The following is a 72,089-nucleotide window of genomic DNA, read 5'->3' as shown; positions in this document are numbered from 1 at the left end:
TCTCTCTCACTTGATTCGACCCTTTTCTCTCTTTGTCTCTCTTTTTTCTCATTCTCATTCTCATTCATCTTTTCACTCTCCTTCTTTTGCTCACTCAATTTTTTTTTATCACTCAATTTTTGCAACCTCACTTGGTCTTCATATACTTGTTTTGGCGTCAATGGAGCTAGAGTGATTGTTCGTTGACAGAACGTGAATGAGTACTTGTTGGTGAAGTCATCATGCTGGACTCGCCGATCAAACATCCAAGGCCTTCCTAGAAGGAGGTGTCCAGCTTGCATGGGAACCACATCGCACAATACCTCATCCTCATACTTGCCAATTCGAAATGATACCAGCACCTGTTTTGTAACCCTCACTTCACCACTATCATTCAACCACTGCAACTTGTATGGACAAGGATGTTTAAGCGTTGGGAGCCCTAGCTTTTCAACCATGGAAGAACTAGCAACGTTAGTACAACTACCTCCATCAATAATCACACTACATACCTTGCCTTTCACATGACAACGAGTGTGAAAGATGTTCTCTCGCTGCACCTCTTCTTCCTCTTCTTTTGCTTGCAAATTTAAGACTCGTCGTGTGACTAGTGCAAGCATCTCACCAGATTCTGCCCCAAACTCCTCATCATCGATAGAAACATCTTCCAATGGTGGCATGTCAGCAAGATCTTCATCTTCAGAATCGAGCTCGCCACTTTCTCGAATCACCATAACTCTCTTGTTTGGACATTGGCTAGCTATGTGTCCTCGCCCCTGACATTTGAAACACTTTATCTCACTAGAACGGGACGAAGTAGGGGCTGTTTTACCTTGATTGGTCGTGGCTGGTTTTGGTGTAAAGGATGAAGTAGGTTGGTCTTCTTCCTTCTTTGGATAGTTCAACCGCCAAGGTGTTGCACTTGTACTACCCCTCTTGAGCTGCCTCTCAACTTTGATTGCCATATGCACCAAATCTTCCAATTCCACATAATGGTGTAGCTCAATTGGATTAGCAATCTCTCGGTTCAAGCCATTCAAAAACCTTGCCATTGTTGCCTCCCGATCCTCTTCCACATTGGCTCTAATCATAGCCATCTCCATCTCCTTGTAATACTCATCAACACTCTTGGAACCTTGACGAAGACCCTGCAACTTAAGGTATAGATCTCGATAATAATGAGATGGTACAAACCGTCGCCTCATCACCCTCTTCATAGCCTCCCAAGTGTCAATGGCACGATCTCCATTTCGCCTCCTATTGATGCACAACTGATCCCACCAAACAATAGCATAATCAGTAAATTCAATGACAGCTAGTTTTACCTTCTTCATGTCAGAGTAGTTGTGACAATCGAAAACCAACTCCATTTTCTTCTCCCACTCTAGGTATGCCTCAGGATCACTCTTGCCTTGAAAGGCGGGGATTCTCATCTTGATATTTCCCAAATTATTGTCTAGCCAGTTCCTAGCTTCTCTATCTCGGCCATACCTCCTATGGTTACCCTCTGACATCCTATCATATTCTTCCTCTAAATCGCCCCCATCAAACTCTCTTTCACCCTCAACATCCCGTTGTTGCACCCTGTTCCTCCGTGCCCTCCATTGCGTTCCCTCTTCTACCCTATCCAACCTCTCATGTATCTGCTCACACTCCGCCCTCATCATCCTTCGCATCTCCCCAATTAATGCTTGCATTTGTAGATTCGGAACCTCAGGTGGCGGAATATCATTGCTTGCATCTTTCTCTGGATTTTGTGCCATGATGGAAATCTGCAAAATAAGGTTAGAATAATATGGAGAAAAGACCTCACCACACTCCCTCACGTGTTTCGCTCGAACAATATTTTCACTCAAATCCCCTCGTGTTTCACTCAATTTCAATGGCTTTTACCCTCAAATAAGCTCAGAGCTCTGCCTTTTTCCACTCGTATTCTTCTTTAAGTTCTTTCAAAACTAATCCACATTATCATGGAGGATTCAAGTAGCAAATCAAACTAGAACAAACCAAACGAACATAGAAAAACTGATGAAAAATGATGATTTTTGGATCACTTGTGTGGGGTTTTGGCAAAAAGGCCTCTAGACCATAGGGAACAAGAATAGAACAAAAATTTTTAAGACGGGTTTCCAGAATTCGGATCCTCTTGGTTTTCTTCTTCTTTCTTTCTATTTTTTTTTTCTCAAATGCAGATACAAGACACAAGAAGAATCAGAATTGGTGGAACTACAACAATTCGAAAACAATACAACTCGGATTGCACAACAAGAACAAGAACAATTAGATATTTCACAACAAGAACAAGAGACCCCAATCCCAATTTCGGATTTCACAATAAGAAAAGAGAACTCAATCCCAATTCGGATTTCACAACAAGAACCAGAGAAAAAAAACTCGATCCCAATTCAGATTCTCAATCCCAATTTCAGAAAACCCAAATAGACTTGTAGCACTATAACAATCTCGAATTTCTCCCAAATAAAGGGAAACAAAATTTCAATCAGTGGCACTATAACAATTGGTGGTACACTCCCAATAACAGAGAACAAATATTCCCAAAAATAACAACCCCAAAATAGAAAAGGACCAATCAATCCGTGGTACTATCACAAAGTAAACAATTGACTCAATAACAATCTCAGATTTTCACAAAGGAAACAAGGATTTTCACAAACTCAATAACAATTTCAGTTGATTAGTTTCGGATTTCAAGGGATTTCACAAAGAACTAATATAAACAAGGAAATAAGAACACGATTTGAACAAAGAAACAATCTGGAATAAAGAGATTAGCTATAATGGTTTCGGATTTTTAGAAGGAAAACAAGAACAAAGACTAAGAAAATCAAGAACACGAATAGATAGATTTTTTTTTTTTTTTTTAATTTCAGAAACCCTAAAATTGAAATACGACTAGAATAGAAACACAAATGAAAGAATAAAAAAAAAAGGATAGGCCAAACCGAATGATCCTAATCTCTGATACCAACTGATACGAACCACGCCAACAAGTGTGACGAAACCCGACACCAAATATGGAACAGCCACCAAGAGCACACGAAATGGAATGAAGAACCGGGACCCAATGCTTAGCAAAGCACGAACCTTGGTATGAGGAAGACGCCACAAACGGGGATGGGAATCCGTTTGATAAGTCGGATTGAACGCCACAAGGGATACCCTTGATAAGTTCGGATAGTCTCTTCAAGAACTCAAGAAGAAAAACTCACAAATTTTCATTCAACATAATCTGATTTTTCCAAATGTTTTGGCAGACCTTATAAGGACGAAAATTACATGAAAACAAGACCCTTGGTCTTCCTAATGAAACCGAAAAATTAAGGACAGCCCCTTTGTCTTCCTAATGAAAACCGAAATTAAAGACAAGCTTTTTGTCTTCCTCATGAAAACCGAAAAATTAAAGACAAAAGGACTATTGGACTCACACAAGTCAAATGTTTGACTTATCACAAAATAAACAAAGACTAAAAAACGTGATTAAAAATAAAAAGACTCATTACAGGAAGCTAAATATTGATCAAGCTCCTAAACTGGTGTCCTCATCATTCCTCCCCTCTTGACTTGGATCAACTGGAACTTGACTTGGATTTTTAGTCTTGGTGTCCTCATCAGTCTAGGTGGGAATAATGGGGGATTTTACCATTTTGGCCACGGGGACGGTTCCGGCACCCCGAGCCTCGGGATTAACTTAATAGATAAGTTAGACTTAAGGAAGCCTTTAGAAGAAAAATAAACCGACTAAACACTTAGGCTCTTTCTCTCTCTCACGCTCAAGGAAACACAAAGGAAACCAAGGGAAACTAGATGGGATTTCTGAGTTTGGTGGTGAGAATTTGGAGGTCTACCTCAGGGAGTTATCAAGCACTAGAACAGGGATTAAGGTAAGCATCTAACTCTGTTTTCTGTGGTTGAATTATGGGTTTTAGCTGGGTATTAGTTAAGTGCTGAAACAAGTTTAGTTGTGATGTTCTAAGGCAGAATTAAGAGGAGAAACTTGGGAGCTTAGCTCGGTCACAGCTTGGCAAAGTGATACTACAGCAAAGGTGAGTCTCTACTCTTGGTTTAGAGGTTTTTCATTGAGTTTGATGGCTGGTTTGTGTGTGTTTTAGCATTTGGGTTTCAGAAATTGAAAGGAAGAGATTAGGGTGTGTTAGGCTATGTTTTCTTGGGAATTATGTTGTTTAGATCATGTTAGAGAAGTTGGGGGTTAATTGGTTGAGAGTTGGGAAGTTTTGGGATGGTTTGAGGTAAGGTTTTGAGCATTAAAATGGTGAAAAATCTGGGTTCGAAGGGGAGGGCCGCAGCTCTGTTCTAGAGCGCCGCGGCCCTAGCATGCAAAGAAGACAAGGAGGCTCGGCTAAGGGGGCGCGCCGCGGCACCCAAGGCAAGGGCCGCGGCGCGTGTGTGGTTCAATGAGGAAGTAGGCTCTGTTTTGGGGAAGGGCCGCGGCTAGGCTTTGGGGGCCGCAGCCCTTGGTTGCACACTTGAGATTTTGGAGGTTTTAGGTATGGGGAAGTGGTCTAGTGTGCTCGGGTTTGGTTTCACCACCGTGCTTGGTGGAATTAGAAGTCCCGGGAGTTAGTTTTGTAACTGGAAACCTATATTTGATTATTTATGAAACCCTATGCTTTGGATGTGGCTAGGTGATAAAAGCTTAGGCTCGGAAGCGAATCGTGCTTGAGGGGCATTGCTCGTAATTCGATAACCGTACAGACTAAAGGTAAGAAAACTGCACCCGGTTGAATATATGTGACGGGACTAAGGGCTCCCTATTGTAGATGCTTGAAAAGATGGTATTATGCCATGCAAGCCATTTTAGTGTACCAACGACCTAAGGGTGCCAAGGGTCTCACTAGCGCACAGGGCGCGGCTCGGACACTGGTATCCGAGGACAGCTTAATATGCACCGAGCTTGGTTTAAGCGGGCCAGAGTCAGTGGGTTAAACAGAGGGTGCGGCCTAATTCGTCGGCCCTGAATATCATGCGATATGAATGTTATACATGATAGAATGTATCTTGTGTTAGACTGTTTACGCTGAATATCTGTTGTGAATTATCTGATGAGAATACATGCTTATTGAGCTATTTTTCTGTGATCATTGTTTGAGATATCTATGATGTTTTCTTGCTGGGCCTTGGCTCACGGGTGCTACGTGGTGCAGGTAAAGGAAAGGGCAAGTTAAATCAGCCCTGGCTGGAGAGCTCAGCGAGCAGAATGTACATAGCCAGGTGCTCAGCCTCCACGGTTGAGGTCTAGGCATGGACGTGGAACCTAAAGACCGTCTGTTTTGCCTTAGTATGGCTAGTGGTTACTCATGTACTTTTGGGAGTCTGTAAACTTGTTTTAACTTTGCTTTGTATGGGATCCCATGTTTACTACAGTTTAAATATATGAAATGAGTTTTTGAGACCAAAACCTTTTTAACCTTAGAACCTACATGGTTAGTGACACGTTTCCAAACTAATGACTTGATTAGCAAGTCCTGCACCTTTATGAGTACACAGTGTAACGGTCTTGGCTATCCAGGGTGTTACACCAGCAGTTACTCAATACAATTCACTGAGTTTAAAGCTTACCTTAAGCTAAAGTGAATTCCCAAATCAATTCTCTAAACTCCAAGCCTCTAGCTCCAAAAATCCCAGCTGAAATTCCTTAGTTTTGAGTAATTCCCCCAAAGTTTCCCTTGCTAAGACTTAGAAGAAATAAAGAGAGAGAAGAGGCAGAAGGGAGGGTCGGTTCCTTCTTTTTTTCTTTCTAAGGGCTTCTATTAGTTTTGTTTTATATAACTCAAGTTCCTAAGGTTACCTCAAGGCTCGGGGTACCAAAAACGTCCCCGAGGGAAAAATGGTAAATTTCCCTAATATTCCCTCCTAGACATTCTAACCTCAAATATATCTCCAAATATTTATTTCCATAACCCGATAACCCCATAAAATGTCTAATACCCGAAATGCCCCTCGACTCGTCCCGAGTCGGACCCCATTGTGACTTTCTAGCTAACCGCTCCCTAGGACTATCTTGGATCGTGCAACACAGATATTTCACAAATATATCATAATTATTCACATTTATCACATTTATGCTCTCCGCGAGCTAAAATTACAATCATGCCCCTAATACCCAGATGGAGCCCACATGCATATTTAATTCACCTAAATATGCATCTCTAATGACATATTCACACAAATTCACATAGTATAACAATAAATCACTTATTTCCCTCCAGGCACGCTAATCAAGGCCCTAAGCCTTATTAGCAAATTTGGGTCATTACATGGACTGTTGCTGCACCTTGGCATCTTTCTTGTTGTCATAGTTGGCCTTTTGCTTCACTATGTCCTTCTTACTAGACTGCAATAGCATCCTATAAGAGTACTTCCCCCATGGATAGCTGAAGAAGTACTCTAAGTCATGAACCATCTTCAGAACATCTCGCCATATATGCAACTTGCCCTCTATGGCATTCAGAACTCCCTCAACCAACAAACATGGACCAAGCTTGTACACATCTTCCACAACAGTACAAGTCTTGAAAGCATGGTCCACCTGTGAGAGCTTTACTTTCTCAGCATCATTGAAATACTCCTTTATCAAGCGGTCGTTGATATTACGCTCTTCCAACTCTTCTGGTGACAGGAAGGTACTGAAATTCAACCCCGTCACCAAGGCAAACTCTTCCATGCCAGTCTACAAGTCTTCGACCCCAAGAAGAAATGAACCTCATCTTCGTTGTTGCTGGCGATTTTCCTCAAAAGCAGTTGATGCACCAAAACTTTGGAGAAATTAAACTCTGAAGCCAAAAAGAAATGCTTGAAAGAGGATTCCTTAGCCCTTTCTATCAGCCCAAGGTCCACATACCTAGTCTTATTGTGATTTAAAGTGCTACTACCCCAATATGTGACTCGACCAGGAAAGTGATCACTAAAGGAAACAAGCAACTTAGGCATTTGCAACAATACATGAAATTTTTTTTGTAAGAAAACAGAATATTAAACAGAATCGGGAAAAAATTAAAAAAAAATTCATCAAAAAAACTTAAATAAGCTATCATCGAGCTGCAACATACCCTATCGAGCAACAATCGAGAAACTATCGAGCCTATCGAGCAATATCAACAACCTAAAACTGTAGAGACTATCGAGCCAGTGTCAGGCCTATCGAGAAAAGCAAAATCTGCCTACATAATTAATCACGAGCTACAATCGAACCTACTATCGAACCTATCAAGCCCTTTTAATCTAATACCACAGTTCCATCGAGCCTGCTATCGAACCATTATCGAACCTATCAAGCCCTTTTTATCTAATACCATGGATCCATCGACCAATTTACACTCATCCTATCGAGCTCCTATCGATCCACCATCGAACCATTCAAACTACCCTATCGAGCCTACTATCGAACCATAATCGAGCCTATCGAGCTAGTTTCATATATATATTACCATAGATCAATCGAACTTCTATCGAACCTATCGAGCCACTGGTTCAAACCCAGAAAAAATTTCCCACAAAATCGATGAACCCATTCCACAAATCACAGATTCAACAACAATATAAAGCAAATATGGACTTAGGTTCAATATTTTACCTTTGTTTTTGAAACTTTGAAGGAAATATGCTCGTGGGTCTCAGGTTCGACAGAGAAATAGGAGTTCGCCGTGGGTCTTGGGATCGACGGAGGTGGGGGTTCGACGGTTTTTTGGGGATTTTTGTGAGAATGAGAGAGAGAAACCAAGAGTGTATAGAGAGAGAAGTGAGAGGTTGAATTTTTTGGGTGTGGAAAAATGAGAAGGGAATTTTGGGTATGAGGGGAAAGTTTAGCATTAATTTGAAAAAGTTAATAGTACTAACTTTTTTTAGTAATTGTAGATATTAGTATGCATAAAAAGTGAAATTTCCCTATTAGATTTTCTCACAAAAAAAAAGTAATATTTGAGACTATATATTTTATAATAGAATTCCTTAACCAGTAAATAAACTCAAGAGCCAAAACTAACGATGGTGGCGGTGGTGGTGGATGAGTAGATGATATAAATAAATAGTATTAACCTACTAATTCCTAAATATGTCATATCAATTAATAGGACTTGGAATAATGTTCAATTAATAATGTGATAATGTGATGATATTATAGAGAAAACTAATCTAGTTGGTGGATTGATTGAGAATTTAACCACTGAATTTAATGAAATTGTTATTTATTTCAATCGTTTTGATATAAATAATATATTTTCTGAGATTCCCAATACCTTTTCTAACTCATTGTATGGGTTATTGTCACTTGATATATTTTGAAGATAAAGATTGGACACCTACATTTGTGAGTTAGCCACAAAAGAGTTTTTCTTCATACATAAATATATTTACAAAAATAAATTTCAATAATACGGCCCCTCCAAAATTCTTTCATTAATAATTTCTTGCAAAAAAAAGTTTAGAAAATACAATCTATTTGTGAACACAGCTCCGATGAAAACAACCAAAGTATAGTTCTGACGATATCCATTGCCGGAGCTACAAAGCTTTAGAGAACAAACACCCAGCTGCTTTCGACACATCCAAATCAAGCAAGCTAATCAACGCTGACATCTAAATTTTCAATTTGATTCAATTAAACCATTACAACCAGATTAAAAAACAAAAATCAGCCAATTAGGTTCAATTCTTCTTTACAAATCCAACTTCACTATCATAATTTTTTTCAAAATGATCAAATAAATGAAAATCATTTTCTGAGTTGCCTAATCGAGTTGCAATGAAGAATAGGTAATTGATCGAACTGAAAAATCGGACAATTGAATTGATAGAATAAAAAAAGAGTTCAATATTAAATCAGAGCTACATGGTTGGTTTGGTTAATCGGGCTGTGCAGGTTGTTGCAACCACTTGCTAAACACAAGTAGATTATAAATTGATCGAGTTGATATGGTTGATTGAATCGATTAAGTTAATGCAACTATACTAAATAACTGCCAAGTTAATTTGATGGACTTAATTTGATTGATGCGGCTGTTTGGGTTGCTACAACAATAGCAAAAAAGCTAATTAACAAATAAAATCGATGATGTTGATTAAGTTATTTAGAGTATCTTTGATGGAGATGCAAAATACGATTCATTGCTTGTTAGAGAAAATATCTCGATGGAAAGTGTGTGTGTATATTCATTAATTTATAAGAGTATGAGTTACTCCACTCATCACAGTTAACTTTGAGATGGAACACTATGCTTTTTACCATGCACATCATTCTACTTTTAAACTCATATTCCACATTCTAACATGTTATCATGAGTCAAAGAAAACTCTAACGAGTAAACACAATCTAAATCCAAAAACCAGTCCAAAAAGAGAGTCAAAGAGCCACTTACGATCGAGCCATCTAAGATTAGTGAGCAAAAATAGCTTCAAGGGGATGTTAAAGAAAATATCCCACATAGAAAGTGTGGGTATATTCAATAATTTATAAGATCATGGGTTACTCCACTCATCACCAATTGACTTTGAGATGGAACACTATACTTCTTACCATGCACATCATTCTACTTCTAAACTCATATTACACATAAGCACTTCTTTTGAATCATCCATTGGAGATAGTCTTAGGTTGCTTAAGTTGCATTAAAACAAATTCAATATTGATAATAAGAAATTACATATTTGTTGATTCGTTTTTTCATCAACTTGCACTGAGTAATAAATGTAGAGTTGTTTTGTGTGTAATACATGAGAGGAGATCTTAATAATGAAAAGTGAGCTAAAGAAAAGATAAATAAATGCAGTAATAAATGAATGAGACAAAGATTTATAATGGTTCGGCCAAAAAAAGATGATCTACGTCCATTTTAGTCAGTATTATTTATGAACTATGGAACCCTCAAGAGCGAGTTGAGTTTGTTCTTATTCTTAAGGCAGTTTCAGTAATGGAGAGTAGGAGCTCTCTCCGAAAATGAATAGTTACTAACTTGTTTTTCTCTCTCTAATCCTTTTTTTCCTCCGTCCCCTTGCATGTTGCACAATTTATAGTCATGGGAGGGGCTCACATGGCACCTTGTTTATGTTGGTATTAAATATGAAAACAAGAATACGCAGTAGAATGAGATTTTTTAAAAATTTATTAATACTAGCCAGGATCATATATATATATATATTTAATCACATACAAATAGATAAAATATTACTTCTTGAAGCCTATCAAGTGTTCTTGAATCTTTTTGTATAAATTAACGATTTTCCTATCCTTATTCTAAAAGCTCACACCTTGATCTTCTAGATCAATCCTTAAATACACAAGGACGTGTGTGGGCACATAGGATTCAAAGGTTGATTTAGAACTCTCTAGATGTACTCAGCACATGAGATCTAGAGAGGTTTGAGAAGAGAGAGGATGTTATGATTAGAATTTCAGGTTTAGGAAATTCTATCAAAATAGAAATGCTTATATTCTGAAAGTATCGTTTCTTTCAATTTTATAAAGATAATTAACTAATTTAAATAATATTTATTTTATTTAAGATAAAACTGATCAGTTACTACTTATTTAATTATTTAATTTAAATCATCTTTATAAGAATAATTAAAGGGATTTTTTCATAAATACCAACTTATTATGATTTTTTTACATTTTTACAATCCTTCATTTTTTTTATATTTTTACTAACTCAGGTTTTCAAAAATATGATTTTAATATTTCAAAATTACAAAAATATGATTTACACTAAACATCAACCCACAAAACATAACATTAAAAAATAACAAGAAAGCAACACGACAACAACCTCACAACAACACGGTGCAACTCATTGCAGTTTCAAACAAAAAGTAAAAAACAACACAAAAACAATATCAAAAAATTCATTCTTACATTTTAAAAGAGTAACACACTGCAATACAATATCAAAAAAGCAACTTAAATGCAGCACAACAACAACTTCACATTAATACAGTGTTGGAAAAATAATTAGACATCAATTCATTGCATTAACTCAAAATAAACTAAAAACAACAAAAAAGCAACCTCAAAATAATTTGCCCTGCATTTTTAAATGTGTCAAAAATAAACTCAAAATATTTCTCAAAACAACCAAACATATATCCAAAATAAACTAAAAAAAAAATTGGAAAACAACTAAACATTAACCCACTACATACTAACACATTAAAAAATAACTACTGGACACAACTAGAAGTCAACCTATTGCATACTAGCATTTTTTTTTTAAATCACAATATATCTTAAAACAAGTAAACAATAATTAGACATCAACACAAAAATAGGACAACTATATATAAACTTAAACAATTAAAAAACAACATGAAAACAACTATACATAAATCTACTACTTAGAACTAACAATTGTTTATAATATAAATTTTTCATAATTGTGCTCTTTAACATGCAACAATATACTATTCTATTTTGAGTTTACTTTGTGTGTGCTTTCTTGTGTTGTGTGGACCAGTGTATGCTACTATTACATAGATCAAACACGTAAGAGTTTAGCTCTCGGTCATGGCTTCCCCACATTTTCAAGATGGTGTGATGCCAAGTGTATTAGAATTATTCATGCTTAAATTTTATGGAGTTGGCGAAAGATAGTAACTCCATACTCATGCATGACTAATTGAAATGAAGTTTTTATATGTTAAATCCAATCATCTTGATATATATATATATATATATATATATATATATATAAATCTATGTAGGTTGTACATTGCATCAACCCAACATAAATTAATAGCAACATAAATTCAACATTATTTTTGGGTACATATTTAGATAATTTATGAAACAATATATGTAATGAAATACATATTACCATAAATTAAAAATACCACTTATGATAAATATCATACACTGTCTTACTATTCTACAATGTCATATACAAATAAATAATAATAATATCTCGTCAAAGAAAAAGATAAAAAAAAATCTACAGGACTTTCATATTATATATATTTATATATATAATCAACAAAATTTTGTATTCATATAAGTGCCAATTTTGTTCATCTTCTCAAGCTTTTTCAGAGGTCACCATTGAGCCTAATGACTCATTGACGAAGGCCAATAAGTTGTCGATAGTGCTGACAAGTCACTAAGAGTGTATCTGACCAACTCTCCTTGCTACCTTGATAGTTGGAAAAGCTACCTTGGTTGTCAGCTTCTTTGCCTAGCATCGAATAAAATAACACACCGGAAGTTACGTACGGCAATGAGACTGCAAAAGTGAAATGAAAAAAATTAAAACTGTATAGTAAAAAAAAAATCTCATGTCACCGTAAATTTGTTATTTCTTTAAATAAATAAGTTTGAAATTCAAAATTTAAATCTTAGGGATATTTTCTATCAAAAATTCAAAATTCAAATCATATTCATATTTCACGTTGTTGTACTAATAATAGAGACCATAGATCATATTGAGTTGTTCACCTTATCCCAGTTAATATTTCAGAAAAAAAAAAAAAAGTGTTTTATTAAACTAATTAATTAATTACTAGTTTATTGGTAACCCTATGAATGTAATTAATTACAAAATACATTTAATTATAAGTTGGTGTGATCTAAGTAATTACCCATTACATTCATCTCACGTTACTAAAACACTTTTTAAATAAAGTTGGTGTCTCAATTAGTGCCTAACTTATGAGAAAATGACACCTCATTTAATGAGTTACCAGAATAATTAACTCTGTTAAAACTATTGAGTTCTTCTACATTGATTTTTTATTTTTATTTTTTCTATATCTTTTAAGAGCACAACCTGCTGCAATTTTTTCTTTATTAAGAACTAAAATAACCCGGCAGGTTTCTAAAAAAAACCAGTAAAAAATATTTTTTATAACTTATTTACTCTAAAAATTTCATAAAATATTTTGCTAAATGAAATGGACAACTTTTCCTTTGATTTTTTCCCTATTTCTTCGGTTTAAGAAGATAAAAACAAGAGTAATTTTGTATTCTTAAGGACTAAATTAATCCAACATAAAAATATTTCTAAAAAACTTATTTATCCAAAAATTTAATAAAATATTTTTTTTATAAAAACAAATGGGCTCTTGTTTTCCTCAATGAATAGACACCATTTATACATCTCTATAGTACTAAAATAAATTTATTTTCTTGTTCTTCTAAGATTACAACAATCCAAAATTTATTTGTTTATTTGAGTTTCAAAAAAAGTCTCAATAGTTTCGGTTATTCCTTTAATTAGATGATGTTGGGTTAGGTTTTTCTGGTCTTAGAAGGGCGTGAGCACCGACGACAATAACAAAGTTCCTGATATATTATTTCATATAATATAATATTAGATTAAATAATATGACAAAGTGTGATTTGTCACACCTTGTAACATATAATTGAGAGTTACAAAATTGGACACATGTGTGTGCCCAAATGTGACATATTTTGGAGTTACAAAAATTTGTAACTCCCAAATATTACCCAATAACATGTAGATTGTGTGTTACACTTTTGAGTTTGGATTTCACAAAGTCGTTATGAAATATGGTTGTTGGAGACATGTTTTTAACTCTCATTAGGTGTATGAAGGTTACAAAATCATGTGGAAAAGGGTACCTCACCCGTCGCCATGCCCAGCGCCCCGTGCCTCCGCAAGACCATTCCTCTGCGAGGCTCTCCTGCCTCCGCGAGACCACTCCTCTATGAGACCGAAACTCCGCTAGGCCATGCCTCTGCAAGGCCCTCCTGCCTCCGTGAGATCACGCCTCCACGAGACCATGCCTCCGCAAGACCAAGCCTCCACGACACTGCACCACCGTGAGACCCTCCTGCCTCCACAAGACCACGCCTCCGAGAGACCATGCCTCCGGGACACCGCACCACTGCGAGACCCTCCTGCCTCCACGAGACCATGCCTTTGCACCACCGCAAGACCCTCTTGCCTCTGCGAGACCCTCTCGCTTCACAAGGTCATCTCATCTCGTGCCTAGCCACGCGCTTCACACACCACCTCAACACCTAGCACCTCGTTCAGGGACAACCTTCATAAAAGGCACTCGTGCCTAGACGTAAGCCTCGCATGCACCAATAACTTCTCACATGACGGTTTCATAGGACCATCCTACCAGGCTCGCTAAAGCCTCTTGGAAGCAAGTACCCTTAAAGTCTCTTGGAAGCAAGTATCTTTTTGAGGAGGCCCTATTCCATTTTGAGGTAGGTGTCGCCAGCAAAATGAACCCCATGTATATGTCACAATGGAAACCCCAAGTACCCATACTTAGCCAAATATTGAGAAGCTTAGGACATAGATGCACCCAAGAAGAGTGATAGCATAAATGGAATTCATGTACAGGTATCGGAAGGAACAAACAAGACAAAGGGAACCAAGGTATGTGTACGACATCCGTACCCTACAAGTAGTGGCAGTACAAGAATGGTACATGGAAAAGACTCCCCCAGCATGCCTCTGATGTTCTTACTAGACAAGTGGTGGAGGTACGACATGGTACAAGACCATGAGCGTTTTTGCAGGCCTCTGACCATGTACCAGAGCCAACACCATGACCTTCTGCTCAACTACTACATGTGCCACCACACTGACGATGTACCCATGTACTATATGGTCCCCCGAGAACACAATGTATCAGGAGCCATTAGAGCTCCACTATAAATAGATCCTCAGCCCTCAAACAAAGGGGTTGGAAAATTCATTGTATACTTAGGCTATTAAGCAATATACGAGTTTTTACTCCATAGTGGTTTTGCACTTATTTTCCTCAAGTCCATTCTTAGTTCTTTCTAAGTTATTTTCTTACTAAGGTTTGAGTTTTTTCGACCTAAAATTGTTGACGAGTTCTCACCGTCAACATGGGCCATATGTCCTTTTCTGATCAGGAATTCTATCTCGTCCTTTAGCTAACGACACTCGTTAGTGTCATGACCATGGTCCTTGTGGTAGCGACAATACTTGGCCTGTTCATCCTTGCTTGGATCCTTCCTTATAGGAATAGCCTTCTTATATGACTCTTGGCCTTCAGTGTTAGGAGTATGTCCTAAAAGCATGTAAAAGACATTTATTATTTTGATGAATAAATAAATACAATGGTTTGTTATTGTTATATTTAGATTATTAAATTATTGTTTGAATAATTTTATAAATATCAGAAAAATTCTATATTCATTATTGAGGGTGTGATCTTGTATTAGTACGAGAGAATTACAATCACATGAATGAATAAAAATAGTCAACAACAACAAATTGAAGTTATGGAATTCTTTAATTGGGGTTGTAAGTACGGTTTGTTGAGTATCATGTTGATACAAATAATCTAGATTCAGATTATTGATGTGGTAAGACATCTCGGTAAATGTGCTTTATATAATATGATTATATATGACATAGACCGATATGAATAAAAGTCTTTATCCAAAAACCATTTAATAATAAGGACTTGTAATTCATATCATAACCGATGATCATTTATAGATCAACCTAAATCCTGAGTGTTCATGAACTCCTGTTTATGTTTATTAAATCGTTTGATTCATTCGTTGAGGTCTCTTCATAGAATGAGGCTAATGACTTTTATTTTGGAGATTTAATATCATGGATGGCTGGGAACATGTATCAACAATACGGAATCTAATCTTTCCTAACAGATCGTATATTAGTTTCCTTAAGGGTTAATTCTAGAACTGAATGATTTTGAGCTCAAATCTATAATTAGATTATAGATTAATTATTCGCTAGTGAATTAATGGTACTTAAGGAATAAGAAGTAAATTTGAAAGTTAAAATGGTAATTGTGATACGAACCACGCCAACAAGTGTGACGAAACCCGACACCAAATATGGAACAGCCACCAAGAACACACGAGATTGGAATGGAACCGCAACCCAATGCTTAGCCAAGCACGAACCTTGGTATGAGGAAGACGCCACAAACGGGGATGGGAATCCGTTTGATAAGTCGGATTGAACGCCACAAGGGATACCCTTGATAAGTTCGGATAGTCTCTTCAAGAACTCAAGAAGAAAACTCACAAATTTTCATTCAACATAATCTGATTTTTCCAAATGTTTTCAAGGCCTTATATAGCCGAAAATTACATCAATACAAGCCCCTTTGTCTTCCTAAAAACCGAAATATTAAAGACAACCCTTTTGTCTTCCTAATGAAACCGAAAAATAAAGACAACCCTTTGTCTTCCTAATGAAAACTGAAATTTAAAGACAACCCTTTGTCTTCCTAATAAAAACCGAAAATTAAAGACAAAAGGACTATTGGACTCACACAAGTCAAATGTTTGACTTATCACAAAACAAAGACTAAATAAAAAACGTGATTAAAAATAAAAAGACTCATTACAGGAAGCTAAATATTGATCAAGCTCCTAAACTGGTGTCCTCATCATTCCTCCCCTCTTGACTTGGATCAACTAGAACTTGACTTGGATTTTTAGTCTTGGTGTCCTCATCATTCCCCCCCTCTTGAGAAAGATTTGACCTCAAATCGTCACCTGCATCAAAAGGACTCAAATCAGAAACATTAAAAGTAGCACTAACAGTATACTCACCTGGTAAATCGAGTCTGTAGGCATTGTCATTGATCCTTTCTAGCACTTGAAACGGACCATCTCCTCGAGGTAGCAATTTGGAACATCTTTGTGCTGGGAATCGCTCTTTTCTCATGTGTAACCATACCCAATCACCGGGGTCAAAAACCTGCTTGTGACGACCTTTGTTAGCATCAAGTTGGTTAGTGTTTAAAAGAGCCTCCTTCACCTCACTTTTTTTTGCATAAAAATTATTTTGTTTTCTCTCTAATTTTCCCTCATTGATCGAACTCTTCTCTTTCTTCTCTCTCTCACTTGATTCGACCCTTTTCTCTCTTTGTCTCTCTTTTTTCTCATTCTCATTCTCATTCATCTTTTCACTCTCCTTCTTTTGCTCACTCAATTTTTTTTTATCACTCAATTTTTGCAACCTCACTTGGTCTTCATATACTTGTTTTGGCGTCAATGGAGCTAGAGTGATTGTTCGTTGACAAAACGTGAATGAGTACTTGTTGGTGAAGTCATCATGCTGGACTCGCCGATCAAACATCCAAGGCCTTCCTAGAAGGAGGTGTCCAGCTTGCATGGGAACCACATCGCACAATACCTCATCCTCATACTTGCCAATTCGAAATGATACCAGCACCTGTTTTGTAACCCTCACTTCACCACTATCATTCAACCACTGCAACTTGTATGGACAAGGATGTCTAAGCGTTGGGAGCCCCAGCTTGGCAACCATGGAAGAACTAGCAACGTTAGTGCAACTACCACCATCAATAATAACACTGCATACCTTGTCTTTCACATGACAACGAGTGTGAAAGATGTTCTCTCGCTGCACCTCTTCTTCCTCCTCTTTTGCTTGCAAATTTAAGTCTCGTCGTGTGACTAGAGCAGGCATCTCACCAGATTCTGCCCCAAACTCCTCACCACCCATAGAAGCGTCATCCAATGGTGGCATGTCATCAAGATCATCTTCCTCTTCGGAATCTATCTCCCCATTATCCCGAATTACCATAACTCGCTTGTTTGGACATTGGCTAGCTATGTGTCCTCGCCCCTGACATTTGAAGCATTTTATCTCACTAGAATGGGACGAAGTAGGGGCTGTTTTACCTTGAGGGGTCGTGGTTGGTTTTGGTGTAAAGGATGAAGTAGGTTGGTCTTCTTCCTTCTTTGGATAGTTCGACTGCCAAGGTGTTGCACTTGAATGGTGTGGGCTCGGTCTTGGCTTTGAACTTGTACTACCCCTCTTGAGCTGCCTCTCAACTTTGATTGCCATATGCACCAAATCTTCCAATTCCACATAATGGTGTAGCTCAATTGGATTAGCAATCTCTCGGTTCAACCCATTCAAAAACCTTGCCATGGTTGCCTCCCGATCCTCTTCAACATTGGCTCTAATCATAGCCATCTCCATCTCCTTGTAATACTCATCAACACTCTTGGAACCTTGACGAAGGCCCTGCAACTTAAGGTATAGATCTCGATAATAATGAGGTGGTACAAACCGTCGCCTCATCACCCTCTTCATTGCCTTCCCATGTGTCAATAGGTCGATCTCCACTCCGCCTCCTGTTGATGCACAACTGATCCCACCAAACAATAGCATAATCAGTAAACTCAATGGCAGCTAGTTTTACCTTCTTCATGTAAAAGTAGTTGTGACAATCAAAAACTAACTCCATCTTCTTTTCCCACTCAAGGTATGCCTCAGGATCGCTCTTCCCCTGAAATGCTGGAATTCTCATCTTTATATTTCCTAAATAATCATCTACCAGGTTCCTAGCTTCTCTATCCCGACCATACCTCCTATGGTTACCCGCTAACATCCTATCAAACTCTTCATCAGAAACTAACCCTTCCAAATCCCCTTCATTCTCATCCTCCCTTTGGTACACCCTATTCCTCCGTGGCCTCCGTTGTGTTCCTTCTTCTACCCTATCCAACCTCTCATGTATTTGCTCACACTCCACCCTCATCATCCTTCGCATCTCCCCAATTAGTGCTTGCATTTGCAGATTCGGAACTTCAAGTGGTGGAATATCATTGCTTGCATTTTTCTCTGGATTTTGTGCCATGATGGAAATCTGCAAAATAAGGTTAGAATAATATGGAGAAAAGACCTCACCACACTCCCTCACGTGTTTCGCTCAAATAATATTTTCACTCAAATCCCCTCGTGTTTCACTCAATTTCAATGGCTTTTACCCTCAAATAGGCTCACACCTCTGCCTTTTTCCACTCGTATTCTTCTTTAAGTTCTTTCAAAACTAATCCAACGGTAATATGGAGTATTCAAGCAGCAAATCCAACCAAACAAACCAAACGAACACCGACGAAAATTGGTGAAAATGACGAAAAAATGATGATTTTTGGAACACTTGTGTGGGGTTTTGGTCAAAAGGCCTCTAGACCATAAGGAACAAGAATAGAACAAAATTTTTTAAGAGGGGTTTCCAGACTTATTTTTTATTTTATTTTTTTAGAGTTCGGATCCCCTTGAAATTAAGAACACCAAAGAACCAATCCGAAAACCAAGCAAACTGTGGTACTATAACAGATTCAAGAACAATCCCAATAACAGAAAACGATTATTCCCAAAATCTAATCTGCGATTCAACCAATAAAATCAAAACCAAACTAATTTGTGGCACTATAACAGTCTCGGATTCCACAACAAATAAAGGAACCAATTGAAACCAGGGACACAATTGAAACAAGGGAATTATCAATACCAATTTCGGATTTCATAACAAGAACATGAGAAACCCAAGGCAAAATTCGGATTTAACAATAAGAATAAGAGAAACTCAAGCCCAACTCAGATTTCACCATAAGAACAAGAGAAATCTCAAACCCAATTTCAGATTTTACAATAAGAACAAGAGAAACTCAATCCCAATTTCAGATTTCACAATAAGAATAAGAGAATCTCAATCCCAATTTCGGATTTCACAATAAGAATAAGAGAACCTCAATCCCAATTTCAGATTTCACAATAAGAATAAGAGAAAACTCAATGCCAATTCGGATTGCACAATAAGAACAAGAGAAACCCAAAAGCACATTCGGATTTAACAACAAAACAAGAGGACTCAATGAAAATTCGGTTTTCACAATTAAGAACCCTAATTCAAGATTTTCAGAAACGAAAAGAAAACAAAATAGGGGAAATTTCAGAAACCCTAATTCAATTGCAATATTTGAACAAAGAAACGAAATGGAAAAAACAAGAAAAAAAAAAAGATAGGCAAACCGTATGAACCTAGGCTCGGATTTCAAACAAAGAAACAATTGAAATAAGGAAAACAACAAGCTCTAGAATAGTTTCAGATTTCACATATACATATATTGAATATGTGTGGGTTTAGTTTTATGCATTTATTTATTTTTGATGAATGAATGGATGGCTTAATATGATTGAATGCATGAGAATGTTGAATCGTTAATTGTATGGTGTTTTGGGTTAGGATTTGTTTATGATTAGATCATTGTGTAAGTCATAATGGGGCATAGGATTTATGTAATTTTATTCAGTTTTTGACACCATAAAATTGTAATTCCGATCACACAAAGTCAAAACGGAGCCCGGGATTCAGAATTCAGTCACCGTTCCTCTGAGGCCACCCTCCGAGTCGCTGCCAGGGACGTCGTACGGATGTCCGTACAAATGGGCCCCGGCAGCACCAAATGGTGCCACGTGTCCCCGTCTTGCTGGTCCAGAATTTTTTTTTATTTTTCTAAAATTATTCTGTTTTTTTTTTATTTTAAAATGTTAAATATCCTATTTATTAGAAATTTGATATTTAAATAATGAGATAATTTTGTTATCCTAAAAAACTTTTTTGAATACATTATTTAAAAAATTTTAAAATAACAGATTTTAATTAAATTTATTTCAGTTTTAATTCAAAGTTGTTTTAATTAAGAAGGAAAATAAAAATAATGATTATTTAAAATTTTTGTTTTAATTAATCAAGATAATTAGAAAATTATTTTCTTATTATTATTCTGGACCAACAACGACACATATCCTACCGAAAGTAAAGTAAAGAAGCCCGATGGAGATCAAGGCGGTTTTATTTAATTTTATAAAGAGATTGTAAAATTAGAAATACCCAAATGCACCCAGTTCAACATTTATTGTTATTTATTTATTTAAATAATTATTTTCATGTGATTGATAACATGTTCATACATTTTGTGACATACATAAAAACCCACACAGTCATAATCATGCATCTCATTAGTAGAAACATGATTATTAGGTTTGTCCTATATGTTTATATGAATTGTTTTGCGAAACCAATTGCGTTTAAATTACTTAGTTTTATTCTTTGAAAACTTGGTAAAATATCACACAATTTTTTAAAGTCTTTATGACTTAATCTCTTTAAACCAACTTTATTTTAAAATTATTTTTTAGTAAATTTTAATGAACATAATTGGTAATTTGAAATTGGATATGGACCTAGAAACTCGCTTTCTTTTCAATTTTGATTATTTTCATAAATTTTAAAGAATCTATAATTAATTTGGAATTAATTAGGTTAAAAACACTTATTTCAAAATAGTGAGGGGGAGAGGGTTGATATCTCAAACATAACCCGTGATCTCCATTATTAATAAAACACCCTGAGATGTGAATAGCGCCTCGCGACGGCTTTGTTTTCGTCCCCCTAAAGAAGGTGTCTAGACATGTCAATAGCAATGTTATATTTCTTACATAGATAGAAACTAATGATGTATTTTAGGTTTGACCGACCCTAAGGCGGCATGTCCGAAGTTAAGTCATGAACTCCAAAATAATGGGTTACACTCACAAAGTTATGATTAAGATTTTGCAGTGGATAATCATAACTTGACCAAACTAAGCGGTACTTTAATGTTTAAAAGAGAAAATAATGAGTTATTTTAAGTTTTAAACAATAAAGATAAGAATGTCTTATAAATTCTCTAAGATTAATTTGACCGACCCTAAGGCGACACTTTAATTGTTAGAAAGTTTTATCGTGGAAATTAAACTTTATTTTATGTGTTTTAATTGTGCTCATGCATCACGTTTAATTTCCGAAACTTTGATATTTATTTTTCTAAATATAATAATAATATTTATATTTTTTTTATTCAGAATATGTCTATCTCTTGTAACCCCATCACTGCTTTAATCGCACAAGAAAAATTAACTGGTGATAACTTCATAAAATGGAAATCAAATATGAATTTGTTGTTGGTTAGCGAAAACCACAAGTTTGTCCTAAATGAGGAATGTCCTGAAGAACCTAGCGCCAATGCCCCGAAACATGTTCGAGACAAATTTGATGCATGGATTCAATCCAATAACAAAGCTAAGTGCTATATGCGTGTAAGCATGAGTGATGTCTTACGAACAAAGAATGAATCCATGGAAACTGCTTTTGAGATACTAGAATCTCTTAAGGAAATGTTTGGGCGCCCATCTGATCAAAGTCATCATGAAGCTACTAGAACCTACATGAATGCTAAGATGAAGAAATGTCAATCTGTGCGTGAACATGTTTTGAACATGATCAGTGTACTCCATGAAGCTAAGTTGCATGGAGCAGTCATGGATGAAAAGACACAAGTAAGCATTATACTTGAGTCTTTAACTCCTGCTTTTTCTACATTCACAACAAATTATGTCATGAACAAATTAGAATTTAACATGACACAATTGCTGAATGAATTACAAACTTTTGAGTCTTTGAACAGGACGATCTCAAGTCAGGCTAAAGCAAATGTTGCTGAAGCAAAACCATCTTCTTCTAAGAAGAAAAGGAAAAGCAATAACAATGACTGCAAACCTGAAAAGGACAATCTGAAAAGGCAAAGAAGTCATCCAAGGCACCCGAGAACAAAAAGAGCAATGACCCCAAACAAAAGGCACCCAAAGGAAAGGAAAGTGTTTCCATTGTGATGTCGATGGTCATTGGAAGAGAAACTGTCCAAAGTATCTCGCCGAGCTGAAAGAGAAAAAGAAAGGTAAATTAGATTTACTTGTACTCGAAGCTTGTATGGTGGAACAAGATAAATTATCATGGACAGTTGATTCTGGTTCCACTAACCATGTTTGTTCTTGTTTGTAGATGCTTGAGTCCGCAAAGCTGTTGGAGCAAGGAGAGATGACTATGAGAGTGGGAAGTGGAGCGCTTGTTTCAGCTAAAGCATGTGGAACAGTCTGTTTAAATTTTAAGAACAATTTTCTAGTTTTGAATAATGTTCTATTTATTCCTGAAATTACTAGAAACATTATTTATTTATCTCTGTTACATGAACAAAAATTTGGCATTTCTTTTAATAATAATATTTTTTTTTCAAGGAATGGGAACAATATTTGTCATGCAAAACAAAAGGACGGACTGTACATGATTAATCCATTTGAAAAATCGCTCAATAATTCTGAATTATTTAAAGTAGCTATTCCACAAAGTAACAAAAGACAAAAAGTTTCTAAAGAAAATGACACGTATCTTTGGCACTTAAGATTAGGTCATATTAGTCTAGATAGGTTAAACCGGTTAACTAAAGATGGACCTTTGAGGGAACTAATAGTTGGAACCCTACCGGTTTGTGAATCCTGTTTAGAAGGAAAATTGACTAAATGACCTTTCACTTCGAAGGGAAATAGAGCCAAAGAACCACTAGAGCTTATACATAGTAATGTATGTGGTCCAATTAACATTCAAGCTCGAGGTGGTTACGAATATTTTGCCACATTTACTGACGACTATTCTAGATACGGTCATGTTTACCTAATGCTTAAGAAGTCAGAAACTTTTGATAGGTTTAAAGACTTCAAAGCCTTAGCTGAGAAGCAATTAGGTAAATCTTTAAAGACACTCCGATCTGACCATGGTGGTGAATATTTGGATTCTGAATTCAAAGATTTCTTGCTGGAGCATGGTATTCTATCCCAACTCACAGCACCTGGAACACCACAACAAAACTGAGTTTCAGAGAGAAGAAACCGGATCTTGTTGGACATGGTCAGGTCTATGCTAAGCTACTCTTCACTTCCCTTATCGTTTTGGGGATATGCACTTCAAACGACTAATTACATTTTGAATGTAGTTCCCTCCAAAGATATGACAAAGACACCACTAGAATTATGGAATGGAAATAAACCTAGTTTACGACATTTCCGTATTTGGGGTTGTCCTGCTCATGTGTTAAGACCTAAATCTGGAAAACTGGATTCAAGGTCTGAGGTGTGTATATTTTGTGGGCTATACTCCAAAAACAAGAGGTGGATATTTCTATAGCCCAAGTGATCAAAAGGTATTTGTTTCGACGAATGCAACTTTTTTAGAACACGACTATATGAATTATTTTAAACCTCGTAGCAAAGTAGTTTTAGAGGAACTAATGACAGATAAAATTTCATCTCCATCTTCTTCATCAGTTAATGATAAAACAACCAAAGAAACCACAATTCCTGAAAAGGAAAAACCAGTGGAATGTCGTAGTGGGAGGATTGTGAGACAACCTATTCGCTACGAACATGAGGCACACGTTCTTGTATCAGATACTGAAAAGGACAATCCATTGAATTTTAAAGAAGCAATGGAAGACCCTGATGTTGATAAGTGGCAAGCTTTCATGAATCAAGAAATGGAATCAATGTATTCCAATTTAGTCTGGGAACTTGTAGATCTGCCTGACAATGTTAATGCCATTGGATGTAAATGGATCTACAAGAAGAAAAGGGGTGCAGATGGAAAGGTAGAGACCTATAAAGCAAGGCTTGTGGCCAAAGGCTACACACAGAGAGAGGGTGTAGACTATGAAGAAACATTTTCTCATGTGGCCATGCTTAAGTCCATTCGCATACTTTTATCCATAGCTGCCATCTATGATTACGAGATCTGGCAAATGGATGTCAAGACAGCCTTTCTAAATGGCACCCTTGATGAAACCATTTATATGGAACAACCAGAAGGGTTTATTAAGAAGGATCAAGATAAAAAAGTATGCGAGTTGTTGAAATCCATATATGGATTGAAACAAGCATCAAGATCTTGGAACTTAACATTTGATGAAACTATCAAAACATATGGCTTCGAACAAAATGTTGACGAACCATGTGTTTATAAATACATCAAAGGGAAAGTTGTGGTTTTCTTAGTTCTTTACGTTGATGATATCCTACTCATTGGGAATGATGTAGAAACATTATCAAATGTAAAGAAATGGTTGGATGACAAATTCCAAATGAAAGATTTGGGAGAAGCGAGCTATGTTCTAGGCATTAAAATTCTAAGAGATAGAAAGAACAAGCTCCTGGCACTTTCATAAGTAAATTATATTGATAAAGTGCTTGAAAGATTCTCTATGGAAAATTCCAAAAAGGGTCAATTGCCGACCAGACATGGAATTAATCTTTGCAAAGATCAGTGTCCAAAGACACCACAAGAGCAAGAGGACATGAGAAAGTATCCTTATGCATCAGCTGTAGGGAGCCTAATGTATGCAATGTTATGTACTAGACCTGACATATGTTATGTAGTAGGGATTATCAGTCGTTATTAGTCAAATCCAGGTTTGGAACATTGGATTGCAGTGAAACATATTCTCAAGTATCTCAGGAGAACGAGGAACTATATGCTAGTATATTCGGGTAGTGACCTTGAACCTACTGGATACACTGACTCAGATTTTCAATCTGACAAAGATAGTAGAAAGTCTACTTTTGGGTCAGTATTCACTCTTGGTGGTGGAGTAGTTTTCTAGAGAAGCATTAAGCAATCCAGTATAGCTGATTCAACCATGGAAGTTGAATACATAGCAACTTGTGAAGCAGCTAAAGAAGTAGTTTGGCTGAAAAAGTTTTACACGGATCTGGAAGTGGTTCCAGAAGTGGAGAAACCACTTGTTCTTTATTGTGACAACAGTGGAGCAGTGGCTAATTATAAAGAACCAAGAAGCCACAAGAGGGGAAAGCATATAGAACGCAAATACCACTTGGTTAGAGAAATCGTACATAGAGGAGATGTGTCCATTCTGAAAATCGCATCAGAACACAACCTAGCAGACCCGTTTACGAAGACGCTTCCTGCAAAGCAATTCGAGGGTCATGTACGTAATATGGGATTGAGAGAAATGCCCTACTTGCTTTAAGTACAAGTGGGAGATTGTTAGGAGTATGTCTTAAAAGCATGTAAAAGACATTTATTATTTCGATGAATAAATAAATACAATGGTTTATTATTGTTATATTTAGATTATTAAATTATTGTTTGAATAATTTTGTAAATATCAGAAAAATTCCATATTCGTTATTGATGATGTGATCTTGTATTAGTACGAGAGAATTAAGATCACATGAATGAATAAAAATAGTCAACAACAACAAATTGAAGTTATGGACTTCTTTAATTGGGGTTGTAAGTACGGTTTGCTGAGTATCATGTTGATACAAATAATCTAGATTCAGATTATTGATGTGGTAAGACATCTTGGTAAATGTGCTTTATATAATATGATTATATATGACATGGACCGATATGAATAAAAGTCTTTATCCAAAAACCATTTAATAATAAAGACTTGTAATTCATATCATAACTGATGATCATTTATAGATCAACCTAAATCCTGAGTGTTCATGAACTCATGTTCATGTTTATTAAATCTTTTGATTCATTCGTAGTTAAAGTCTCTTCATAGAATGAGGCTAATGACTTTTGTTTTGGAGATTTAATATCATGGATGGCTGGGAACATGTATCAACAATACGAATTCTAATCTTTCCTAACAGATCGTATATTAGTTCCCTTAAGGGTTAATTCTGGAACTGAATGATTTTGAGCTCAAATCTATAATTAGATTATAGATTAATTATTCACTAGTGAATTAATGGTACTTAAGGAATAAGAAGTAAATTAGAAAGGTAAAATGGTAATTGTTCCATTCTAATTTATGAACTAATTAATTAGAGGGTTGAACTATTGTAAGATGGTTATATCGATGGACAGCTTAGAATAAGATTTCTGTAAAAGTATATCTATAACATAAAGAGTGCAATTCTAAATTTATAGTGGAGAAATACCAGAATTAATAAATTAACTATTATAATTAAAGAGTTTAATTATTTAGTTACAATTTATTGAAGCTTAATGTTATAGGTCCATGGTCCCCGAAATGGCTCAAACAAACACTGACAAAGGTAAATACAAAAATGGGCAAAATGACTTATTTGATAAGCAAAATATTTTTCTATGCACTAAACATAATTATTGTATAATTACGTGTAATTAATTAATTATTTGATTTAACAAAAATATAATTGATTAGTGGTGAAAAATACACATTTATTGATTTTAATAGTCAAAATAAATTAAGTTTTAATTAATATTTTCATGGAATTAATATGATTTATTTTATAAATGAAAATATTTGATTATGATTTAATTTATTATTATTTTGTAGGATTTAAAGTGTATTTTGGCACTTGGAAACAAAGAAAAAAAGAAAGCAAGAAAGGAAGAATTAGAACTGAAAATATAGTGGAATTGTGGCATTTTTGAAGAAAACAGGCCCAAAAGAGCTCAGGCCTGCATATATTTTGCTCCACCTCCAGCTGCCAAGTGGCGTTCTCACAGCAGGCCACATGTCCCAGCACATTTCTCCTCCTGCATTGACTGGTCAAACCAGCCTCATCATTTCCCATGTATTGACTGGACAATTTTTTTTTGGGAATTTTGGTATTTAAATAATAATAAAAATTGGAAAAAATCACATGCCTTCCCTGGCATGTGATACACGTGTAGCACAGTGCACAGTCATTGTGCTACACGCATAAGAGGCTCTTGGTAGTTTCTTGGTTCCACAATTTTAGTTATTTAAATATTAAATAAATAATGAAATATTGTAATATGATTAAAATATTATTATTTAATCAAAATTTGATAAATTATTAGTTATTTTCAAATTGTTTAAAATAACTAATATTTTATTTTTAATATATTGGATATATTAAATATAGGATATCAGCTTTTCAGAACGATACTTTTCAGGGATAGAAAATATATCGTGAAATCTCTCTGAGAGAAAGAGAACAATGATACAAGCATAGGTCACTGTTCTTCACAAACTTAGGTCCAAACTTTATCAGATCTCATGTGTTGAGAACATCTAATAAATAGATTTTGCCTATTATTTTGTATAGCGAGCCCACAGTCGTTCTTTGTGTGCTGAGAACATTTTGGAAGATCTTGGTGTGAGATCTCAAGGATTTTTTCCATACAAAAAGATAGCAGCAAGGAAGGACTTGAGGTAATTTTCTGTTCATATCTTTGATTCAATATATATATGTATGTGAAGAAGTAGATCTAGAAATCTTGTGGGGTTAAATTAACAATTTTGATTGTTGTTCCGCTGCGTATAATCTTTGATTTGATCTATAAAAACCAACATTCGGATGCTACAAAAATATCTCCACGCATTCGGGCCAAGGCGGTGTAGTTGGTGAAGCATAATTCATACACAAGCTGTCTTCCCTCTTGCTTGTGCTTCTTATGGTCTCGCCTTGGCTTGTGGGACACTTGGTGACTATTCGCTTGCTTCCCATTACCGTTGTTCTCGCTACCCTTCCAGTTCTTGCCACTCCTTTGGCTATGGTTTCCAGTCTTCGTCGGGTCCATATTCTTTATCGCCTCATCTAGCTTGATGAACTTATCCGCGCTGTCCAAGAAATCACACAACGAATCGGCTGCCTTCTTGGTCAGGCTATTCCACAGAGGGCTTTGGACACTAATGTCGGACATGATCGCCATCAACCGTCCCTTTTCACCAACGGTCTTGGCACGAGTAGCTACCTCTTGGAACCTCATGATGCAGTCCTTCAAAGTTTCCTTCTCGCCTTGCTTTAGGTTAGCGAGGTGGTTAGCCTCTCTCGATGGTGAACGCATCAGCCGTAGAACTACTAATAGAAGTCTTGAGTGAGTTATTTCCAGGAGACAATTGACCTGGGGTGGTACTTCCAAAACCATCGCTTCGCGGCCTCGACCAATGTGGCCTAGAAAGCCTCAAATCGTGCATTGCCTGACACCTTGTAGATCTCCATCTAAATCTCGAAGTTGTTGATGTGCTATAAAGGATCTCCTTTGCCGTCGTGGGTCGCCATCCTAAAGTTGTCAAGTAGTTGTGCATCGACGATGGCAGGAGAGAAGGGGGCTCGCCTTTCTCGGATTCAAAGTGGGCTCGCCATTCTTGGTCCCGCCCATCTCCTGAGTTTCTCTTCTCAGTTCCTCGATCTGAGCAAGAATGGGGTCGTTGGCGACTGGGACCTCTCAGCCATTGGTGACTGGGACCCCTTGAGCGTTGGCGACTGGGGGTCCCCCGTGGTGGTCTTCTTGCTCTTCTCATTGTGCATTCAGATGGTCACGCAAGTTTCCTTGGCTCTCCATTTTTTGACCTTGAGTGTCACCTCGCCAGTCGTTTAGGTGTCCGTGTAGGTCAGGCTCATTCCTGGGTCTTTACTCTTTCTCCAAGACACGTAAAAATACTACCAGTGTGGGTGATAGTGGTGTCTTCTTCTCGCCTATGTGGCTGGCTATGAAGTGAGTAGCTAATTGAGCCTTCTCCATTGTCACAAGCCTGAGGTGGTCGCTGTCGGTTTGGAGGTCGAGGGGGTTGTCTCGCCCTGGACTAAGATCTTTCAGGATTTTTAGTGCTCCTGGAGTGATGAGAGGTCAATTGTTCCACTCATTCCCTGCCTAGGGAATGGGGTTGCCCTGAGGAGCTTGGTGAGCATCTCACTGCCATGCATACTGTTGTCTCGAAGGCGAGAGTCACCTCTCATTTTCGTTGTTCCATGTCCCGTCGCTGGGCAACCATCTTAGCTATAGCAACAACGTTCATGGCGCACAACTGTGCCATTTCTTCTCTCAGGGTGGCGACGTCCTCCCATGTCGCCTCGGGCTGTTGGGGGATGTGGTCACCATTGCCTTCATCCATGAGGGCCTTCCTCAACGTTCTGCGGAGGAGGGGGAGGATTTATTGGGGCCGCAGGGCCGTTCTCTTTAATTGGACCACGCTTAGGTGCCATGACCAGCGAGGGGGTGGGCCACCTTGGGTGGTAGGTGAGAAGATCACACTCTGAGACTCACACTCTCAATGAAAGCACCAAAATGTTGACTCGTTTTTTCATCAACTTACACTGGGTAATAAATGTAGAGTTGTTTGGTGTGTAATACCTCAGAGGGGATCTTAATGATGAATAGTGAGCTAAAGAAAAGAGAAATAAATGCAGTAATAAATGAATGAGACAAAGATTTATAGTGGTTCGACCCAAAAAAGATGACCTACGTCCACTTTAGTCAGTATTATTTATGAACTTTGAACCCTCAAGAGCAAGCTGAGTTTGATCTTGTTCTTGGGGCAGTTACGGTAATTGAGAGTAGGAGCTCTCTCCAAAAATGAACAGTTGCTAACTTGGTTTTCTCTCTCTGATCCTTTTCTTCCTCTGTCCCCTTGCTATAGTGCGGGTTGCACTATTTATAGCCGCAAAGATGGGAAGGGCTGACAGTTGCACCTTGTTTCGCGATCAGGCTAAATTTTAGTACACTTGGCTGGAGACAGGTTTGTGTCTCACCAAAAATGGTAGTTCGATGTGTCATGTTCATTTAATGGTTGAAGGCGCATGATGACTAGTAACCATGTACCATGACAATTGTGCCATTTTCTTTTCACATCTGATTAAGTAACCAGGTACCATGATTACTAGTTTTTTTTTCAGATCTATTTTTTTTTTCAAACCTAGATATAACCAGCTATGATAATAATCAATTTAGATTTTTTTAATCAGATTTTTTCTTCTTCACAACGGGCTAAGTAATCAGGTACCATCACGATAGATTTAGTTTGTGTTCTTCATTTTTTTAGATCTATTTTTTCAAACCTGGTTGAGTAAATAGTTACCATCACATTACTAAAAAATAAATATTATTTTGATAATGGTAACCGGTAACTGTTATATCTTATAAAAAAAATTAATAGTGGTAACCACTTATCACTACATAATTTTTTAAAAAAGCTTATTCGAAAAAAAATATGGTATAACAAAAATAATATTACTAAAATACGGAAGAAAAAAAATCTCCTAAAAATGAAAAAAAAAAAAAAAAAAAAAACACTTTCTATGTAATTTCCTCTAATTTTATTTCCCTATCCGTTTTCTCATCTAAAATGTGGGCACGTGTACCTTCGTAAGATAGGGCTCTTGGCTTTCTTAAGGAATAAACAATTTATCAAATTACTTCATCAACATCATCAAATTACTTCATCAACATCTGCCTCTTTTTGTACATTGTGTAGGGCTCTTGGCTTTCTTAAGGAATAAAACAATTTATCAAATTACTTCATCAACATCTATCGTTTGTCACTATTTTTCTTTCTTTCTTTTGTTTATAAACACATATTTTAATTTATATTTATATATAATAATATATAGAAAATTCATTTCAATATCAGAATACCAGTATATCCGTTGAAATGTAATCATTTTTAAATTTATTTAAAAAAAAACTCATTTTTTAAATCTTAACCAAAATAAAAAGAAACATACCTTTCTTTTTAAATAAAAGAATATTCACTATTTTATAATAGTTATAGATATAATAATAATTAATTAAATAATTATTCAATTTTTTTAGCAAGTGTAATTAATAATATTAAAATATATATATAACTAAAAGATATTCTCCACTATAATATAATATAATTTGATCAAATTTACTAAACTAACTCACCATTTAACTTTATTAAAAAAACCACTATTTAAATCTTAGCCAAAAAAAAAACTAAAAGATATTCTAACTACAACATAATAATTTGATGAAATTTATTAAACTAACTCACTTTTAAACTTATTTAAAAAAAACTCAAATTTTTAAATCCTAACCAAAATTGATTAAAATCAAATCATCCTAATAACTTCAACAAAAAAGTTTAACTTTTAAATTTGAAACTTTAAACAAAATAAAAAATTTCTAATACATTTAAAAAAACTATAAATCTCTTTAAATAAATATCAAAAGTAAAGAGCAATAGAGAAGTGGAAATTGATACATATATATAAAATATGAATGATATAATAGTAATAATTGATCAAATAATTAATTAATTTTTTTATCAAAATATATTTTTCACTAAAATATAATATAATTTGTTCAAATTTACTTAACTAACTTACCATTTAAATTTATTAAAAAAACCACTATTTAAATCTTAACCAAAAAAACTAAAATATATTATACTACAAAATAATATAATTTGATGAAATTAAATCGTTGAAAACAAATGGTGTAGGTACCTTAGAAAAACTCGTGTTATAAACATTTTTTTAATAAAAATATTTTAATGCTTTTAACTCTGAGGACGCGATGGTCGGTAATGGTATTGGTCTGAGCTGACCTAGGGCTAATAGGTCAGTAATGGCATTAGCGTCCACTTTTGTGCATTGAATCACGTTTAACATTTATTTAATACAAGCTTCTTTTAGGAACACACATTTGGACTTTAACAACAAGCCTATATAATTGCAAATTTAATTGGACCTTGAGATTGTTGGCAAATATTTCTTTACAAAAGATTCGAATCCCACTGAATCACCCTATTGAATTTGGAGTTGAAAATAGACTTTCACTCAAAATATAAAGAAATAATCTTAAGGAGGATTCCATTAAAATATTTCCTTTATATTTAGAGAATACATAATTGTAAAACATTTGAATTAATTTCTCTTTTCTCATTGTCCTCAATTTTACTAATTGCTTCGTATTTTGAAATGAATAAAGAAAAATATATATATAATTTAAATAATATGAAGGAAACATAGACAAGTTTTTTTGGTAAGATTTTTTTTTTCTGCTAAGAAGAAAAAAAATAGATAAATTGAAGTATATTATATTGTAAAAATGACTGTATAAAATTAAAAAATCAATATATATTTTTAAAAGATAAAAAAGCCATTAAGAGTGCTTAAGAATACTCTCACAACTTTTCTATTCTATCATTTTAAAAATACATCACCAATTTTTTTTATATTTTACATCCTAACTTTTACAAGTATTTATAAAAAGTTTATTTGCATTGTATGTTCTTAAATTATACACATTTTAGAAAATTAGTCTCTCAACTTTTTTTTTTAGCAAATTAATCCTTAAACTTTGAATTTCTTGACACCGTTATTCTCCACCGTTAAGTCACAATTTTTCTGTTAGTTTAGAGACTAATTTGCAACAAAAAAGTTTGAGGATCAACTTGCCAAAATAATTTATAAGCCAATTTTTTATATAACTGTGTTCGCTGTAATTACGACAATTCTCTTGTATATTTTATTTAATAAATTAGTGTGATGCAAACATAATTGATTTTTTATTTATTTTTTTTATCTTGTGGTGGTTAGGAATATCATGAATATATTTTTTTATATCCTTTTTAGACTTTAGATTTTAGTAAAGAAATTTTTTATGAAAGAAAATAGAAAGGAAAAAATAGAAAAAATATTTTTCACAAATGTGATGTTTTCCACAATTGTTGTAAATTTTAAAAAATTATACTACATTTAGTTTTAATTTTTCTAGAAAATAATTTTTTAATTTATTGATTAAATCTAAATATAAGAAAATGGAATCTTTGAATTTTATTTTTTTCCCAATTAAAATCCAAGGGTACAAACAAGCCTAAGAATATTTTTTTTATGAGTAATGATATGTGCACCAAAACATTACACACAATGACGTAGCACGGCTTTTTAAAACAGTAGGTTCTAGTTTTAATAAATGTGATTAGCTAGGTCAAACTGCCACATTACTGTGTGTAATGTTTGAGTACATATTTTAGGTGCACATATCATTACTCTTTTTATAATTAAAAGAAAATTTTAATTTACAATAGTAGTACTGTTAACAACATTAAATAATGCATATTTCATATCCCATGATAAAAGAGAAACAAGTAAAGCGGTTTATAAAGTATATCATTCGTTTATAGAAGAGTGTATCCGAATTTCTTACTGTTGTAATCCCCAAATAAATATTTTTTAAAAATATAAATAAATAAAACGTGATGTATCTCCTCCACCATAAAGCGACGTGAAAGGCTTTTATTTTTTATACTTCACCAACCGGAGCAAATTGTTCGGTTTGACCATGAGAATCGAAATTGAAACCCACACCTAGTTTCTTTTTCTAAAAATATAATTAAAAAAATATTCTTTTAACCTGATCTGCAGATAATAAATGCTTGTCGACATATATATCATAATACCTTAGCATTTCTATACTCATAAATAATACTTGGTAATATATAAACTCCCCAGTATAGACATGTCTGTATAAGAGGGCCACAAGTCATATACATAATGGTAACTGCTGCTCATATGAGTCAAGTTACTTTTATTACTATAATTACTGCTAAAATTGCTGTATTACTATAATTAATTCTAGAAGAATTTAAGTGATACCATTTGAAAATCGTGGAGTGGTCCTTCAATATGGTGCTTAGTTAGTTACTACACAAAATGACATATGCTATTAGTTTTAGAGAATGTAAGAGAGAAAATTCTTATTAATCATCAATTGAACAATTACAATGAAACAGTATTTATAGTCCATAATTTCAGTAACCAACAGTTACTAAAAACAGCTCACTTAGTTATAAGAACGAAAACTAACTAACTTTTCTAACAACCTCACAGAATTCTAACCACTCAATTCTAACACTCCCCCTCAAGATGAAATATATATGTTTTCCAATTTTATCTTGTCTTTGAGAAGCTTGAACTGATTTGGAAACAATGGCTTTGTTAGAATATCTGCAAGTTGTTCCTTGCTTGAAATATGACTAGTTTTGATGATCCGCTTCTGAACTTTCTCTCTAACCAAATGACAGTCAATTTCAATGTGTTTAGTCCTCTCATGAAAAACAGGATTTGCTGCTATGTGTTGAGCAGCTTTGTTGTCACAATGCAGAATTGCAGGGCCTTCATGTTTGATCTTCAACTCTTCTAATACATAAAGAATCCAAATCAATTCACAGGTTGTGTTGGCCATGGCCCTGTATTCGGCCTCAGCAGAAGACCTAGAAACAATATGTTGTTTCTTACTTTTCCAAGAGATGATAGATTCTCCAAGAAAAATACAAAAACCTATTGTTGATCTTCTAGTATCAGGACAAGCTGCCCAATCTGAGTCTGTGTAAGCTTCCAATTTGATCTGAGACTTAGCTGACATGAAAATACCTTGACCTGGGCATCCTTTAACATATTGTAGGACTCTCTGAGCTGCTTTCATGTGACTGTTTCTTGGATTAGCTAAAAACTGACTTAACCTATTGACTGAATAAGATAGATCAGGTCTGGTTATAGTCAAATATTGTAGTTTCCCAACTATTCTTCTATACAAAGTAGGATCTGCCAAATTATCTTTCCCATCTTGGTTGCCATCTTGACTAAGTTTCAGATTTGCTTCCATAGGAGTACTTAGTGGTTTGCATCCAAGATAGCCTAAATCTTCAAGAACCTGAAGAGCATATGGCCTTTGAGATACAAAAATTCCTCTTTCAGATCTAACAATCTCTAACCCAAGAAAATATTTCAGTTTTCCCAAGTCTTTCAACTTAAACTTGTTATTCAATCTTGCCTTTAAAGTATCTAACTCTTCCAGATCATTACTTGCCAATATTAGATCATCTACATAGACTTACATAGACTAACAAGATGATGAAACTGTTGCCAAAATGTCGCATAAAAAGAGAATGGTCAGTAGCAGAATGATGGAATCCTTCATCAATTAAAGCACTTGAAAATTTGGCAAATCATTGCCTAGAAGCTTGCTTGAGACCGTATAAGGATTTCTGAAGTTTGCAAACAGCATTGACTGGTATCTCCCCCTTAGCACTATACCCTTGAGGTATAGTCATAAACACTTCCTCATGCAAATCACCATGGAGGAAAGCATTATTAACATCTAATTGATGCAAATACCATCCTCGAACAGCAACCAAAGCTAAAACCAATTTGACAGTAACCAATTTTGTCACAGGAGCAAAAGTGTCTGTGTAATCAATCCCATCTTGTTGACTATAGCCTTTGGCAACTAATCTGGCCTTGTGTCTTTCAATAGTGCCATCGGCATGATACTTGATCTTGTACACCCATTTGCATCTTATGGCATGATGATTAGGAGGCAAACTAACAATAGACCAAGTATTGTTGGCTTCCAAAGCTGCTATTTCAGATGCCATAGCTGCATCCCATTCTGGAATCCCATGAGCTTGACTAAAAAATTCAGGTTCCTGATGACTAGAAATAGACAAAACAGTAGCTCGAAATGAAGGTGACAATCTGCTATAGTCAATAACATGAGATAATGGATGTGAAGTAACTGAGAATGACATCTGTGGTATAGCAAGAGAATGATTAGTGGACAAAAAAACAATGATAATCATTCAAATAAGAAGGTTTTTGTGAAACTCGAGCTGGTCTGCCACTTGGGGATAAAGAAGTGGGAGCAGGAGCTGCAAATTGGGGAACTGACAATTGTGGTGGAGATGACAGAGAAGGAAGTGGCACAGCAGAGAAAAATTCATGATATCCATTTGGTAACTCAGCATTTTGAACAAAAGGAAAGATATGTTCATGAAAATGCACATCTTTAGAAGAAATTTTTTTATTGGTGTTAAGATCTAACAATTTGTAAGCTTTTATGCCTACAGGATATCCTAAGAAAACACAAGGAACAGCTCTAGGGGAAAATTTTGTTCGGGATGCAGATAATGTAGAAGCATAAGCTAAACAACCAAAAGCTTTCAAATGCTCATAGCTAGGGACCTTAGAATAAAGAACCTCAAAAGAACTTTTGTGTTTCAAATTAGGACTAGGAATCCGATTAATCAAATAGGCAGCAGTGGATATACAGTCACCCCAATAGCATAAGGGAATATAAGACTGAAATAGAAGAGCTCTGGCCACATTAAGCAGGTGCTGGTGTTTTCGTTCCACAACAGAATTTTGTTGTGGCCTTTGAACACAGGAATGATAGTGGACAATGCCAAGAGTGTGAAATAAGTCTGGAAACTGTAACTCTTTGGCATTATCAGACCGAATGCCTTTGATTTGAGCACCAAACTGAGTTTTAATGAGCTGAATAAAAGTTGGAATAACAGTTTGTGCTTCAGACTTTTGTTTAATAAGATGGACCCAAGTAAATCTAGAACAATCATCTACAATAGTAATGAAATATTTATATCCTTCGGTTGTTAAAGTATGAAAAGGGCCCCAAATGTCAATATGAATAAGGTCAAAACAATTTTCAGCAATATGATGTAAAGAAATAAAAGGCAATTTCTTTTGTTTGGCATAATGACAAACTATGCAATGAAAATGAGAACAAGAATAATGTCTGAATTGCAAATCTTTATTCAGAGGATACAAGAAGGATGGCCTAGGCTGTAGTGCCATACAGTGTTATCACTGATTTTTGACTCAGAAAAAGAAAAAATTTGAGCAGAAGTGTGGAGAGTACTAGAATTGCAAGGAGCATTCAAATAGTATAGATTCCCTAATATGTCAGCCGTCCCAATTCGCTGTGTCTTCATAGGATCCTGAATAATACAAGAGTCAGGGAAAAAATGAAAAAAACATGAAGCAGACTGGATTAGTGAACTGACAGAGAGCAAATTATATTGAAATTCAGGGACACAAAGCACATCTGTCAAGATGATATATGGTGAAACATAAACAGTGCCAAGACAAGTGATTTTTGCTCTAGACCCATTAGGTTAATAAACATATGTCATATTCAAGCTGGGACGGGTGTGATGAAATAAAGAAATATCAAGGTACACATGATGTGTTGCTCCTGTATCAATTATCCATCGGGATTTGGGAATAGGAAAATCCTTACCAGAGAAATGAGACACAATGGGGGGTCAGAATTGGAAGAATTGGATGAGGTGAGTGATGACTCTTGACCTTTCTGTCCAAACAACTCCATCAATCTTTGACATTGAGCAGTCAAGTTGGATATCAGCTCCTGATCATGTACCAATCTGGGACCAGAAGCATCAGGACATCCTGAGAAATTGGCAGTAGGCTTAGAAATAGGAGGACCAGTATTACCATTGTGTTTATTTGGTAATCTTCCATGAAATTTATGTCCTGGTGGATATCCATATATCTTATAACACTTGGCCATAGTGTGACCAGTCATGCCACAATGAGTACAAGTCATGCGAGGTCTGTTGTACTGACTAGTTCCAACAAATTGTCCAAGGGTAGATGAACCTTGAAGAGCTGAAATAGGTTGGGTAACTTCAGTGTGAGTATGTGTAATGCCACGTTGTCTCTCTTCTTGGATAATCGATGCATAAACCTTGTTAATGCTAGGCAAGGGATCTTGTAAAAGAATCTGAGATCTGGCATTAGTTTAGGACTCATTTAGACCAACCAGAAATTCAAGAACACGATCTTCTTCTTGATAAACGAGAATAGTCTTCATTGCCCCACATGTACAAACAGGTGTAGGTCTATATTCTTGGATCTGATCCCATAAAGCCTTTCGACGAGTGTAGTAAGTGGTAACATCATTCGATCCCTGAGTAAGAATCTGCATACACCGTTTTGCTTCAAAGATTCTTGGAGCATTCTTTTGATGAAATCTTTCTTGAAGTTCATCCCAAATGGCAGAGGCATTCTCCATGTACATGATACTGTCAGCAATATCAAGTGTGACAGCATGGAGTATCCAAGAAATCACAAGACTATTACATCGATTCCACTTGTCGAAGTCTTCATTGTCTTCATCTGGTGGAGGAAGCTTGCCATTGACGAATTGCACTTTGTTTCTAGCAAGTAATGCCACCATCATCGATCTTCTCCAAGAACTGTAATTTGTACTGCCTGTAAGGATTTTGGGAACCAGAGTGGCACCAGGATGATCGCCATGGGAAAGATAGCAAGGGCTCCGAGGATCGTCAGTGTGAGATCAAGAATGGTCATCAAGAACAGAAAATGGATTAGAATCTTCATTCGAGTTGTCTTCAGTTGAATTAGATCGAGCAGCATTGCGTCGTGTCTGAACTCCTCCACTTCTGGCCATGGCAGTAAGAGTAAAGGAACAGAGAAAAAAAAAATGAACGAACAACAAGGGACTTACGAATCACTGTGCTCTGATACCATATTAATTTAGAGAATGTAAGAGAGAAAATTCTTATTGATCATCAATTGAACAATTACAATGAAACAGTATTTATAGAGTCCATAATTTCAGTAACCAATAATTACTAAAAAAAGCTCACTTAGTTACAAGAACTAAAACTAACTTTTCTAACAACCTAACAGAATTCTAACCACTCAATTCTAACATATGCTGCTACAAATTTCATGTGCGGGAACTAACACTACTGACCTGGAGATCACAACATGTCCTATTCCTATACACATGCAACCACACCAAGCAAATACAATATCAGTATTCGCCCAATGCATTCTCATTAGTTGATTGATTCTACTTAGCCTCGTTGTTAGTGTACCTAAATACAAGTTGGTATCAGCAAGTGTCGACAACTAATCCCCCAGGCAATACCCTATCAAGTGAATGGGCATACTATAATAGATGTTTAATCAGTTCATAAACTTTCAACTTAAGAACTATCAAGCGGCATGATTTTCTTTATGTATTCTTACCTGGCATGGGAGTCCACCAGTTGTCATGAGAATATCAACTGAAACTGTGTCTAAAACTCTTGTAGGTAACAGATCATCTGAGTACCTTAAAATATAAATATATACATATATATTAATAATAATAATCAGTATCATAACCACCACCAGTGCATTTTTATTAATCATTTTAAAGCCTTTCAAAAGAAGTTATTCACCATATATAGTCAACGGTTCCCAAGAACTTAGAATGATATGAAGTGGCTAAGGGTTCACCATTAGGTTCCCGTGTTCCTGTATAACTCTGAAATAAAGTTCTGTACTCAGATAAGATACAGCCCTCCATATCTAAGGAGAATGAACATCTAAAATTTAAAGTAACCGAAGACTGGAATAATGAATTACAAATTAGTAGAAGAGGCTAATCTAAGTACCTTCACTGTGGCATAGGAACTGTTAAGGTTCAGTGAATGAACAACTACATGGCCCTCAGAATTTCCTGTTGCAACTTTAATCTCTTCGTCCTTCCAGGAAGTTTTCAACAAGCTAAAATCAGGAGCCATGAGACATAAAATGCTTCCCAATAAGTAATATAATAGATACGCAGTGTATAAGAATTAGAATGAAGTAAACCTGTGCAATCACAAATATATTTCTAAATCTCCTCTTGCTATGGAAATCTAGAGTAAGCATACTTTACCATAACTTGTCGATAAAAAATGTACAAACAAAAATGGAAGTTGCAGCTCCAAGTAACAAGATAAGAAAGATTACCCGTCTATCAAACTTAACGGACTGCTGATTTCTTGTTTGACACCTAAAACTTGAGCAGGATGACAACTTCTCTGCCCAGATAGCTCTCTTCTATCATATAACTTGACATTAAGCTGCATAAAAGAACTATATCTTATTTCAAACTTTGAGTCAGTCCTGGTTCTGATTCAAGGTATGAGAACTTCTCAATCTTTCTATAAAATAAAATAATATTAAAGTTTTCATCAATAAATGAGAAACTCACCTCAGATGACGACATGAACTTGTATATTGCACTCTGTTGGTAAGAAAGCAAAATTCTAAAAAATTGTGGTCACAATTGCCTAGTGGGTTCTTACGATATATAAGAACATAGTTTAAACATTGACTATCACACACCTGAGGAGTACTGTTGAAATCACCCGTAAGAAGAACAGGCACATTGCCCCATTTCTCTGAGAGAACATGTGCCCTTGATGAGAGAAAATGAATCTGAATACAATAATTCCATTAGTCTAGAAAGCTGATGAATCACAATGAAAATTTAATAGGAGATGCATCAAAACATAAAGATGCAAGTCTAGGTTTCTCAACTTTTGGCATTACTAATTATAATTGGAGGAACTGTTAATTATATGAAAAAAAAATATAGTGACACAGCACCAATTGCCAAATGCAAAATACACAATTAATATGCCTTGCTTTGTTTGCTTGGTAGTTTTTAACCAATTGAGCTCCCTCCTTTCATAGACTAGCCTTTTAGGAGTGATCCTAAGTAAGTGGTTGTAATTTGAATTTAACATTATAACCACGCAGTCAAGATGTGATTCTAGCATAATCATAGTCTTTCATACTGATTGTAAAAAGACATGACTAGCCTATGAGAGGAAGGTGTTCAATTGGTTATAAACCACCAACTAAGCACATAGTCGATATGAGATCTAACATAATCAGTCCTTCACACTGATATCAAACAACCACGCACACGAAATGAGCACTTTTAATTTAATAAAGATTCCATAAGTTAACCATGGCAATTTTCATTAGAATAATTAACAAAAGCAAGTGAACTATACATAATATGCAAGGTAGGTATGAAAATTATATAAATGACTTACTTGACCTAATTTAACATCCCCTGGACTTGGGTTGTAAAGAACGTGGATGTTACCAATTAATAACCTCCTTGACGCATCTTTACACATCTGCCTGTATGGACCAAGATTAGATACAAGGAAAGGATGTAGAATGTCAATTTTAAAAGAAGTTCTAAAGAATTCAATCAGATGCAAAGTAATGTAAGTATATTAGCAAGACAAGATACACCTTATATTCAATCAATAAAGCAAGTGACAGCCCAAAAGATAGCACTTCCTAAAGCATCAGAGTCCTTGCACTGGTAGCAACTAACAATTAAATGAATCTATACGTTGAAGTTATTTTTTTTAAAAAGAGTCAGAGAAGAGCACTTACTTATGGCTTAGGAAAATCGAAGAATACAAATAAACAAATACAACAAACTCTTCCCCTACCCAGCAACCAAAGAGTCCAAGCTTGACTATAGATATTAATGACTCCAAGCTTGTTTATAAGAAAATCAAATACTTTTTCAAATAATTTCTTGGTCAGAATATCTGCAAGTTGTTGATCAGTGTGTACATACTCAATTTTGATGACTCCTCCATCGATTTTTTCCTTAATAAAGTGATGGTCTACTTCCACGTGCTTTGTTCTGTCGTGATGAACCGGGTTGTGAGCAATACTAATAGTAGACTGGTTGTCATAGTGTAGTTGGATTGGAGCTTCATACTTAATCTTCAATTCTTCCCGTAGTCTTTTTATCAATATTGCCTCGCACACTCCATGAACCATGGCTCTGTATTAAGCTTTTGTACTGCTTCTCGCAACAACAGTCTGTTTCTTACTTTGCCATGTTACCAAGTTGCCCCATAGTAAAGTACAGTATCCTGATGTACATTTTCTGTCATCAATCGATTCGACCTAGTCTGCATCAGTGAATACTCCGACTTTTCTTTCAAGAGTTTTCTTGAAAAATAACCCTTTGCCTGGAGTTTGCTTCAAATACCTCAAAACTCGATATAGAGCATTGATGTGACCTTGGCATGGGTCATGCATATATTGACTCACTAGACTCACGGCAAAAGCAATGTCTGGTCTAGTATGTGAGAGATAAATGAGCTTTCCAACTAACTATTGATATCTTCCTTTATCAACGGGTTCTCCTTTAAGCATTCGGTCTTTGTTTCCTAGTTCGATTGGAGTTTTGCTAGCCTTACAAATTAGCATTCCAATGTCTTTGAGAAGACCAAGAGTATACTTTCTTTGTGATACATCAATACCTTTTCTGCTCCTAGCAATTTCCATACCCAGAAAGTATCTCAATGTTCTAAGATCCTTGACTTCAAACTCTTTTGTCAATAATCCTTTAATCAAATTCATCTCCTTGGTATTGTTGCCAGTGACTATTATATCGTCAACATCTACAATCAGGATAGTCATCTCACCTTTTCCTGAGTGTTTAATAAACAGAGTGAGGTCTGTCTGATCCTGTGTGTAGCCGAGACCCTTGACTACTTTTAAAAAACGATTGAACCATGCCCGAGAAGATTGTTTCAGGCCATAGAGAGATTTGTTGAGTTTGCAGACAATCTTGAGAGTTTTTTCTTCAAATCCAGGTGGTCGAACCATGTAGACTTCCTCTTCTAGTTCACCATTTAAGAAAGCATTTTTTACATCTAGTTGATGTAACTCCCATTCCAGGTTGGCTGTTAATGAAAGTAAGACTCTGATAGTGTTGAGTTTAACAACAGGAGCGAAGATTTTGGTGTAGTCAATTCCATAGGTTTGTGTAAACCCCTTTACAACTAACCGTACTTTGTATCTTTTGACGGATCCATTCGCATTATACTTGACTGTGGACACCCATTTGCATCATACCACTCTTTTGTCAGGTGGTAATTCCACTAATTCCCAAGTCTCAATTTTTTTAGAGCTCTCATCTCTTCATGGACAGCTTTTCTCCATTTAGGAATCTCGAGTGCTTCGTCAATATTCCTAGAAATAACAATGTCTGACAAGCTAGAAGTAAAAGTTTTAAAAGAAGATGACAAATTTGAATAGGAAATAAACTTGGAGATAGAATATTGAGTGCAAGACCTAGTTCATTTTCTCAAATGCTATAGGGATGTCTAGATCGGAATTAGTGTTTGAGAGAGGATTACCTGACACATTTGGAGGAGGATCTACCACCAGATTGGCCTCTTGATTGTGCTGAGAATTCATGATTCGGTTATTTGATAGACCCGAATTCCGATTTACTTACGCTAGGAGGGGTAAACGAGTCGATGGGCAGGCTTGAGTGTGTTGGTTTGGTTGCTTGTGAGTGGGCAGTATGGTAATTTTTGGGTTAGTTAGAGTTGAGCTGATATAGCGTCTGTAGGAGGAGAGAGAGAGCATGCTAGATTTGTATTCTTTTTCTTGCATCAGGAGAGACCCAGGCTCTCAGTAACCTATGGGACTTTGTTAGAATAATTAGCTATAAATTAGCTGTAAATTAGAGCGAAGATAGGGTCAATTGTAATTATTTCGTTTCCTATTTTCTCTCATACTTTCCTATTTTCTCCTAGGTTGTATAAATATATGACATTAACATGAATAAAACATACAATTCTATTCAACATTCTCTACATGGTATCAGAGCAATACTTAGAATTGTGATTCGAAATTCGAAATTAGGGTTCATAAAAAAAAAAAAAATATTAGGGTTTGAGTTTAGGGTTCCTTTTTCGGAAACCCTACTTGGAGTGCGAGTTTATTCTCACCGCCCACATAAACGGATTGCCCAGCCGCCGATCTGCAAAACCCCGAAGTCCGGCAGCCAGATTCACCGCACGTGGGCCCCACGTGCCGCCAATTGCCACCGCCCCGACTCCCACGCGCCGGCGCGTGAGGGCGCGTCCGGCCTCTTTTCCGGTGACGGTCAACGTCCATCACGCTCTCGACCCTTCCTCGTCCTCCTTGCATCGATCTTCGACGGTTCTTCTCATTTTGTGGTTTGATACTTTTGCCTTCTTCGTGTTTGGGTGTTCATTCTTTGGTGTTCGCTTTCTTCCTTTTCTCTTTCAATTGTTTTTGCTTTCGAGATTATGGCAAAGATAAAATCAGATTCAAAATCAGTAGTTGTTTCTGATGTGGTTCCCGTGATGTCTAAAATCACGGACCATAAATTGATTGGTTCGAATTATTTGGAATGGAGTAAGACGATTCGACTGTATCTGAGGAGTATTGACAAAGATGATCACTTGACTGACGATCCTCCCAAAGAAAAAGACGATTCAAGAAAAATATGGCTCCGTGAGGATGCTCGCTTGTTCCTTCAAATTCGAAATTCTATCGATAATGAGATAATTAGTTTGATTAATCATTGTGAATTGGTTAAAGAACTAATGGATTACTTGGAGTTTTTGTATTCTCGCAAAGACAACATATCTCGCATATATGATGTTTGCAAAGCCTTTTATCGTGCGGAGAAACAAGACCAGTCTCTTATGAGTTACTTTATGGCATTTAAAAAAACATATGAAGAGCTTAATGTGTTATTGCCATTTAGTCTTGATGTGAAGGTTCAACAGCGCCAACGAGAGCAGATGGCTATTATGAGTTTTCTTGCAGGACTCTCATCTGAATTTGACTCTGCAAAGTCACAAGTTCTCTCTGATTCTGATGTCTCTTCTTTACAAGATGTGTTTACTCGTGTTCTTCGCACAGAAACTACCTCTTCAGCTCCTCTTAATAGCGCCTTGGTGAGTCGTAACAATTCTGCACCATGGAAAAACTCTACTCCAAGTGGATACAAAGGAGGTAATTCACAAGGACCTGATAATCGAACACCAGATTCCGGGAGCATCATGTGCAACTATTGTAAGAAACCAGGCCACACCAAGTTTGAGTGTAGGAAGTTACAGTTCAAAAATCAGCAAAAACACTCTGCTAATATTGCAAGCACTAGGGATGCATCTGACAAATCGGTCCTTATTTCTGCTGATGAATTTGCCTAGTTCTCGAAGTATCAGGAATCACTTAAGTCTTCATCTCCTTCTGTCACTGCGATAGCTGATTCAGGTAACTCTAATGCATGCCTTCTTTCCACATCCTCAAAATGGGTCATTGATTCTGGTGCCACAAATCATATGACAGGTAATTCCAGTCTCTTTTCCACTTTTCAGTCTCATAGTCCCACTTCTATTGTTACCTTAGCTGATGGATCACCATCTTCTGTTCTTGGATCTGGCATTGTTGCTCCCACACCTTTGCTCACTTTGTCATCAGTCTTACATTTACCTAATTTGTCATTTAATTTGCTTTCTGTTAGTCAACTCACTCGTAATCTAAATTGTTCAATCTCATTCTTTCCCGATCATTGTTTGTTTCAGGATCTTATGACGAAGAAGATTATTGGTAAAGGACATGAATCTGGCGGCCTGTATGTTCTTGATCCACTTCAACCAGCCTCTATTGCTTGTCCGAGTGTTGCTTCCGCTTTTGAGGCTCATTGTCGTTTGGGTCATCCATCCCTTCCTCTGCTCAAGAAACTCTGTCCCCAGTATAGTAAGGTGTCTTCATTAGATTGTGAGACATGTCAGTTTGCCAAACATCATCGTGTTAGTTTGAGTCCTCGAGTCAATAAACGTGCTAGCGTACCTTTTGAGTTAGTTCATTCTGATGTTTGGGGTCCTCCTATTTTGTCTCAACCTGGATTCAGGTATTTTGTTACTTTTGTGGATGATTATTCTCGTGTAACTTTGTTATATTTAATGAAAAATCGTTCTAAGTTGTTTTCTATATTTTGTGTTTTTTGTGCTGAGATTCAAAATCAATTTAATGTGTCTGTTCGTACTTTGCGAAGTGATAATGCCAAAGAGTACACATCTGCTCAATTTCAATCTTACATGACCTATAATGGCATGCTTCATGAAACTTCTTGTGTTGATACTGCACCTCAAAATGGTGTAGCAGAACGTAAAAACAGACATCTTCTTGAAACTGCACGTGCCCTCTTGTTTCAAATGTAAGTTTCTAAACCTTTTTGGGTCGATGTAGTTTCCACAGCATGCTTTCTTATTAATCGCATGCCATCCTCTGTACTTAATGGTGAGATCCCATTTAAAATTCTTTTTCCTGGTAAGTCATTGTTTCCAGTTACTCCTCAGGTATTTGGCAGTGTTTGTTTTGCTCGCGATGTCCGTCCACATGTCACCAAATTAGACCCTAAGTCATTAAAGTGTGTCTTTCTTGGTTATTCTCGTCTTCAAAAAGGGTATAGGTGTTATTGTCCTGATCTCAACAAATATCTTGTTTCTATTAATGTTACTTTTGTGGAAAATACACATTATTTTTCATCTTCACCTACTCCTACTTGTCAGGGGGAGGATGATGATTTGTTGGTATATTCTGTCACATCCTCTGCGCCTGATACATGTTCTGACGAGTCTCTTGTTCCTTCACCTGCCTCGATCATAGCTCTCGCAATGCCTACACCTCCACCACCTCCACCACTTCCTAAGCCTCCTATAGTGTACACCAGGTGTCCACCTCCTCCACCTCCCGTTTCATGTCCTGCACCTGCATCTTCGTCATCAGATCCGGAACTCACAGATGATCTTCCCATTGCACTACGTAAAGGTAAACGCCAATGTACATACCCTATTTCTTCTTTTGTTTCTTATAATCATCTCTCCTTTTCTTCTTGCTCTTTTATTGCTTCTCTTGATTCTATCACTATTCCTAAAACTGTTCGTGAAGCAATGTCTCATTCTAGCTGGCTTGCTGCAATGATAGAAGAGATGAATGCTTTAGTTGCAAATGGTACTTGGGACTTGGTTAATTTGCCTTCAGGAAAACGGGCCATAGGGTGCAAATGAGTGTTTACGGTTAAAGTCAATCCGAATGGAACAATCGCTCGCTTAAAGGCCCGTCTTGTTGCCAAGGGTTATGGTCAAACTTATGGAGTGGACTATTGTGATACTTTTTCTCCTGTTGCTAAACTCACCTCTGTTCGACTATTCATTTCCATGGCAGCTACTCATCATTGGCCTTTGCATCAGCTAGATATTAAAAATGATTTTCTTCATGGAGATCTTCAGGAAGAAGTATATATGGAGCAACCTCCTGGGTTTGTTGCTCAGGGGGAGTTAGGCCGAGTTTGTCGTCTTCGCAAGTCTTTATATGGTTTGAAACAGAGTCCTCGTGCTTGGTTTGGTGAATTTAGTCAAGCTGTTGAGAAATTTGGTTTGTTGAAAAGTAAGTCAGATCATTCTGTGTTCTATAAAAGATCAACTGCTGGTATCATTTTGTTAGTTGTGTATGCGGATGACATCGTTATTACTGGAAATGATACTGAAGGCATCTCTTCCCTTAAATCATTCCTTCATACCCAGTTTCACACGAAGGATTTAGGGGTGCTCAAGTATTTCTTGGGAGTTGAAGTCACTCGGAGTAAATAAGGTATTTTTCTGTCTCAAAGGAAGTATGTACTTGATTTGTTAACTGAGACAGGAAAATTGGGAGCAAAACCTTGTAGTGCTCCAATGAATCCAGCTGTGCATCTGACACGTGATGGGGAACCATTTGAAGATCCTGAGAAATATCGCAGATTAGTTGGAAAGCTGAATTATCTTACTGTGACTCGTCCAGATATTGTATTCTCAGTTAGTGTTGTCAGTCAGTTTATGTCATCTGCAACAATTCATCATTGGGCAGCCTTAGAGCAAATTTTGTGTTACTTGAAAGGAGCACTCGGAAGAGGTATTGTTTACAAGGATCATGGGCACACCCAGATGGAGTGTTTCTCAGATGCAGATTGGGCTGGTTCCAAGGTGGATAGACGATCCACTTCAGGTTATTGTATCTTTGTTGGAGGTAATTTGGTCTCTTGGAAGAGTAAGAAACAAAATATTGTGTCCAGATCCAGTGCTGAATCAGAATATAGGGCCATGGCACAATCTGTGTGTGAGATAATGTGGATATATCAGCTTTTGACTGAAGTAGGATTTCAGACTTCAGTGCCAGCAAAATTATGGTGTGATAATCAAGCTGCTCTTCATATTGCCTCAAATCTTGTGTTTCATGAGCGAACTAAACACATTGAGATTGATTGTCATTTTGTTTGTGAGAAAATTTAACAAGACTTGATCTCTACAGGATATGTGAAAACTGGAGAACAATTAAGAGACATTTTTACGAAAGCTTTGAATGGGGTGCGGGTTGATTATCTTTGTAACAAGCTGGGCATGATTAACATCTATGCTCCAGCTTGAGGGGGAGTGTTAGAATAATTAGCTGTAAATTAGCTAGAAGATAGGGTCAATTGTAATTATTTCGTTTCCTATTTTCTCTCATACTTTCCTATTTTAGTTTCTCCTAGGTTGTATAAATATATGACATTCACATGAATAAAACATACAATTCTATTCACCATTCTCTACAGACTTGTACTTGAGGTGTTTGGGTCCTTTGGAGATTTGAATAACAACTCTCTTATTCTGTAATTGTCTGTGAATTTGGTACTGTTCTATTGCTTCTAACATTCTGCAGGTAGTCGGGTCTTACCAAGTGGTATCAAAGCCAGTCCGGTCTTGTGGATGCCGACGACTCGGATGGAAACCCGAGTTGATTCTATTGAAGGGGATGTGGGGATATTGAAGGAAATTGTTCAGTCCCGTGCTCACGACTTGGTTGTGATTACAGAGAAGCTTGACTTGGTCCTCAAGGGTCATGCCTTCATTGCTATGGAATTGGCTAACCGTGGTTTCAACCCAGGACATTGTGGACCGCCGGAGGCTCCACCTTCGTCGTGGTCGACGCAGGGCAACGGTAGCGGTGGGGTCAGCATGAGGGGATGGAAGGTCGATGTTCGGAATTTCGGGCTCGTAAAATTGAATTACCTGTGTACTCAAGTGGGGACCCGGATGAGTGGACCTATCGAGCTGACCATTATTTTGGGCTGCAACGGCTATCGAGCTTGCATCCAAGCTAGCACTTCCTATTTCTACTACTGAGTCGTATGGTGTGCAAATGGGCATGGGTCAGGCTATCCAAGGAGAAGGCATATGTCGCGGGGTACCACTGATTTTGCAAGAGTTGAAAATTCTTAATGATTTTCTTCCTTTACCTCTCGGCAGTACAAATGTCATTTTGGGAATACAATGGCTGGAGACCTTGGGTGGCACCTATCATCATTGGAAAGATCATGTTATGAAGCTCAAGGTCAATGGGAAGGCCATCACTCTCCATGGAGATCCTTCCTTACACAAACTCAGGTTTCCCTCAAGACAATGATGCGACTTCTTCTGCATGAGCGACAAGGGGTTTGGGTCGAGCTGGGTAGCGCGGTGGTGACTGCCGACTCTCCTCCAGTTCTGGAGTCCATGATGAGCATTGTGCAACAGTTTCGGTCAGTGTTTGAGGTGCCAACATCCCTGCCACCTTTACGAAGTCATGATCATGCTATTCCGCTGTGAGAGGGAGCCCCGCCTGTGAGTGTCCGACCGTACGGCTATGCTCAAATTCAAAAGAGCGATTGGTGGGGGAAATGTTGGCAGCGGGCATAATCCAACCGAGCACTAGTCCCTTTTCCAATCCAGTATTACTCGTCAAAAAGAAGGATGGCAGTTGGCGTTTCTGTGTTGATTACTGGGCACTGAATCGGAAAACGATGACCAATAAGTTTCTCATTCCTATTATTGATGAGCTCCTCGATGAATTGCATGGGGCAAAGGTGTTCTCCAAGTTGGATTTACGAACGGGTTACCATCAGATTCGTGTTAGGGCTGCAGATGTGCACAAAACGGCGTTCTGGACACATGAAGGCCATTACGAGTTCTTGGTCATGCCATTTGGCCTTATCAATGCCCCCGCCACCTTCCAGTCACTCATGAACGAAGTGTTCAAGCCATATCTTCATCGATTTGTGCTAGTTTTCTTCGATGATATTTTGGTTTACAGTCCAAACGAAGCCACTCATGAGGAGCATTTGACTATGGTTCTGCACACCTTGGGCGATCACCAGTTGTACACCAAATTGAAGTGTTGTTTTGGCCAATGACGTTTGGAGTATTTGGCGCATATTATTTCAGGCGACGGGGTAGCGGTGGAATTCGTCGAAGGTCCAAGCTATGATAGATTGGTCGTTGCCCACTACACTTGAGGAGCTTCGTGAGTTCTTGGGGTTGACAGGATACTACCAGAAGTTTGTAGCAGGGTATGGGGCCATTGCTCGCCCTCTTACAGACCAGCTCAAGAAGGAAAAATTCGGGTGGACAGAGGCAGCCACTCAAGCGTTTAATGCCCTCAAACAAGCCATGATTTCAGTACCTATTCTTGCTCTTCCTAATTTTTCTAAGACTTTTGTGGTCGAGACTGATGCTTTGGGGTTTGGCATTGGAGCAGTTTTGATGCAGGAGGGTCGGCCCATAGCCTACTACATCCAAGTCTTGAAACCACGCGCCCAACTCAAATCCATCTACGAAAAGGAACCCATGGCCATCGTTCTTGCTATTCTTAAATGGCGGTTGTACTTGTTGGGACGCAGATTTGTAGTGCGCACAGATCAGCAGAGCTTGCAGTTTTTGTTGGAACAACGATTGGTGAATTTCGACCACCAGAATTGGCTGGTCAAGTTGCTTGGCTATGACTTTCAGATACAGTACCGTCCAGGGGTCGGAAACCGAGCGGCTAACGCATTGTCCTGTGTGGGAGCCACGAAGTGCACTGTGCTTACTTTCAATTCCTGGCTAGATTGGGATATCGTAGATAGAGAAGTGCAACAGGACCCTTTTTTGTCTGGAAACGATTTGGCAGCTGGTAAAGAGGTGGTTGGCTTCACAATTGACAGGGGGCGGTTGATGTACAAGGACAGGCTGATTTAGGCTGCCACTTCATCCTTTATTCCTCATTTTTTTGAATGATTACCATTGCTTATCAGTTGGCGGCCATTCGGGGGAGTCTTACATTTATCAACGGTTGCAGGGAGACGTTTATTGGCTGGGCATAAAGAGGGCGGCCAGTGAGTTTGTGCAGCGGTGTGAGGTGTGTCAACGGAATAAGCATATGGCCGTGTCTCCAACTGGGTTATTACAGCTGCTGGGGTTACCTAAACGAGTGGGAGGATTTGACTTTGGACTTCATTGAGGGGCTACCGAGGTCAGATGGGGTGGATACTATCCTTGTGGTGGTCGATCGTTTGAGCAAGTACAGTCACTTCATTTCCCTCAAGCATCCCTTCAATGCTCGCATTGTGGCTAAAGCATTCCTTCAGAATGTGGTCAAGTTACATGGAGTGCCACACTCCATCATTTCTGATTGAGATAGGGTGTTTCTGAGCCATTTCTGGGCAAAGCTTTTTCGCTTACAGGGTACGGAGTTGCGACATAGTACTGTGTATCACCCACAGACGGACGGGCAGTCGGAAGTGGTCAACCGTTGTCTTAAAACTTATCTCCGTTGTTTTGCTTCGGATAGGCCAAGGACATGGGCCAAAAGGTTATTGTGGGCTGAATATTGGTACAACACTACCTTCCATTCCTCGTTGGGTTGTACACCTTTCAAGGTTCTCTATGGATGGGAGCCTCCTGCCTTAGTGCGCCACTCGGCAGGGTCTACTTCAGTCTTGGCTGTGGAGCAGTGGCTGGAAGAGTGTGACTCTTTTCTGGATGATTTGAAGATGCATTTACTGTGTGCTCAGCAGAAGATGAGAGCTACTGCTGATTCGTCCCGTCGTCATGTGGAATTTCAAGAGGGGGATCGGGTGTTTGTCAAGCTTCGACCTTATCGACAAAAGACATTAGCAGTCCGCAAGAATGAGAAGTTGGCAGTGCGCTATTATGGTCCATTCAAGGTGTTGTGTCGCATCGGGGCAGTCGTCTATCGCTTGGATCTCCCCACTTCCTCGGCTCTCCATCCAATTTTTCATGTCCCAGCTCCGAGCTGCAGTGGGTTCAGCCCACTCTTCTCCAACTTTGACTGCAGACCTTGAGCTCGTTGTAGAGCCGGAGAAGGTCTTGGATGTTCGTCGTCGTTCCACAGAGTCCCGCCAGCAAATCGAAGTGCTCATCCACTGGTACATGGGAGTCGTTTGACACCATTCGCTCACAGTTTCCCTCTTTCAACCTTGAGGACAAGGTTAAAGATTTTGGTGGGGGGGGTAATGATAGACCCGAGGTTCGATTCACTTACGCTAAGAGGAGTAAACGGGTCGATGGGCAGGCTTGAGTGTGTTGGCTTGGCTGTTTGTGAGTGTGGGCAGTATGGTAATTTTCAGGTTAGTTAGAGTTGAGCTAATATAGCGTTTGTAGGAGGAGAGAGAGGGCATGCTAGATTTGTATTCCTTTTCTTGCATCAGGAAAGACCCAGGCTCTCAGTAACCTGTGGGACTTGTACTTGGTGTTTGGGTCTTTTGGAGATTTGAATAACAACTCTCTTATTCTATAATTGTCTGTGAATTTGGTATTGTTCTATTGCTTCTAACATTCTGCAAATAGTCAGGTCTTACCATTATTTCTTTGTTGCCTAGAATAATGCAGCTCTTCTTGTTGATTTTGTGGATGTATGTTTTAACTAACTCAGAAGATGGAGCAAGAGCTTGAGACTTTGAATATGTTGAGGTTTGAGTCGAGTCTGGGAACTATATAGAGGAATCAAGAGGAAGCTCTAATCCCCACAACCACTGAGCTTCATTGTGATGAGTGTTCTCCCCCTGAAACGAAGTGGGAGAGAAGTATGGAGTACCTTCAAAGAATGTGACATCTCGGGAGACATAAGATCTCTTTGTGAGAGGACAATAGCACCTATAGCCTTTCTAAGTGGGAGAATAGCCAAGGAAGATAGTTTTAACAACTCTTGGGTCAAATATAGTATGATCTCAAGGATGAGCATGAACAAAGGCGGTATACCCAAATGTTTTAACAGGAAGAGTTGGAGAAGATATGAGGATAGGAAGGAAGAAGGATAGAATGGGGTGCCCTAAAATGAAGAGGTCGACTGGGAGGCAGTTGATAAGATAGGCATCAGTGAGAATGGCATCTCCCAAAAAATACTTAGGGACGTGCATAGTGAAAATTAGGGCTCGGGCTACTTCTAAGAGGTGACGATTTTTTCGTTCAGGTACACCATTCTGTTGAGGGGTATCGACACAAGAACTTTCATGAATGATGCCTTTTTGGGAAAGATAAGGTCCCAAGACGGAATTAAAATACTTTGTGCCATTGTCTGTTCGTTATATACGAATAGATGTTTGAAATTGTGTTTGAATCATATTATGAAAATTTTGAAACACACTGTGTATCAAACTTGTGTTTGAGTAGATAGACCCAAGTGAGACGCGTGTGATCATCAATGAATGTGATGAACCAACGATAACCATAGGAAGTAGTGACTTTAGAAGGTCCCCATAGGTCGCTATGAATTAAAGAGAGGATTGGTTGGTGTATAATGTTTCAGAGGAAAGACAAACCGAGTATACTTAGCAAATTGACAAATATCACATTGGAAAGACTCAATTTTATTATTTAAAAACAATGCTGGAAACAAATGTTTTAAATATGAAAAACTTGGATGTCCAAGTCAAAAATGCCATAACATAATTTTGTCTTTATTTAAAACAATAACAGAATTGAAAGTAGAAACAGAATTAGATAAACTTGAAGCTAAACTAGAGAATCTAGGCTGCTGTTTTTTTTGTTGACGATTTTCAAAGAAATAAAGTCCACCATGAATTCTAGCACTGCCAATCGTCCTCTCAAAGAATAGTTTCTGAAATTGACAGGAATTGGAAAAAAATTTAGCAAGAACCATTATTTTAGTAGTTAACTTATTAACAGAGAACAAAATGCATTTTAAAGAATGAACATGAAGGACTGAATTTAGAATTAAGTGAAATAAACCAGTCATGTGATCAGAAGCACTAGAATCAATTATCCATGGCGTTTGAGAATTTTTGACAGTAGAGGAGAGATTACCAGAGTATGCAGTAGAGCAAGATGCATTATGAGAGCTAGAACCAGAAGTAGAATTGAGAGATGACTGATTCAGAAGGGTATACAAATGAGCACATTGTTCCTTACTGAATGGGAATGAAGTGGTTCCCTGAGTGGTGTCGAATGGGGTATCATTGGTGCCTTGTGTCTGAGTTTGATACGCCTTTTTGTCACTGTGACGCCGAGGAGTCCAATTGGCTGGTTTGCCATGAATTTCCCAGCAAGTAGAACGAGTATGTCCATGGCATTGACAATGATCGCACCAAGGTCTATCTCCCTTACAGTTTGACCTTGGATCGGGATTGAATTTTTCATGCCAACTAGATTTGGCAGCAAGAGTTGATCCTTACAGAGAATGGAAATCTGAAGCATTGAGCATGACTCAGCGTCGTGCCTCTTCACGACGAACTTCAAAAAAAGCTTCAATATCAGGGAGAGGAGAGCGACTGATTATGCGTACTCGAACCTCATTGAGGTTGCTGTTCAACCCAGTAAGAAACTCATACACCCGTTCTTTTTCCAATTGTTGTCGCTGTATTATACTGCACGCAACACATAATGGTGTGGTCTCGAGGTAGAAATCGAGTTCCTGCCATAAATCTTGTAAATCTAAAAAATATCGAGTCACTGCCAGAGTACCTTGCTTGATTTCCTTGAGTTTGGTTCGAATCTCGAATATTTGAGAGGTATTCCCAAGGTCAGAATACATTTTTCTGGCAGCATCCCCCACTTCTTTTGCAATTTTGAAGAAACGATACTTGCGACTAATTTTTTGATCCATTGAATTTATTAGCCAACCATACCTTGTAGGTTGGATCATTCAAGGGGGGAGCAGGGAGGTCACCGGTAATGTAGCCAAGCTTGCCGTGGCCACATGTGACAATCTTGACAGACTGTTCCCATTCCAAATAGTTCTTAAAGCTTGTGTGTTGTAATCTGAATAGAACCACTTTCGTGGCTGTAGAGAGAACCCACAGAGCTGCTAGACTGAGTCGGGGCTGAGGGAGAGGTGTCTGAAAGAGTGGAGTTGGTGGAGCCGATGGTCTGAGATGTAACTTCTTCGCTGGTTGACATCACTGCGAAGATAGATTCCATCGGAAAAGATAATTGCGTCTGAGAAGACGATGGTCATCAGACTGAGAGAGGAACTACCTTCAGCTGGTTGTCGGGGACGAGTGACTAGACAGAAAGAAAGGAAACGCGGCTACTGGAATCCGCTTAGAACACCTTGAAGTTTTCGGAGAACTAACAAAGATCTACCTGGAAAAATGGAAAAAACAGAGTGATCGAGCCTTATGGCCCTGATATCATATAGAAAGGGAAATTTGACTTTTTATGCTTAATAGTATAGTGTAATACAAAATAATGCTAGACATTTTTAACATTACAAAATAATGCCAAAAGTTTTGCAAGTACCCAAACTACCCCTAAAAACAACTATCTCCTCTCTTCCCTCCCCCTTTCTTCCTTCCTCCTCTCTTCCTTCTTCTTGTTTCTTCCTCACTCTTACTCACCTCACCTCACCTCACCTCACACCACCACTAAGAGCACCACGGTAGAACCCCATCGAGCTTGGGACCGCCACTAAGAAAGCCATTTGTAGAGGGGATCAAGACCAAAGTAAGGGTTGAGAAATCTTAGAGAAAAATTTAATGGGTAAGCAATTTTTTCTTAAATACTTGGATTAGTGATGTTTCCTTTAAACTTTTTGAGCATTTCGAATAGATCTGAGCAATATTTGTACATTTTTTTGGGTTTTTTCTGGTTTTTTGTCGATCTGCGTTTTCTGGGAATTTTCTGGGTTTGTGTTGTGCTCGATGACACATCAATTTTAGCGTTGCATGTTCTGCTCGATGGGTACTCGATACCTACTCAATAGATACTCGATGGTAATGTACATTCTCACTATTTCATGCATGCTCGATGCAAGCTCGATGGCACATCATTTTTTACATTGCATGTTGTACTCGATGGCAATGTGCATTATCACTATTTCATTCATGCTCGATGGATGTTCGATGCCTGCTCGATGCAAGCTCGATGACACATCATTTTTTACATTGCATGTTGTACTCGATGGGTACTCGATACCTACTCGATGGTAATGTGCATTATCACTATTTCATTCATGCTCGATGCATGCTCGATGGTCATGTTTTTCAGCATCATTAAAATAACATTTCCTACCATCTGTTTTTCAGCTAACTGTATTTGTGTTTTTTTATTTCAGGTTCTACTGTTTACGTATTTGTTTCTTACAACGGTGTTTGGGAAATGCATGGGAGGAAATTGTATTTTAAGGATGCTGAAGGTGAAGTGATACCAGTAGAGAATGATGTCACTTACTTGCAACTACTTGACATACTGCACGAGACATTTCAGGTGGATAGAGAGGTGTATGAATTGAAACTCGAGGTGCCATACGTATGCGGTGAGCAACCATTTGCACCGGTTCAATTGAAGAATGATTGTCAAGTTCGTGTATTCTTAGGAATAAGCTTGAATGAACGGGTAGTCAGTGTGTCTCCAGTTAAGAAGAATGTCATATCAGATCCTTCTCCTAGTGTGAACAAAAAAGACATGACCAGTATCGATCCATCTCCTGCAGGTAGCAGTTACAAGCATCTTAGCGAGGTGGGCACTTTTGTTCCAGTTACTGATCCGTTGGCTACTATTCAGCTTGATATACCACAAGGAGGTCCCACAGGTGTGCTTGAGGCATATGAGTACGATCCCTATGTGAATGATGATCCAGTTGGTAATTGCTTTGAAGATAATGATGATGGTTCCGAGGATGACTCGTATTATAGTGCAGATGTTTCAAATGAGGAGTTAGACATTTCCCAAGCCCAATAAGTAGAAGAAGAGTCAGGACTGCCTCTTGCACAGGCACACCTCCCAACTCAAGAACGCCGAGCACCTGCTCGAAGCAGTAATCAACCTGCTAGGACAGAAGATAACACTGGGTGGAGGGAGACAATTGTATCAAGAGAAGATCACACCAGATGGAGTGCCCCAATGTTTACAAAAGAAGATATTGAGGCATCTGCTAAAACTCATTCCTCATCATCTGGTGGACCAATGAGAGAAATATATGTTGGGAAGATTTTTGAGGACAAGATTGATTTAAAAACCAAAGCTGCTCTATTTGTAATGAAGAATAACTTTGAGTATATGGTGAAAAAATCTGGTACTGACGTGTGGTATATCACATGCAAATATCCTGACTGTTGTTGGAGATTGAGAGGGAAAAAACAACCAATGTCCCCCATGTTTGAGATCACGGTATACAAGAGTGAGTGTACACACATGCCCACTAGAAGTGCGACAAAAAGGTCATCGTCAAGCTGCACCGTGGGTCGTTGGACACCTTATAAAGAACAAATACGAAGTTGATGGGACAAGTTACATGGCAAACAACATAAAGGAGGATATGAAGAAAAATTTTGGTATTGATATGAGTTATGAAAAGGCATGGAGATGTAGAGAGAAGGCACTTACGTATGTTAGGGGGACATATGAGGATTCGTATTGCAAGTTGTCATCCTACTTGCACATGTTGCAGCAAAAGAATCCAGGTACAATTACTGATTTTGTCACTGAAGATGGTCGTTTCCTATATTGCTTCTTTGCCCTTGGAGTTTGTAGGAGAGGATTCAGATTTTGTCGTCCTGTGATATGTGTGTATGGCACGTTCTTGAAAAATAAGTACGGTGGCCACATGCTATGTGCCGTTGCTTTGAATGCGAATAATCATTTATATCCAATTGCGTTCGGGTTGGTGGATAGCGAGAACCACAACTCGTGGAAATATTTCATGACGAAGTTGAAGGAAGCCATTGGGGACGTTGATGACTTGGTTTTCGTGTCAGATAGGCATGTGAGTATTATTCATGCTCTAGAGGCTGTCTTTCCTGATGCCTACCACGGCGCATGCTACCATCACATCAGTATGAATGTGAAAGCCAAGTTCAAGACTGATCACTATCACAATGAGATGTGGGCAGCAGCCTATGCATGGAAGAAGACCGAATTTCTAAAGCATTTTGAAAATATTAAGCGAATGGATCCTCCTATAGCTGTCTATTTGGAGGGAATTGGTTTCGATAAGTGGTCTCGTTCTTTCTTTCCTGTAAAACGATACAATATAATGACAAACAACTACGCTGAAAGCTTCAACAACAAGACCAAGGATGCAAGAACTTTTCCAGTTACAATTTTTTTAGAATTCATTCGGTTCACACTACAGTCTTGGTTTTCTGAACGACGTAGTGTGACAGAGAAGACTACCACCAAATTATCCACCCTGATGGAGGCAGATGTATCGAACAATGCTGACAAAGGAAGGTTCATGAATGTCTATGCCCTTGGTCAATTCGAGTTTCATGTAACTGGTGTAGACAGCGATGCTAAAGTGAATTTGATGACGAAATCATGCTCATGTGGGGTATTCCAGCTCATAGGCACACCTTGTCCCCATGCAGCAGCAGCAGCTATAGAGCGTAGAGTGAACATTTACTCTTTGTGTTCACCGTTTTACACCATTGAGTCATGGAGGAATTCGTACAAAGAAACCATTTACCCAACTGGGAACAAGGATGACTGGATACTTCCAGATGACATTAAGAATATGGTAGTTGGTGTACCCATAGATAAACAACAAGTTGGTCGGCCAAAAAAACCAAAGCTAGGAAGACCAAGGACAAACCGTTGGCCATCTGGCGGGGAAAAACCAGTTACAATGCGTAAGTACAGTAGATGTGGTGGTTGTGGCCACAACAAATCCTCATGCAAAGCTCGGCTTTGAGTTTATTTTTTGTTGTATTTTATTTAAACTTGAAGTTGAAGGTTATTTTTCGTTTTCTTTTTTTATTGTCGTTAATGAATTTTGGTCGTTAATTGTCGTTAATAAAAAGATGCTCGACTCAAAAAAATTTCTTAAAAATCTACATTTTAAGCAAATAAATATAACAAGAGAATGTTCAATGTCTAACAGTCTGATACCATAAGTCAACTGTCCATTTGTTTCTGAACAACTCCATGCTGTCATCGCAAATCGTGTCAAGTGGTAGCCTACCCAATAAGTGTTCGATGTACTTGATGGCGTACACACCACAATCTCCACTGTAACCAAAACATAAATTGCATTAGTAACAAAATCATCATAGAATTTAATTTAAAAAACTTGAATAAAAACTAGACTTTTGTTTACCTGACTTTGGTTTGGGGTACTGAATCAACTGGCATGCGATGCACATTGAACTCTTTGCATCTTTTAGCTCCAGGTGGAATCGTCAACCGAGGGTCGTCCTTGAAAAGTTGTGACTGCAATAACAACGATGGGAACAAAGTACACCATGACTTCATAAACGCTTCCAGTTGTTTATCACTTATCACGGTCACGTCCGAATCATAAACATTCAGAGTCCAAGTAGAAATGGAGGCTTCAACTGCAAACTAATGCATTTGTAGGTAGTTCTGGCACCAATATACAGTGTCTACTCCCTTCCACGATGTCAGAAATTGATTGTCAATTCCCGTAATCATTGATATCACATCTGAATCCCACAAAAACCTTTTCTTATTCGCTTCCTTGGCATTCTGATATGCATCATAACGGTCCAGTACCACTTGTGAGAACATAATATTCATCACAACAGCATCTTGCCAATACACCCCGGGATAGAACTGTCGACGCCTACGTAGCATATGCTTGGCCGCATCAATATGCTACAAAAATGTTAGGAAAGCAATTAATCAGCATATCGAAACCCCTATTGAACCCACTGTTTATACCAGATAACAAATATTAATAAATTTAATAAAATTACTTACCCCTTCATCGATCCAAAACTGTGGTGCCTTCATCGTCATAAACCAACTCAGACCATACACACCAGTTTGGACATCCCTCTTCGTCTTGTTCGGAATATCTCCAAGCAACCACTTGCCGACCGTCCTGTACTGTGTAGCAAGTGGCTTCTTTAGAGGGTCGATGACTAATGGCACATCATAAATCACATCCAAACGAGCTTTCTCTCTGGTTGGGTCGGTGTAGTCTTCAAATTTCTTAGGTTTGCGTCTTTTCCTCTTGACCAATTGAAACTCTACACCAGCAACATCCCCAGGTTCTATAATAGCAACACCTGGGGTCTCAGGATTTGCTGTGAGTACTATCGGGGGAGGAGTGCCTATGTCATGTGAGACAAAATCATCTGGGAGGTCAAGTGACTCGGAATCAGAATCAGAATCATTTGGAAGATCTTGTACGAATGTCAAGATCTTATTGACAGCATCCATGATGACCGCCTGGTTCTCTAGGATGGTATCCTGACGACTCTCGACTCGCTCCAACCTCTCCAACACCTCCCGTAAATCAGGTTGATCAGGATAAGGGTGTACCAATGGGGCTGGGGCCGATGGGGACTGGAGTATCCTCATCATCAGGGCCATCAACAAAAATATTGGCTGCCTTCGCAACCTCAGCAGCTATCTCCGCCACCTTCTCAAAATCAGTGGGAGTTTCTACCTCTTCTTCTTGGCCCAACCCGGGATACAAGGGAGCATCACCCTCCGTCAGAGCGCTATAATAATCTATCTCCGAAGGCCGGGGCTTCAACATAGACAACACAATCAACTGCATCAAATACAAAGCATTAAGTTAGTTTGAAACCACCAAAGAATACTCTATTTTGACATAATATAGCAGAACTTACACTCGTCTTCTTGAACATCGGTGCAAGGTCGGCCTTCGAAATAGGACGCTCCTTATTGCTCAACCAACTGAGCATCCTCGGAAACTGGTTTCCATGGTTAATACCATACTCACGTGCAAACTGTTGGATGGCTTCGTATGCCCAATACTGCAATGCAGGGACATAACCATACAAACTGTATTTTGCTTCTTTCTATTTCCCCATAACTTCCTTTTTCTTCTCAAAGTTCCTCTTCTGATGATGCATGTCTTTCTTACATGAATCCATAAGCTTATTAAAAGACACTTTCCCCCATGGGTAAGTAAAGAAGTACTCAGTGTCCTCCACCATCTTCAGCGAATCTATCCAGACATTTAACTTGCCCTCTCGTGCAAGTAAAACCCCCTCAACAAAGAAACATAGGCCCAACTTGTAGGCATCTTCAACTACAGTGCAGTTTTTTAAAGCAGCCTTCAAATGCATTATCTTCACTGATTCTTCATCATTAAAGTACTCCTTGATTAAGCGGTCACTAGTCAAGTGTTTCTTCAAATCAGTCTCAGATGGTCCGGAACTGAAGTTCAACCTCGTAACCAAAGCAAACCCACCTCTACCAAATCTGCAGGGTCTAGATCCCAAATGTAAATGCAACTCATCCTCTTTGAAGCATTGGATCTTGCGCAACATTAATTGATGCATGAGAGATGCAGAGAAGTCTAACTTCTCAGCCATGAAAAATTGTTTGAATGGGGATTCCTTCATCCTTTCTATCAACCCGAGCTCCTCAAACTTGTCCTTGATTGTTTTAAAGTAACCATTGCCCCTATATGTGACTCGTCCAGAAAAGTGATCTATCAAGGGTAAAAGAAACTTCGGCATCTGCAAAAAATAAAGATAACAATAATACAGTTAAACAAAGTTGCGTGAAAAATCCAAAATAAACATACATGCAACCATCGAACCCATCTCGAACACCCATCGAACCCCAACTCGAGTACCCATCGAACCCCTAGAGCATGCATCGAACCACCATCGAACCCAACATAAGACCCAATCCATCGAGCATGCATCGAACCCCCATCGAGCATGCATCTAATTTCTTAGGTTTAAACCTGGAACCCATAATGAGCCTACCCCGTCGAACCAACGTCGAACCCCTAAGGCTTACCCTATCGAACCCAACAAACACCCAACCTATCGAGCATGCATCAAACCCCCATCGAGCATCAAACCTAAACTTGGAATCCTTAACGGCTTAACCTATCGAACCCCCATCGAGCATCGAACCTAAACTTGAAACCCTTAACGGCTTAACCTATCGAACCCCCATCGAGCATGCATCGAACCCTCATCGAGCATCGAACCTAAACTTGGAACCCTTAACGGCTTAACCTATCGAACCCCATCGAGCATGCATCGAACCCCCCATCGAGCATGCATCGAACCACCATCGAGCATCGAACCTAACTTGGAACTTAACGGCTTAACCTATCGAACCCCCATCGAGCATGCATCGAACCCCATGCATCGAGCAACCTTACAGGCCCACAAAAATCCCAGGCTTCACTAAAACATACCCACACTATTCCATACCCAAAACAAACCAGATTAATCCATACACACAAGCAATCCCACACTAATCCATACACAAACAATCCTACAATAATCCATACACATACACACAAACACACATTGAACTCTTTTATGAGCTTACCTTTGTTTTGGGTATGGAGAAACTTGAACCGTGGGTTTTGGATGACAGACGGCGAGAGGCGAGAGGCAAGACGGACGGACGGCGAGACGGAGGCGCGGGGTTTCGACGGGGGCTGCGACGTGGGGCAGCGCGGCTTAGACGGGGACTTGAACTGAGAGTTTGAGAGAGAGAGTTAAACGGAGGGGGGAGAGCTGGGTAGTTCAAAGGTTGGGGGAGAGCTTGACCGAGAGTTTGAGAGAGAGAGAGGGAGAATCAAAAGTGGGATTGAGGGGAATTGTGACAGGGGCATTTTGGGTACTAGCAAAAATTTTGGCATTATTTTGTAATGTTAAAAATGTCTAGCATTATTTTGTATTACACCACACTATTAAGCATAAAAAGTCAAATTTCCCTATAGAAATATAGGAAAAAGAAATATAGAGACAATTGATGGTGATAAAACTTGATCTTTTATTCATTGAGATAATCGGTATATATAAGCTATACAAGAATCAAGAATATAAAAGTTGAATATATACAATTAATTATAATTTTCTAACAAAGGAAAGTAAATATATACAAGAAATCTGCCAGCTCTATCACACGGTGAATCTATGATTTCCTAGGCTGTCAATAGACCCATTTGGAGGATTTGGAAAGAAGACACGTGTTGGGTTTACCTGAATCAACAACAGCAGTGACAGAAGGAGATGAAGACTTGAGTGATTCTTGGTGTTGTGAGGACTTGGAAAAATCATTGACAAAGATAAGGATTTCAGAGGCATCATTTGTGAATGCAACATGTGCCGAGTTCTTTTGCTGATTTTTGTACAGAAGCTTTTTACACTCAAACTTCGTATGGTCTGGCTTACGACAGTATCGACACACAATGCCTCTAGAATTTGAGGATTGAGGTTCAAACCCTTGTGAGCAACTTCCTTTGTATCCACTTTGATTGGTTGATCTCCCAGGTGGGTAATCATTATTTCTACCGATCAATGCGCCGTTGGGTTGAACTGGTGAAGTACCTTCAGTGCGAAGTACTCAACTAAATACGTCTTGTAGAGAGGAAATCGCAGAACCAGAAAGAACTTGATACTATGCAGCCTCAAAGTCAGTGGAAAGGCCAACAAGAAAACTCATGACAACCATTTGCTCCTGTTGGCATTACTGAACCTTCACATCAGGAATAAAAAGGAAGTAGTGTGTTAAGCTCCTCACAAGTCTTCTTAAATTCCATAAAATAGTTTGTAAGAGACTGTTATTGTTTTTCTGCACGATAAAATGTTTTGCAAACATCAAACATGCTGGAAAGGTTCACTTGACCCGAGTACAAAAAATTCAAGTAATACATAAGCTCTTTAACAAATTCACGGTGATTGATCAAACCAATCAACTCATTGTCAATAGAATTCTGAGTTTGTAGAAATAAACGAGCATCCTCTCTAAGCCATTTCTGCTGAGAACCATCTTTGGAAGAATCACCTTTAAGAGGATCTTATTGAGGAGCATCTTCCTTGGGAGGATCTTCTTTAGGAGGATCATCAGTCAAATGAGTATCTTTGTCGATACTCCGTAAATAAATTTGAAATAGATTATGGGGTTTTGCCCTAAAATCATCAGTCAAATGAGTATCTTTGGACACCGGATTCTGCGGTTTTGCAGATTGGAGGTTGGGCAACCTTGCTTTGCCGCAGGTGAGAATAGAAGAGCACTCCAAAGTGATTTTCTAAGATGGAACCCCCAAAAAATACCAAACCCTAATTTCAGAAGGAGGGCTGAAAGGAAACCCTGATTTGAAAACACAACCTAATTTCGAATTTCTATTCTCTGATACCATGTGAATTTAGAGAATGGAGAGAACTCTTTCCTTGTAATTCCATTGAACAAATGAGCATATTTATATACAAATTAGCAATTATTAAATACAGTAAACAAGGGCCAAACTGAGGTGGTCGATCATTGTCTCGAGACTTATCTTTGCTACTTCATATATGAGAAAGCTCGCTTTTGGTTTCACTAGCTAGCTTGGGCTGAATATTGGTATAATACCTCTTTCCATTCAACCAATCGACGCACTCCCTTCTAAGCACTTTATGGGTGTGATCCACCACCTCTTCTTCAATATGAGTGTGGTTCGTCTTCCATTTCAGTTGTAGACCCCTTGGTGGAAGATCGAGATAGTATTATGGATGAGCTTTAAATGCATATGGAGTTTTATGCAGACGCCAAGCGTCATCATGAGGAATGTATGGTGGGAGATTTTGTATTCTTGAAGCTACACCCTTATCAGCAAAACTCATTAGCTCAATGTCAATATGAGAAGCTTCTTGCTCAGATCTTCATCTATTTGTTACCATTCACCCCATTATCCATGTTTTAAGCTTCGTCAAGCTCATAGCATGGCTTCGTCTTCTTCTACTTTGCCTTCACTCATCATTGAATTAGAACTTGTGGTGCAACCTAGCAACTTCTTAGTGTCTATCCTAAACTGAATTGGGTTTTGGTGATATTTAAGTGCTCCTGAAATGGAAGTCCTTACCCAATTTTGGACCACTTAGGAAGACTTCCATATGATTCAAATTCAATTTTCAAATTTTCACCTTGAGGAAAAGGTGAATGTGAATGTTTGGGCAAGGGTAATGTTAGACCACAGTCCACAAGGCGTAAGGGTAAAAAGGGTAATGTGTAATTAGTTGTTGTCGTGGTGGTTTGTGTCTGAGGTGGTGTGTTGGTTAGTAATTATTCTGTCCAGAAGATTTAGTTATGCTTTGGGCTAGCTGAGCATACAAATGAGGTTTGATTGAGTGAACTGGATATGAAAATTATTTTGTAATTGAGCTTAGCTGTTGTGGAGAGAACCAAGCCTCATGAAAGCTTGGAGTGTTCTCTATTTTTCCTCACAGTCCACAAATAAAAATATTCAGCCTAGCTTTGCTTCTATAACAGTTTAATTGAGTACACATGATTATCAACTATGACCTCAGCTATATTTGCAATTTGCAGTAAACATTCTCACGTACTCTAATAAGCAACCTGTGCATAAGGGGTAGTTAGGCTGTTTTGGTTAGCTGTTGTTTCGATTAATTGATGTTAGTTACAACTTGTTAAATGTACAAATAAGTGAGGGGCAGGTTAGTAGAGTTTTTAGGCAGAAAATTGGAAAGAAAACTGGAAGTTTTCTTGGGAGAGAAGAGTCTCTCAAATCAACTCACCCTTGTATTGCATTGGTCATAATGGCAACATTTTCTATTGGAATAAAGAGGGAATTCAGATTTGTCTGTGGTTTTTCTTGTTGGGTTCTTGTCATATTCTAACCAAACTGCAGATTCTAGCAATAAGGTGAACTCATACGATTTCTTTAAGAGTAGATTACAGTCTCCAACAGTAAAAAATGGTGCAGAATTTAGTGAAACAGGATGACAATTAATGCTGTTTCTATGGGGTATGTACAAACATAATTTCGTCTTCATTCTGCTTTACATCTCAATCAAAGTCAAACATGTAATGAACAGCCAAGATCTGGCACATTTATCACATATAATAAATTTAACCACAATCAAAACTGATTCAGGTATCAACTTCACTTCCTATGTACTTATCTCTCACTTTGCCATCACTTGTATAATGGTTGTTGTTTATCTAATGTCTCCATAATCCATGAGGATAAAAATCTATCTTCACAAATTTTTTACCTCAAGTTCATGGGACAAGCTGCAAAAAATATTCAAAAACCTCCAACTATTTGGAAAGGGTGTATGTTTCAGCCAATAAATACCTAAAACTGTTTGAAGTGATAGAAGATATTTACAAGCTCTACCTCAAAAACAGAGAGTTGAGCAACATTATCACGAAGTCCAAGACCGTTGAATTCAATGCTTTCGCCCTCTAACAATCGGAACCTGAAAAATGAAGCAAACAAACAATAACTCGAAACTCTATTCCATTTCTTTGAACCTCGCCATACTAGAAGCAAGTGAACTTGAATAAAAATAATGTCCACACTTATCCGCTTTCCAGAATGTAGCACAACCATCAGCAGTATCTCCAGTGCGTCTCTACCATTTAGAATCTTCAGCTTCAACTTGCAGAGTGGTACATCAATGCAAAAGCTGGACTCATATGGTCCACTTTCAGATAAATTGTTACGTTCGTACACAAAAGCAGGTACATAAAACATCCATACATTGTCCATGTCTCACCAAATAAGATATCGACAATTCACACACTGCAAATCAGCTCAATGTCATCCTCAATGAAAACTTTACGATAAGGGAAAAAAAAGGAAGAAGAAGAAATTGAAAATAAAACAGTTTGAGAACAAAAGTTGAGAAATCAATCTTTGAGAACTTATCAGATTAAAGTGATCTTCAGCAAACTTGATTAAAAAAGGAATAAAAATGGAAGTGTAAACTGTAAGTTGGTCATGCACTTCTCAAGGAAATATACAAAATAACAAAAAACTTCATAGATAAAATTCAGCGCTAAAAGGAAATATTAAACTTTACCTTATATGACCCGACATATCCAGCTTTGGCCAAAATGTCAGCAAGATCAAAATACTTGTCTACTTCCTAACAAAGCCACACATAAAAAACCGTGAATTTTGACTTTATTAACCCACAGTCAAAATTCGTATGACTTTATTAACCGTACAGCTGTTATATTATAAAACAGACAAGAACAAATGTATAATTCTTACTTGAAGACATATAATATCAGGGTTCCATCCAATAAGCTCTTCGCAGATGACCCTTTTCCGACGGTTCCAACTCAAGTAAGCATAAGGCACATTCATGTATAAATCTTTATGCGTAAAAGAATTTCTGTCCGCCAATATATTATACGACGCAATCTTAAATCTTTCTGTAATGTACACAATTACAGCACAGATTTTTTAGACCACAAAGAAAAAATAATAATAAATTAAATTAATCGAAGCATCTATCATTAGTAAATAATAATAAAAATACACTATAAACTAATCCAAAAACAAATTTTATATATTTACACAAATATTAATATATCACGACCATTACCCACAAATGATAAGAAAAAAAAATCACGATTAGGATTAAATAGTGGTTTACAGCACTTCACCAAGATACGTTGCCAAATTCCCTACCAAACAACTTGCCATACTCTTCAAACCCTGATTTTCTCAACCAAGTTACGATAACACACCTGGAGAACCGAGCGACTGGTCATCAGCTTCAACCCATAGTCTTCTAACCTCGGGGGCATGAACGAGATCTTTCTGCCTACTTCTGAGAGGATTGCACCCTGGAGGGCCGTAGGATCGGGTGGCTACCGACGATGGAGAACCGACTGGTGTACCTTCCGTACAAGAGACTGTGGTGAAGGATGAATGGTGGCGCTTGAGCAGGAAGCAGGGACTCGGAGCCTGGAAGAGCAAGCAGAGCCAAGAAGAAGCTGAAGCGTCGCAGGTCATCGGAGAAGAAGAAGAAGAGCTACTCTTCGTTTCGGATATCGGCCGGCGAAACTGCTGAACTCGCCGGTTTAAATTACGTGCCTTTCATTTTTCTTTTTAGCGTCTATTGCGAAATGAGACAAAGAGAACAAAAGATTTTATTTGATGTGAAAAATTGATGACTTTACAATTGGGATACAATGCCTTATATAGAAATAGACAAAACTATTTCAGCTCAACAGTTGAAACTAACTTTAACAGAATCTCTTATAAACATAAACCAACTACCAGTTGGGCTTAGCATAAAATTCGAAAAACTGAAAAAACCGTGTACACCGACCTAACGAACACTGAAAAAATCAAAACCGTTTAAACCAAAAACCGCCGACGGTACAAACTGTCACTGTTCGGTCGGTTTTAAAATTTTGGGTGAACCGACCAATAAAACCAAAACCGACCGAACATAATAATATAATATTATATAATTATTAATTATTAAAAATTTTAAAATTTGTACTTTTAATTATGTTTCAAACTTTAAAATTTGTAAATGTAATTATGTTCTATAATTTATGTTTTAAAAATGTACAAAAATGAATTCCAACAATCCAAAATTTTTAATTTTTTAACTAAAACTTTCAAAAAAAAATAATAATAATAATCAATTCGGTTTGGTCGGTTTAACCAACCAAACCGCGGTCCAGAACGGTCGATTTTTTTTTAAACTGGTTTGGTTCGGTCGGTTTTTGGATTGCACCAATCCGGACTGAAAACCGAATTCTGGATTTTTTGTTGTGAAAAAACCGCCCAAACCGACCGATGCTCACCCCTACTACCAGTAATAATAAGGAAGGAAAGGAAATAAAAATAACATAATTCCTAATACCCCTCCTCAAGGTGGAGCGTATATGTCATATACGGACATCTTGGAAATGTGAGAAGTTGGAACTGGAGAAGAGAGTGGCTTGGTGAAGGCATCAGCTAACTGTAGGGAGCTAGAAATAGGTACAAGTCTGATGGCAGAGGTTTTAATTTTGTCTCGGATAAAATGGCAGTCAAGCTCTATACGTTTGGTTCTTTGGTGAAAAGTGGGATTATTAGCAATGTGTATAGCTGATTGAATATCACAATAGATAAAAGCTGGATTGGGTTGAGGTATATGAAAATCATGGAGAAGGTATTGTAACCAAGTGATTTCGCTTGTGGTGGCAGCTAAGGCCCGATATTCAGCTTCTGTAGAGCTTTTAGAGATGGTGGGTTGTTTCTTTGTGCGCCATGAGATGAGGCAGTCTCCTAGAAAAATACAAAAGCCAGTCGTGGAGCGTCTTGTAATAGGACAGGAAGCCCAATCGGAATCAGAAAAACCACGAAGTTGCAAAGCCGAAGAAGATGAATACAGTAGTCCTTGACCAGGGCTGCCTTTGAGATAGCGAAGGAGATGGTGAAGAGCTTGAAGATGTGTTGTGCGAGGACTAGCCATGAATTGACTGAGACAATTGACAGCAAAAGTAATGTCGGGTCTAGATAAAGTGAGATACAATAGTCGGCCTATGAGCTGTCGATAATGAGAAGGGTTATCGAGAGCTTCGCCATGTTCATTGTCTAGTTTGAGCTTGGGATCCATAGGTGTCTTGCTGGGTTTACTGCCTGTATACCCCGTATCTTCGAGGAGTTGTAATGTATATTTTCGTTGTGAAAGGAATAAACCAGCTTTGGCACGAGCAATCTCAAAACCAAGAAAGTATTTGAGATTTCCAAGACCTTTAAGTTTAAACTTCTTGTGCAGAGAGTCTTGTAGCTGGTGGAGAATGGAAAGATTAGGACCAGTGATGATAATGCCGTCGACGTAGACAAGTAGAGCAATGAAGGTGTCATCGATGCCCCTTGTGAACAGGGTGTAGTCAGCCTGTGATTGTTTGAATCCTTCTTGGATTAATGCATCCGAGAGCTTCCTGTACCACTGTCGAGACGATGCCGTAAATCGATTTGTGTAGCTTACAAACGAGATTAGTTTCTACATTAAGAGAAGAAGGCAGAATGAGTCCTTTAGGTAATGTCATGTAAACCTCTTCATTGAGGTCTCCGTTTATAAAGGCATTATTAATATCTAATTGCAAAGTGTGCCAATGGTTGATAGTGGAAATAGCAAGTAACAATTTAAATGTAACCATTTTAGCAACAGGAGAGAAAGTGTCAAAGAAATCAAGCCCTTCTTGTTGTGTATATCCTTGAGCAACAAGTCGGGCCTTGTACCGTTCTATACTGCCATCACTATTGTACTTGATTTTGTAGACCCAACGACAACCAATGGCTCTTTTGTTGGGAGGGAGAGTGATGACAGTCCAGGTTTTGTTAGCAATTAGTGCGCTTAACTCAAATTGCATTGCTTTCAGCCATTGTTCATATTGTATGGCTTCCTGATATGTTTGTGGCTCTTTGAGAGAGGACACTGCAAGTATAAAAGCTTTGTAAGGAGCAGATGATTGAGAATAAGAAAGAAATTTAGTTAGACAGTGGGGTGTTGAAGATTTGTCTTGAATGGTGGAATAACATTCAAAGTCACGCAAGTAAGCTGGAGTTTTAGTGACCCTGTTGGATTGCCTTGGTGCATTTGGAATATGATCCTGAGGTGGTGTAAGGGAGGCATCTGAAGTGGCTGGAGAAACATCAGGATCGATGTCTGGCACAGATGTTGTAATTGTGTCATGTACCTGTGAAGGAGAAGACATAGTGGTAATATGATCTGTGGGATAATCACAGATGGAAGAGTCAGTAATCATAGGGTTAGGGAGAACCAATTGAGAAAAAGGATCCAAGGTAGAAGAAGGGTCATTGTTGAGCTTATGAAAAGGAAAAATATTTTCATGAAATACAACATTGCGAGAGATAAAAAACTGATTATTAGTGATATCATAAAGTTTGTAGCCTTTTATTCCTTGAGGATATCCCATAAAGACACAAGTCCGAGCCCTTGGTGAGAATTTAGTCCTGTGAGCAGATAGTGTAGAAGCAAACACAAGACATCCAAATGTCCTTAGGTGATCATATTCAGGTGCCTTTTTGAAAAGTAACTCAAATGGTGTTTTATTTTTCAGCAAGGGTGTAGGAACCCTGTTAATCAAATAAGTGGCAGTTGTTATACATTCAGTCCAAAACTTAATTGGAATTTTGGCTTGAAAATAAAGTGCACGAGCTACATTGAGCAAATGTTGATGCTTTCTTTCAGCAACAGCATTTTGTTCAGGTGTTTCAACACATGTGAACTCGTGCATGATACCATGTTTAGAAAAGAGTTCTCTAAACACGAGTTCAGGTGCATTATCTGATCTGAAAGTCTTAAAAATGCAACTGAATTGGTTTGGACATATGATAGAAATTGAGGAATGATAGTTAGAGCATCAGATTTATGTTGCATTAAATAAACCCATGTGAATCTAGAGTGATCATCAACTAAAGTGAGAAAATATTTGTGATTTGTGTGTGAAACAACATGATATGGGCCCCAAACATCACAATGAATGAGATCAAAAATCTGATCTGCAAATTTGTTATTATTGTTGAAAGGAAGTTTCTTTTGTTTAGCTATAGGACAGATATAACAAGGTTCAATTTTATGCAAAACAGAAGTCTTACAACGCAAAGTATCTTTGAGTAAATCTAAACGTTTGTGAGACAAATGGCCAAGGCGAGAATGACAAGTTTCAGCAGAGATTGAGAGGATGTGAGAGGATGTTGGTGCAGTATCAAGGATGTAGAGATCGTTGATAGTGCTACCTTTTCCAATCGTCCTCTTGCTGGCATTGTCCTAGATAGAGAAGCTGTTAGATGTGAAATGCATAGTGATGGGTGCATTGTTAGTAAGAGAACTCACCGATATTATATTGTATTTGAAATGTGGGGCATATAGCACATTAGTTAGAATGATATTATTATTTAAACAAACTGATCCACTTTGATACACAAAAAGACAGTCATTATTAGGTAGAATTAGCTTAGTGGCAGGTATCTTACATATACATTGGAATAGATGAATATTAGAACAGATATGTCTTGTTGCTCCAGAGTCAATAATCCAAGAAGTATGTAAAGGGAGCTTGGAATTGTGGGACAAAATGATACATGTGTTACCTGTCGAAGAACTAGGTTCTGAGATGTTCATACCAGGTTGTTGAGAATCGAGTAGATTGAGTAATTGCTGATATTGAGTCGTTGTCAGTTGTGGAAGAAGGGCATGATTGTCTTCAGGAATGA

At 37.8% G+C, this 72,089-nt stretch overlaps 1 protein-coding gene across 8 annotated transcripts; it reads right to left on the bottom strand.

The window, feature by feature from the left end:
• Positions 1 to 33,827: 33,827 nt before the first annotated feature.
• On the bottom strand, positions 33,828 to 68,010 carry LOC133830878 (carbon catabolite repressor protein 4 homolog 3-like). 8 transcript variants are annotated; one of them, XM_062260978.1, is made up of 16 exons: positions 67,592 to 68,010; positions 67,110 to 67,273; positions 66,916 to 66,981; positions 66,228 to 66,635; positions 60,736 to 61,593; positions 59,855 to 60,656; positions 59,232 to 59,749; positions 59,024 to 59,143; positions 41,087 to 41,177; positions 40,368 to 40,460; positions 40,234 to 40,266; positions 39,990 to 40,102; positions 39,650 to 39,761; positions 39,434 to 39,519; positions 39,240 to 39,324; positions 33,828 to 34,064 (listed from the first exon to the last, which is right to left on the bottom strand). In XM_062260978.1, exons 7-16 carry the CDS (start codon positions 59,384 to 59,386, stop codon positions 34,062 to 34,064), a joined length of 891 nt encoding a protein of 296 aa, XP_062116962.1. In that variant the 5' UTR covers positions 59,387 to 59,749; positions 59,855 to 60,656; positions 60,736 to 61,593; positions 66,228 to 66,635; positions 66,916 to 66,981; positions 67,110 to 67,273; positions 67,592 to 68,010; the 3' UTR covers positions 33,828 to 34,061. The 8 variants fall into 8 exon arrangements, 6 of the variants coding, with proteins under 6 accessions (XP_062116962.1, XP_062116961.1, XP_062116959.1 ...); XM_062260977.1 differs by lacking the exon at positions 33,828 to 34,064 and adding an exon at positions 34,107 to 39,085; XM_062260975.1 differs by lacking the exon at positions 33,828 to 34,064 and having other exon boundaries at positions 34,107 to 39,324; positions 66,228 to 66,309; positions 66,413 to 66,635.
• Positions 68,011 to 72,089: the final 4,079 nt, after the last annotated feature.

The sequence above is a fragment of the Humulus lupulus genome, chromosome 4, assembly GCF_963169125.1.
Source record: "Humulus lupulus chromosome 4, drHumLupu1.1, whole genome shotgun sequence".
In the NCBI taxonomy this organism is placed as follows: domain Eukaryota; kingdom Viridiplantae; phylum Streptophyta; class Magnoliopsida; order Rosales; family Cannabaceae; genus Humulus; species Humulus lupulus.
This window is presented reverse-complemented; position numbering and strand designations above follow the sequence as displayed.

Coding starts and splice junctions, on each gene's coding strand:
- LOC133830878 (XM_062260974.1), bottom strand. CDS start 66,602: ATGGACAATGTATGGATGTTTTATGTACCTGCTTTTGTGTACGAACGT. Junction 61,594..66,227: donor CTCAACTCTCTGTTTTTGAG/GTAGAGCTTGTA, acceptor TATTTTTTGCAG/ATGCCGAAGTTTCTTTTACC.